General features: G+C 40.7%; 1 protein-coding gene and 1 non-coding gene across 2 annotated transcripts; one reads left to right on the forward strand and one right to left on the reverse strand.

Moving 5' to 3' along the window:
* Positions 1-8,758: 8,758 nt before the first annotated feature.
* Positions 8,759-50,919, reverse strand: Rad23b (RAD23 homolog B, nucleotide excision repair protein). Its single transcript, XM_027403063.1, has 10 exons — positions 50,524-50,919; positions 34,175-34,256; positions 32,481-32,560; positions 28,319-28,587; positions 22,703-22,758; positions 19,489-19,616; positions 17,816-17,951; positions 16,721-16,848; positions 15,425-15,622; positions 8,759-10,407 (listed from the first exon to the last, which is right to left on the reverse strand). Exons 1-10 carry the CDS (start codon positions 50,587-50,589, stop codon positions 10,294-10,296), a joined length of 1,257 nt encoding a protein of 418 aa, XP_027258864.1. The 5' UTR covers positions 50,590-50,919; the 3' UTR covers positions 8,759-10,293.
* Positions 25,591-25,693, forward strand: LOC113830881. The gene has a single exon (XR_003482975.1). It is a non-coding gene; the product is annotated as a U6 spliceosomal RNA (small nuclear RNA).
* Positions 50,920-72,089: the final 21,170 nt, after the last annotated feature.

Here is a 72,089-nt window from a genome sequence, read left to right on the forward strand (position 1 = left end):
GGCTCCCGAAGACAGGAGGGAACATTTCACTTTTATGAGTCAAGTCTGAAATGGAGAACCCATCATCTGCATGGCAACGCTCAACCTTATGGGTCCTAGAACCTCCTTCCCCTTTAAATTCACTGAGAAACATGAGGTTTTCATTTGTGTCCATTTTCACCTACCTACATTAAACATCAAGATGTGTTGTTTCTTTGTTTTGAAACAGCCAGGCTGACTTGGAAGTCCTGGTTTTTTAAATTTAATTTTTAAAATTTAAAAGTGTATTTTATTAAAAAATCTTTAATGTCTTTTCAGTATTTTTTTTTTTAAACAGGGGCTAGAGAGATGCCTCAGTGGTTAAGAGTGCATTTGCTCTTACAGAGGACCCAAGATGGGTTCCCAGTACTCATGTCTGGTGGCTCACAACTGCTGACTCCAGTTCCAAGATCCCACACTTCTTGCTTTCTCAGGCACCTACAATCCAGTCACACTTATGCATAATTAAAAAAACATAACAATCTTTTTACAAACAACTTTCAAATAATCAGAGAATAGCATTCATTATATTTGCTTTTTACAGGTCTCCCGGCTTCCTAGTTCCACCAAGGATGGCTTGAGTCTCACTTTTCTGGGTCTGGTATGGGAGCTGGGACATCACTTCACCTACCCTCTGGGAAATGTGTTAAACTCTGGGTGGATCTTGAAACAGCTCAGTCTTGGTGTTCTGATGCTGGCCCAATAGACACCACTTAGAGTCCCTCTCCGTTAGGAGCTGCTGTCCCACACTAGCTACAGAAGCAGCAGGGAGTGTAAATACATGCCTGGGTGCCGGAGGTTGAACTCAGAGCCAGCACTGGACAAGAACTATAGGAAGGCAGTGACTCAAGGGTGACTCACTTTTGTTTGTCCCCAGCTCTCCCATGTGGTAGCCATGCAGCTTTGCCCTGGCTCACCTCAATTTGTCTGTAAAATGTAAACATCATCACCTATAAGCAAAGCACAGAGCACAAGGTAACGGCCTAGACTTGGAAAAGTCAGGACCCTTTTGTTTGGCCAGAAGGGGACCTCATGATGACAGTGGCCAAAGTCTTGTTAGTTTGTGGTAGCCTGTATTTGCTTCTGGAACATGAGTTAGATATGAGTCATAAATGCATGGAAGTCTTGAAAACGGCCATTAACATACATTTAACTGGAATCTATGGCCTCTCTGCAAGGTGGCTGCTAAACAGCAAGGTCAAATTGAAGGTGCATTGATAGAGACAGGATGCTCAGAATAAGGGAGGTAAGAGCTTCTCCTGCACTCAGACCCTCCCTCGAGTATTCATTCACCAGAATGGAGAAAGGGTTCTGCAAACTCAGTTTAATGGACCAAGTTCTGGTTTCTCAACATGTGAATTTGACCAGAAGACAGCAAGTAGTCAGGGAGAGACACCATCACTCTTTCAAAACTCGTTTTCTCTTAACTCTGTGTGGAGAGGGATTGAATGCACGTGTCCGTGACCATGTGTCACATGTGGAAGTCAGAAGACAACTGGAAGGAGGGCCATTCTCTCCTCCCACCAGAGGTTCTCAAGACTGAACGCAAGCCCTCAGGCTCTGCAGCGAGCTATCCTGCCACCTGACATGGCTCTTGTCATGGTTCGCTGCACAGCAGTCTGCTCAGCAAGAGCTCTCTGTACTGTGTGGCTGGCCAGCTCCTCATGGAGCCAGCAAACCTCTGAGCCTTACTGCCAGTTCAGTGGGCTGATTCCTCAGACCCTCTTCCAACTTCTTGGCATCTTTTAGAGCTTAGGTAGGAAAGGCAAGGAGCCCAAGACCACTGCAAAGGCAAAGGCTGCCATACCAGACATTGTCATTCAAGATTGTCTGAAGTCTCCTTCTGTCTAGTCTTTGGCTGGCTTTGGTTAACAGTCAGATGAAAGGCATGCCAGGAACTCCACAACATTACCCAGGCCTCCGGCTTCCATTACTGCATATTAACGAGCTCAACAATAAAGCTTTGGAGTCAGGGTTTCACTTCTACGGCAGGCACTGACTGGCAGTGGGAGAGGTGAGGGCCTTGGTGGAAATTATAAGAGGGTCAGGGAAGAGCTCCCTAAAGGGGCCACTTAACATATTTAGATATAAGAAGGTAGAAATCATTTTGAACCAAAGTGATTGGTTATGGGCCAGAGGGACTCCATGTGCCAGGGCAGAGGTAAGGCAGAAAGACTCTGGGAACACAGGAGCAGTCTGTAGGGCTGCATTCTCTCCACTCTGCTGCTCCTGCCATCTTCCTCATTACCCAGAACACCCACTCGCTCCAGCACCATGCAGGTGACCTCTAGGTGGTACAACTCTGGAGCAGAGCAGGGTAGGCCTTCCCTGTCCCATGCAGAGGCCCATACTGGAATGCAAGATTATATGACCTAAATGCATCCAACTTCATCTTCTATTGAAACAGGAATGTGGCAGGTGTTTTGACTTACAACTGTAATAACAACATTCAGGAGGCAAAGATAGGATTGCTGCGAATTTGAGGTTGGCCTGGACTACAGAGTCAGATGGTCTTTAAAAAAAAAAACCCAAAAATGAGATATTAAATATGAATGTACTGGGCCGGGTGTTGGTGGCGCATGCCTTTAATCCCAGCATTCCGGAGGCAGAGGCAGAGGCTGAGGCAGGTGGATCTCTGTGAGTTCGAGACCAGCCTGGTCTACAAGAGCTAGTTCCAGGACAGCCTCCAAAGCCACAAAGAAACCCTGTCTCGAAAAACCTAAATAAACAAACAAACAAATAAATAAATAAATAAATGTACTGGCCAATCACAGTGGCAGAATGCAGCTAAATGCCTCAGAATGGCACATGGGGAGATGAAAATTCTATCCAGGACAGTGGTGGACCATTACCTCACTAAGGAATTCAAAACACACAAAGGATTAGAATGGCACCAAACTCTGCACTATCAATGTGATACATGTGTGTATAGACATAGACTTCATGCATGTGCAAACATGTATTGTGAGTGTGAACACAGGGATATCTGAGAAGCAGAGGGCTACAGCAACCACAAAAACAAAAAAAAAAAAAAAAGAAAGAAAGAAAGAACAGAAAAGAAAAAAGAATGTGTTTGCTTTCTAAGGAGACTCTCCACGTAAGAGAACTAGAGCTCATGGGGAAAGGGCTGAGTCCAGGGCTCTGATGCACAAAGTGCAAACCCCTGGGATTTAAAGCTGTGCCAGGATGTGAGGAGTTGGAGTGGCTGGCTAGGACATGGCATGACACAGAAGCTAGCTTTAGGCACACCATGCCTGAGCCAGACAAGTCCAACCCTGCTATAAGGAAAGCAATAAATTATGTACCATGAGTAAAACAGGAGGCCAAGACCTGAGAAATATAGATCAGCTGGGGGAGGGGAGCTGCAAGAATGCAAGACACACTACTAGCAAATGTACTAGGTTTGAAAATCACCAGTAGCAACCATTACAGTAATAACTGATCCAGAAGAATCAGTAGACACGAATGCTAGTGGATGTCAAAGTATCTATAAAAGGTTAACATAGCCCCCCACCCACCTTCTGTTAACTAGGATAGGTATTAGCTTTCCAGGGGAGAAGCCTGGCAGGACCAGGCAAAGAAGCACCAAGAGGGACAAACTGGTTACTTCACAGCAACACTCCTGATTTTTCTCCTACAGGTAAATTCCCTCTGACTATAGTGGACATGACTGGGACAGCAAAACTGAAAAGGGTTCTCTGAGGTGGTCTTGAGGTTATGAGAGTTATTTCTTCAGTGCAGTTTTTCTGCAAATTAAATGTCAATGTATTATATACCACCAAACTATTGTTCATGAATTATACACACACACATGTATATGGTACTGTATTAAAAATAGTGTAAAATTATAAAAGCCACTTTGAATTGCAATAGGTAAAAATGAGTAGGGAGTCATTGGGCATGGTGGCGCATACCTTTAGTCCAAGCACTGGGGAAACAGAACCAGGTGGATCTCTGTGAGTTTTGAGGCCAGTCTGATTTACATAAGTTCCAAGACAGCCAGAACTAAATAGTAAGATTTGTCTCAAAAAACATAGAAGTGAAAATTTTAATAAGTAAATTCTAATTCCCTTAGAACTGGAGCCAGTCTACCAACCAAAATGATCTAACAATTCTAACTGACCAAAAGGAAATCTAGAAAGACTCCCCCGCTGTACACATGAGCTCTTCTGGGGATGGAGCTCCGAAGCACTTGGTATGGTCCATCGTTTTACGTATCATCCTATGCTTTCCTGCAATACCACCTCTAACAAAACTAGGCTGTCTTGAATCCCTGGCAACAGGATTGTCTGTCTACCTTTATGCCAGAAAGGTTGGGAAAGCACCTAAATCCCCATGTGGTGTATGCCCAGGCAGACTTTGGAGGGTTCACACTGTGAGACCAAAAGTCCTTATGAGACTGTCCAAGTATGTCAACAGGGACTAGTGGTTCCACGTGTGCCAAGAGTGTCCATAGAGGGGTCTCACTGAGGAGTAGAAAACTTGTGAAAGTGATGAAGGCACAGAGTCAGAAAGTGAAATAAATATGCAGCTTTTTTAAGTTGCAAGAGTCAAGGCACTTATTCCTAGTGTAGGAATGGACTTTGGGAGCCCACTCCACATAGGAGGATACTCTCTCAGCCTAGACACACCGGGAAGAGTCTAGGCCCTGCTCCAAATGAGATGACAGACTTTGAAGATCCCCCATGGAAGGCCTCATCCTCCCTGGGGTGCAGAAAAAGGTTTGGAGGGAGGGGAGGGGAAGGGGAGGAGGGAGGGAGAGGGAACTGGGATTGACATGTAAAAGAAACTTGTTTCTAATCTATAGTTGGTCTATTTACAATTATAAAATAAAATAAAAAGTATCAACAAAGAAAAGAAAATCTGTTTCATAGGTCATGAAAAAAAAAAGTCAAGGCCTAGTATGTGAAAGAACAAAGGCCCTACAAATGAAAACACCAAAAGTTACCCCAATTCACAAAATAATCGAATACAGTACTCCAAATCTAAGGAAGTTTAAGGCATTATTTCACAGTAAAGATTCTTCCCGTTTTAAGGTGATAGGTCATGTGCTGCTATGCGTACACAGTCTCTGGAACTGTACAGCTCAACACCTTAAAAGAGTTCTCAGAGACTGGAGAGATGGCTTCCAAGGTCCTGAGTTCAATTCCCAGCATCCAGATGGGCGTTCACAACAATCTATAATGAGATCTGGTGCCCTCCTCTGGTGGAAGCATACACGAAGGCCGAATACTGAATACATTAATATATCCAAAAAAAAAAAAAAAAAAAAAAAAAGCAGTCCAGGCCTGGTCTACAGAGGTAGTTACAGGACTACACAAACTCCAAAAACCAAAACCAACAACAGTTTTCAAATAATTTTAGAGTTTGAAATTGGAATGGATCCAGCATCTGGCTCAGACTTTGCTTTAAAGTAGCAATTCAACTCTAAAGACCCATGTGACTGAGGGCTAGTGGCTAGTTACAATGTCAACATAGGTATGACACAGCTAGGGTTCACTCAAGAGTTAGCAAAGCTCCATCTGAATGTGTCTAAGGGTCTAAGCCACTGGCGCTCAATGCTGTGAATCTTTAAAATGGCTCCTCATGCCGTGATCACCCCAACCATAAAACTATTTTTGTTGATACTTCATAACTAATTCGGTTACTGTTATGAATCGTAAATATCTGATATGCAGGACATATGTTACCCCGTGAAAGGACTGATTGACCCCCAGAGGGATTGCAACCCACAGGTTGAGAGCCACTAGTCTAGGCAATCAGAATTTGAATCTGTAGATTTACGAGTAAAGCTGAGTGCTCTCACCAATGTGGGCAGCTATCTAATCTGTTTTTATTTTTCCATTAATTTCAAAAGGAGGTGCTTAGATAGCCTAGGCTGGTCTTGGATTTACTATACAGTCAAGGCTGGTCTTGAACCCTTGATCCTGTCAACACATCCTAAGTGCTAGGATTACAAGGTGTGCCATTACCTCTCCATGAGCCTGGTACCATTTGCTTTTTGGAGCTGGGACACGACACTTCCCAGGCTCTTGACTATCAGCACTGCCCACTGTTGTGCCCTGTGCACCAGGGAATTCCCACTCCAACAGCCTTTTCAGGTCTCTAGTCTTGGGCTGAATCACCACTAGCCTTCCCAGTTCTCCAGCCTGCACTTTCTCATACCCATCTCTCAATCTTACTGATTCCATGTTTCTGGAGAGCGCTGACCTACACAAATCCTCTTAAAAGCTAAGAAATAAAGGTGGAGTTTCCCAATCTTTACACCATGGCAAATATGACAGTTGCTCCTGCTGAGTCCACGAGTCCTCATCCACACACTCAACTAGGTGCAGATCAAAAATATCCTAAGCCAGGAGTAGCAGTGCACACCTGGAATCTCAGGACTTAAAAAGTGGCTGAGGCTGGGATAGATACAGCCACCCCGGACTTAACAGGCCAGCCAGAGCTATATAATGAGTGCAGACTCATCCCTCCCGCCCATCTGTGCTGACCATGTAATTCCGTCTCACCTAAAATTATAGTGTGACAACTAAAACCATTGTATTAGGTACCGCAAGCCATCTGCAGATAAAACATGGGAATTGAACAGCTTATACACAAAGACATTTTATGAGGGGCTTGGGCGTCTGGAGACTTCCTTGGAGTAGAGATCCTAGAAGCAACCTCCCATGGGTATCATGGAAAAGACTTACGCACCACACAAGGAAATGTTATCCATCAAATACCCAAGAAAAGAAGCTCTGAAAGCAAAGCCATTTAAAAGAGGTAAGAACAGAAAACAGCTTGACTGAGGCAGGCAGCACAAGCCTGAATGACAGGTTTAGTCTGTTCCTGGAGCGAGTTAGGATGGTAAGGACCACACTGCACACTGGTTTCTTTGGTCTCAGCAAGAACACAACCTGAGACTGCAGCTATGCAAACTATGCTATAGGGAAGGCTCTTTGCAATGATTCATAAGCCTTCGTGCGGGGGTCCACTAGTGACAGTGCTTTCTGCTGACAAGTCCAAGCCTCTGCCCACTGCCCCAACCATTTCCTCTGCAAACCTGTCCTGGAAAAAGACCCTGAAGCCCAATCAATAAGACTGCTCTCCTCTTTCCTCTCATCCTGTATTGTGATCTCAGACCTCCAGTTGTTTCCTGATGTACCTACTGACTTTGTCAGTGTGCTCTGGACTACCTCTCACTATCCTCCAAGCACAAGAACTATGTAGCAATGGGGAGAAGCTTCAAAAGTAGCCTGAGGCCAGAGGAAAGCACAAGAGACTCAAGCTGATCCCAGTGGTGAGACCAAGGATTTAGAAGGAATTTGTCATGTCCACTCGAGAACAAGTGAAGACCTGAACCATGCATCCCAGCTTGGCAAAGTAGAAACCGAATACAATGCAAATAAACGGAGCATGGCCAGAAAACAGGGAAGGCTCAACATTTTCTGTGCCAAGCCAGGAGCTCTTTTTAGGCTTTGTAAGCTTTCAGTCTGTTCCAACCCATAGCAAACCTCACCAGCACAGATGTAACTACTAAATGTGCACAGGTGAGCACAGGGACAGTGATATTGAACACTTTGACCCCATAGAACTAGAAATTTTAACTTGTTTAAAAGGTTACACTGAGAAACCCTATCCTGAAAAACAAAACAAAATCAACAACAAAATGTGAAGAACATCTGTGGCCTCTGATTCAGAACATACCAGGAAGGACATAGCCAGGAAGTAACTTACTCCTTCCTTCAGAAAGCAACCACTGCTTGCTCTCTGGACTCTGTTATATACACACACACACACACACACCCTCCCTTAGGCAAGGCACTGGGATCAGAGAGGAAATGGTAATTCTATGCCATTTGCTAGTTTAAGTGCCTTCATGAACCTTCGGTTACATCCACGTGTTGGCTGTGAACCAGGAGCCTGCAACTACCTTCCTCAATTACATCAACCAATGCCTGATGAGAACAAGCACCACTGATGGAAGCAATGTCACTTCCCATATACACTTGTATAAGAATCTTAAAAAATGAGAAATGACATATCGGATGTGTTGAAAATACTTTATAATCAGTCCCCTAGAATTCTAGACATTTAGTACAGGAATAAAATGTGAGAGTGGAACAGCTCAGTTCTTTTAATCAATAAAACAAAATATTTTGACTGAAAGATGGTTAAAATAATTTTACAAATATAAATTCATGCTTCCTCATATTTTCTACAGAGCAGGTAAACAGTAATAATACTAAAGATGCTACTAAGTCTATTTCATATGCAAGATTCAAAAATCCAATGGTTACATTAAGAGATTTGGCTAAAACTATCTGTAATTTAACAGTACCAGCAACAGGCTGGAAAGCTCACTTCACTAATATACAGTGTCTTGGCTGAGGAAGAAATGATCAGACTGGCCCAAGCTGTCCTCTGGAAATCATTACTTCTACTACTCTCATTTTGTGTCCAAGGAAGTTCCATGCCACCAACTTCTGCTGTCACTTTCCAGAGAACCAGCAGCTGCTATATTTTTATCAGTTCCTCGTGTCCAGTCTTATGCTAACATCCTGAGTATTATGGGAACAGGCAGAATGTCATGAAACAAATGGAGGCATTCCCACATCCCATTGGAAATGTGTTACCATTCTTCCCCACCCACACTCATTCTCCTGAGACATCACGCATAAACCACTGGAAAACACAGGCAGTACAACACCCAACAGTCTACCATGTTTATGGAAAAAAAAACATGAAAATTAAATATGGTAATCATGAAGGAAAATCATGGTTTCATTTATTTCCATAAAATGGGTTATGAGAGCATGATAAGCAGCTTTAAGATTCACCACTGAACACACTGCAGGAGACTGGGCAGGGGGTCTGCAAAGCCATCTTCTGACATGGAATCAGATGGTAGGAAACATTACTTCTTTAGGAGTACTGCTTATATTTAGGAAAAGATTGGACAAAGTCAACAAGACCACATGTGACCCTCTTTACAATCAAACAGCAATACTAATGAGGGAGTTTCCAAAGAAAAACTGAGATGAGCAAAATCCAAATAAAAGTCAACACTGTGATTGAGATTTTTCTTTTAATATGCCACGAGATATCTTGATTGTATATTTTCCAAAGTACTTCCAGCACATCTCCCAACCATACAAAAGTTCTCTCCCATCTTTAAATGCAGTAAAAGATGCTGGGTTATAGTCCCACCCACCTCCTCTCTTTGAAAGCAATGTAATACTAATGGATTTAATGGTAATACATTCTTATCTAATAAAGACATCCACAAGTATCATTATCAGACACCCAGTTTTGTAAGATTTGCATTAATTTTGAACTGATTCAGCATTTTGTGTGTTGTTTTTTAAAGGCAGCAGTTTGACTCATGACCTGTTGATCAAATGCATTTCTACTAAGGACAGGGGAGGGGAAGGAGACTGAATGCTGCATTTCTTCATTGGCCCCAAAAGTGCTAATTTCACAAAGGGATACATCAAAAGCAAACATGCAATGGTTGTTTTAAATTTTTTACTGCAATACAACAATGAAGTAAACAGTAATCAGACACCTACCAATTTCCCCCAAACAAACAAAGAATGTAAACAGGAAAATAACTCTGCCTATAATGTGTACAGCTTCTCAAATCATGTTAGAGGGTCTCACATTCAATAATCAGGAAATTTTAAAATAGCAGTAATTATTTTCATTTTAAGAAAAAGTCCCCTTTTCTACCCTCCCCACCCCAAGTACAGAACATGAAGAATGGGCTTCTTTTTGCATCAATTTCATATTTACGTGAAGCAGCAACAATGACCATCAATAGTTTGGCATTTCTGTTTACAGATGCTCCATTTTTTTTCCAATTTCAAAAAGCCATTATCCAGTGTTGCCATAAAACAGACTGTAGATTCTAGGTAGCAAAGATTCTTTCAGAAACCAATGTTAAGTCAAAGAAAGAGAAAGCAGGGCATCACACTAAATTTCTGGATCTAGTATACTAGAAGAATGAAACCCAGGAAATGTTATCTACTGCCTAGAAGAATAAAGACCTGCAAAGGCGGATGTTTGGTTGTATAGTATTTTACACTGTGGATCTGCAGCATCTGCTAATTGAAGCAGACATGCACAGTATGTATCCCTGCCCTATACCCTAGCTCCCTCCCTCCCACCCCCCACCACCTACTACCGTATACCAAATATTGTGGATATGAGCCCAAGTCACCCCAGACAATCCAGTGAACCAAGTTAGTGTAATGCACTGGTGTGAGTGTGAGATACAAAAGAGTCCCTTCAATCTTCATCAAAGTTCTGCTGTAGAAGAAAGTTGGCAGCCAAATTCTCATTCTTCTCACAAGCAAAATATGCTTGAATCACAAGTCCTTCAGGAAATCCTAATGCTTTTAACTGGAAGAAAAGGAAACAGTTAAACTCAACTCATCAATTATGGTTCATTTAGTTTGCTTTATAGGATTGCAGTATTGCCACTGGACATCGAAAACAAACAGCACAGAAAAGGCTCCTGAAATTTTCACACAATCAGCCCCATTTGAATCTGGATTCATCGGTCAACATTGAGAGGGTATAGAGAGCATTTGACAACACCTAGTAGATTATTTTGTTTTTAAATTTGGTTTCAAGTTAAGGAGATTAAGTTAACAGGTCCTGTTTATGAAATAAATTCTGGTACCAGCACTAAAAGGCAGTAGGTAACTGTCCTGCTTAAAAGTAAATGAGCATGTAGAAATCTAGGCATCAAAAGAATCTAGTAAGGCAATGACTGGGAAAGGGGGAAAGCACATGGAAAGACCTTAACTTGCACACCAACTTTTTATAAAAGTGAATGTGTAATTTCTTAACATAGCTTGTATCTTTAAACACTTTATACTAGAAAAGTGGGTGACCAATTACAGTACCACTGCATGATATATCTAGCAGTGAGAACCAGTGCTCTGTATTTGTATGTACTTAAATTTACAGCATATTTGAAACACTGATACTAGCTACTTTTAATAAAATTACATGATAATCAATACTAATTGCTTTTAAACTCTCAAGCCAAACAACAGTTTACTCTTATTAATTTCCTATATATAATTACTACTTCTCAAATTAATACCTTCCTTAACTGTCTCAAGAACTGACAAAAAAAAGCACATACAAAAAAAAATTTCATAAGAATTTATAAATCAAAGTAGAAAAAACTAAAACAAAAAAGAACTTATTACCTAAGTTGGATACAAACTAAAACTAGGGCAGTTGAAGTAATAAATCAAGATACACTTCAATGAGACATAAACCTAGACTCAAAGAAGCAAAGATGTTAAAAATGTAAGGCTAGAAAGAGACATCATACAAACAATAACCAAGAGACAACTAGAGTAGCTACTGTTAATAAACAAAACTGTTACCAGAAATGAGGGGCTTTTTATGAAAGCGGTAATAAACATGTAACAAGAGGCCAAAAATACACAAAACAAAACAAAACAAAATAACATTGGAGAGAAAAATCAGTACCTAGAGACTTCACTGTTACTACTACCAGTAATAGGATACAATCAGAGAGAGGACCAAGTCAGAGGAATTAACTAGCATTATATATCAACAAGCATGACAGTAGGAGAATGTTCAATAAGAGCATATTACAGTCTCAAATATGGACAGAATGTGCTTCAGTAAGAATAGCCCGAAAACAACACTTTGTAAGTTTAAAAAACTGAGGTTATATAAACTAATTTCTGTGGTTGTGATGGGTGGTGCTTACAGCGTAGCTTAGGACTAGAGCTGTATACAATTTGTATTAAGACAGACACCTTGCCAGGGATATGATTCAGTACCCTAGGATGAATGAGGCCCTGGGTTCAAGCCATAGCACCACCCACTAAGAGTGCGTGTGTTTGCTCCTGTATGTGTATGTGTGTCCTTTAATGATCTAAACCTTAACAAATTATGAGAGTAAAACTAACCCAAAGGGTATTTTTGAAGGAAGAGGGGTGGGAGAACTGTTACTTTTACTTCAATAATTTCAGTTAGAGAACTTGGGACTTTCATGGAACCCCACTAAGCTTCAGCCCTAGCAGGTGGCCTCGCTGGGGAACTGTTCCTCAGCTCTTTCTGCCTTCCTTTAACAGTTCCAGCCAACCATAATTTTCCCTGTAGGTAATGAGCATAATGATGGTTGGGGGGTGGTGGGGGGTGGGTCTGGGCCTGGTGGAACCTTCCTGAGCCTATAAAAATGTGAGCTGGAGAACAGGAATTTGGGGGGGGGGGAAGGAAGTGCCCCTGTCCTTATGAGCACCTTTGACCATGATTTAATGATTGTCTGATCTACTCAAAGGCTTCACAAGATAACCTGTGATATATTTTTAGCAGATATGTTATGGAAAAGAGAAATTGCTGGTTTTTAACTGACTGAAATTAATTTCTATATAGCCTGGATATATAGAAAAAATCTGATGTTCTGCTACTTCACTAGTAGAAAAATGTGAATAAAGAGATGTGCTTTATATAAAAACAAAAGAAAAAACCCCACTAACCACGGGTAACCAGGAGGGAAATAATAAAGACGAGAGAAATACAAGAGACTTAATATTCAAAACAACAACAAAACAGTAACTTAAAAAAAAAAAAAAAAACTGAATGAAGGGACCTGGGAGGAGTGGGGAGGGGGACTTTGGGCTAGATGTATTACAAGAGCAAAGAATCTATTTTCTTTTCTTTCTTTTTATTTTTTTATTTTTTATTTTTATTTTATTTTATTTTTTTGAGATAGGGTTTCTCTGTGGCTTTGGAGGCTGTCCTGAAACTCACTCAGTAGACCAGGCTGGCCTCAACATAGAGATCCGCCTGCCTCCTGAATGCTAGGATTAAAGGTGTGCACCACCACTGCCTGGTGAAGAATCTATTTTCAATGGAGGAAAAAAAAAAACAAAAACAAGAAAACCCCAAAAAACAACAACAACAAAAAACAAAAGATCAGTAACTGAAAAACTTTCAAAATGGTCAGGAAAAAAAGAAAAGGGAAGATTCAAATTGCTACTGTAAAGAATAAAATTCAGCAAACATAACTACTACCCTTTTTGACAAAAGAAAACTACATGAAATCAAATAGTAAGCATTGAAATTCCCCTAAGCAAAATAAAATGGTGACTGATAAATTATCGGCTCTTTAAATAGTCAAGAACAATTCTTAAACTCTTCCAAAAAACACCCTTTACTTATTCTGTGGGGTCACTATTTCCCAGTACTAGAACAAGACACCCATCACCAGGAAACAACAAAGTAGCTAGAAGATATTATGAATATAGGCACAAAAACCCTCAACTAAACCCCAGGGGATTCAATCAAACATCAACTAATGGTCAGTGGGATTTCAATATACACCATAAAGTACTAAGAATAAAAGATAACCATTTGATAAACAAATGTACCACTTGTTATTTCAAAACCTGACACTAAAGGGGTCTGACTTCCTTAACCCAAAACTCCATGGAAATGAACAAATAAATGAATTCAGCAAGATTGGGATTATAAAATCAACATACAAAACCAAACTATTCTTCTATGTAACTAGTAATGCAAAATTTGAAAATAAAAAGAGTAAGTCCCAACAGCATCAAAAAGAATAATAGTTCTTAGGAATAAACTCCAAAGTAGTATAACATTTTTATTCACTACAGCCATAGAACACCACCATTTTTAACTGTCTTAGGAATTAAGTTGTTTTTTGAGATGATTTTACTACAAAGTCTAGGCTAATCTCAAGACCTGGAATCCTCCAGCTGTACTTCCCAGGAGCTGGGATAACAATGCTGCCCTATCCTGCCTATCAGGCTCTAGATTGTTAACAAGGGTCTCAGTGGCTCCATGGTATATGCTACAATCCCAGCACTTGCAAAATGGGAGGCAGAAGAATCGTGACTTCAAGGTCATCTTCATCTACATAGCAAGTTGAAAGCCAGCAGGGCTATTATATAGCAAGACTACCTCAGTGACAAAACCCAAAAATCAAAAAGAAAAAAAAGATATGGGACATTCCTCAAATGCTCCTCCCAGGTGAGCATAAGGCTCTAAGCTCTACTATTTTTAAAAGAGACCAGAGACCAGACAAGCTGATCCTGAGATTTACACAGGTTGAAGTATCCAGAATAGTCACAACAATTTTAGAAACAAAATTGGAGCACTCAACACCTTCTGATCTTACACATCTTAGAAATCTACAATAAGGCAGTAAGGAGTGAGGTACCAGCATAGGGATAAACATGGATCAAAGGATTAAAACTGAGTCAAAAAGTAACCCCAAAACATCCATGGACCACTGACTTTTTATAGGAACCCATAACTTCAAAGTGTTTTCAACAAATGGTGTTGGGATACACATGCAAGGACAGATTCTCACTCATACAATGAGAGAACAAAGAATAGATCACAGACCTATACACAAGAGCAACGGGTAAGCCAAGACAGATTAGTAGAAATGAGTTAAGGCTCCCTACAGTTAATAATAATTATTAGTTAATAATAATAATAAAAAGTCTTGCCACACACCTTTAATCCCAGCACTTGGGAGGCAGAGGCAGGTAGATCTCTGTGAGTTCGAAACCAGCCTGGTCTACAAGAACTAGTTCCAGGACAGCCTCCAAAGCCAGAGAAACCCTGTCTCAAAAAACCACCAAAAACTATTGGTGCTGGAGACATGGCTCAGAGGTTAAGAGCACTGACTGCTCTTCCAGAGGTCCTGAGTTGAATTCCCAGCAACCACATGTGTGCAGATATACATGGAAGCAGAATTTTATATACATAATAAATAAAATATTTAAAAGTCTTAGCCAATAAGAAGCCTGAACCATTGGCCAAACTGTATGTATGTATGTATGTATGTATGTATGTATGTATGTATGTATGATAGAATTAGTGAATTGGTTTAAGCAGTAATGTACCAAATATGGTACTTTCCCATGTACAAATGTAAAAATGAGAGACTGAGAGTTACTGATCACAGCACCACAAAATCTAGATTATTGCATTGCCCAAACCTGCACTGGTCTACTTGTTGAGGACAGAAAGATAGCCAAGATAGCTAGTGCCTGATGTTTAGGGTCAGTAGTGAAGTAAAATTTAATAAAAAATTATTTTATTTAATTGGGTATCAGACTACTATTTTTGTGTTTTACACCAACGAAAACTTTAGTCTATTACTAATTTATGCAAGAAGACCCTTTGCTGGGGGATGGAACGGCACAAAGGACAGAAAGCAAGGGGAGGCGGAATGGCCTAAGAGTGTTTACTGCAGTCCCTGGGGTAAGGAAATAGGTACCAGTTTCTGGTAAAAATTAGAGCTGCAGTGGTGTCCCAGCAGGAGCCACTAGCCCAAGTGCTAGGATGACCAAGGGACTCAAATCTACTTTGACTTAATTAAACTCACCCGTTCTATAGCTTCTTTTTCCTGAGGTGTTACTTGAATGTAGTTCATGTGCCCACTTCCAGCTTCTGCAATTCCTCCACCACCACTTCCGCCACCGCCTCCTCCACCTCCACCTCCTCCTCCTCCACCTTGACCACCTGCTTCCTGAACTGGTTCATTTAGCATCTGAATAAAATGTTCCTGGTGTTGGCTAATTTGCTGTAGTGATTTACAAAAGAAAGAAAAAACACAGAGTTCATAAATGTTTCCAGGAAGAAAGAATCCTAAGTAAAAATAAGAAAAACCTAAGCAGCCATAGCATTCACACTTTAATTCCAACACTTGGGAGGCTGAGGCAGAAGGATCACTGTGAGTCTGAGGCTTGACAATTTTGAGTTTTGGGCCAGTCCTATCTAAAAGAAGCCAGAAAGGGGGGGAGGTGAGGAAAGGAAAGTGTTTTCTTAGATGATTATTAATGAAGCACAATCGTTCAGAGAGGTAAATGGAGAGAATGCAAACTTAAAAAATTACTCCACTCACAGGAGGCTCAGAGGTTAAGGCACTGGCTGCTCTTAGAGATGGTCCTGAAGTTCAATACCCAGCACCCACATGGTGGCTCACAACCATCTGTAATGAGATCTGGTACCCTTTTCTGGCCTGCAGGCATATATGCATTCAGAACATTATACACAATAAATAAATCTTAAAAGAAAAAAGAAAAAAAGAAAAAGAAAAACTCCAGCCAGGTGGTGGTGGCCCACAGCTTAAATCCCAGCACTTGGGAGGCAGAGGCAGAAGGATCTCTGTGAGTTCGAGACCAAGCCTGGTCTACAAGAGCCAGTTCCAGGACACCCTCCAAAGCCACAGAGAAACCCTGTCTTGACCCACACCCCAGGAAAAGAGAACTCCACTCAAAACAAAACAAAACAAAAATCCTACTGAGGGCCCCTGTTTATGTATAATTTATTTTCCACACTAGCAGACCATTCTGTATACAAAACTGAAATACTTCCTGGTCTGAGCATGAAATATGTCCATAGGTAGATTTTCTAAAAGGTAGTATATCTCACTAGTAGTAAGCCTATGAAAAGTGATTTACAAAAGCTAAACACCCTGCCAGCTTCTCTAATATGTTATTGTGTCTCAGGAACCTGAAAGAAGAAATAAAAACATTTCCCAAATTTAGTTGAGCAAATTAAACTTGATTCAACCTATATTCCAACTTGTTCTTCAGTGCCTATCTAAAACATAGGCTCTGGGTTTAACCATAGTACAACAACATTCCAACTCCTTTTCCAAGTTAACATGGATCATTACCTGCAGCAACTGAGGATTCTCCCGACCTATCTGCTGTAGCAAAGCTGGAAGCAGGGAAGGATTCTGCTGGATAATTTGTCGCATCTGTTGAAACTGAGGCTGATTCCGTAAAAATTCAAGGGGGTGGCCTGAAATAGATGCAAACATTTTAAAGCAAAAAATGGTAAATACATATAACAAAGAGGTAGTGAAGCCACACATTCAGACAGAAAACACTTCTGTTCTCTGGCACAGTCACAAACTCTATAAACCCCAATGTGCTACTTTACTCTGTAGAAGTTATACTGGTAGCAAAGGCAGAACACTGAGAGATAAACTTATCCACAATGCCCTGTGAACTATTACAGAAAACATAAGAAACTGGTGTTCTACTTCAAAACAAAAGGTTATGTTATTGTAGTTGCTCACAAGAAGCATACATACATGCATGTGTGTGTATGTATTTATGTATGTATGTGTTACATGAGTATTTATTTCTGCATTATGTGTAATATTAAAGTGAGACTTAGAGATTAAGCTACCTAGTAGGTGATGGTTGGAAATACTAAAATCTGAGCTAGAGCTGTGCCTCCTCTTTCCACTATAAAACACAGACCCCCCAACTGACTGCCAAAATGAGAGCAAGAAATTATCAAAACACAGCCTTTTCAAAATTAGCAGTCTATCTACTAAGGTTTTGGTGGCTTTAAAATTGTACTATCTCTTCCCTTTTCCTTTTGAGACAGGGAATCTCTATGTACCCCAGTTCTCCAGGAACTCTACTGTGTAGACTAAGTTCCCTCAAACTCAGAGATCTGCCTGCCTCCTGGTGCTAGGATTAAAGGCTTGCACCACACACACTGCCTAAAATTATGCATTCTTAGAAAAGTGAGCTGTCCATTCAAAATGAATACTGAGTTCAAACTATGAAACATTTTTTCTTAGTATCAGCTAGTGGAGTAAGCTGACAACACAGTAACACTGATGTGCACTACCATACTACTATGAGGGAAGACACAACGCAAGACTTATCCAAACGCTCTGGGAATGAATGTTACCACTCGAGTACTTCAAATTAAACGAATTTAGATTCACCATCAGAAATAGTAACTTTACCTCCAGCACTACTTGTTGTTGTTGCTGTTGTGGTGGCTGCAGCTGCTGCCACTGCTGGAGACTGAGGAGTTCCAGTACTCACTGCCTGGGGAGGAGGATCAACCACAGCCTGACTTTCTCTATCTCCAGGGATTCCCTGCAACACAATTTTCAAGCTTTAAGACAACTCAAAAACACACAGGCTAAATATTATACACAGCAAAAACAGTTGTGGCTTACAGAACATCACTGTCTATGTGTGAGATACATGTAGAACTCAATGCTGTATGTAGTGTAAGGCAGTACTGTTCAACAGGTCTTTCCACGGTGATAGATGTACTGTGCAATAACAACCACATCCATGTCTAATTAAACCCTACAAATTTAACTAAGATATTCACTCATCATGGGGTTCCAAATGGCTTTTGACTGCAGGGACTTTCATAAATCATCAGTCAGTGACACAAAGAGCTGTATTTATAACATTAGGAGCATTTGGGATAAGAGGACAACAGTTCTGAATGACTCTTTGTGGTAGGGTGTGGAGTTGAATGAGTGAATACTGCTGGCCAAGCAAGAAAGTCTCATCTACTGACTCATGTTTCTGAGCAAATATCATCTAGAAAGTGCCACACAGAAAATCTTTCAAAATTAACAAAATGGGCATGAAATATATTTCAATCATTTAAATTCCAAATGATGCTTTTTGTATGTTTCAATAATTTCTCTTGAAATTATTACAGTTTAGCCTGGCATTGGTGGCGCACTCCCAGCACTCGGGAGGCAGAAGCAGATGGATCTTGGTGAGTTCGAGGCCAGCCTGGTCTTGAGTGTCAGGATAGGCTCCAAAAGCTACACAGAGAAACCCTGTCTCGAGAAAAAAAAAAAAAAAAAAAAAGAAGAAATTATTACAGTTTAAAAGTGCCCTCAGAGTTTCTATTTTGATGTACAACATTTAGACAAATGGCAGTTATACCTATTTAGAAATCCACCAAATTCTCAGACTTTAAGAGATGGTGATAAGTCCATTTCCTACTAAACACGAGGCAGACTCGCTTTAGGAAAGACAGGCAGTGAGCAGTGACTAATGGTGCACATACACTGCAGGCCCTGAAAGCGTCTGCTTGTGATGCGGAGGTCCCTGAAGGCTAAGCCTTCCATCAAATTCTCAAACAAAATGCTAATGCTGCTTCCTCACAGAGGACAACTAAAATTTTGCTCTAAATAATTCCTAATAGATTATATGAGCAACTAAAATCCACTATAAAGTCAGACTATTCCATTAGAAAGACACCCTAGGGCTCCAGAGCTTCACTGTGTGTAAGCCACTATTCTAAAGAACCACTTTGTAACTCACCGTCATGGCATTTTCTTTTCTTTTCTTTCTTTTTTTTTTTTTTTTGGTTTTTCGAGACAGGGTTTCTCTGTGTAGCTTTGGTGCCTATCCTGGCACTCCTCTGGAGACCAGGCTGGTCTCGACCAACGCCCGGCCCATCATGGCATTTTCTAATTAAAATCATTTCAGAATCTTTTCCAAAAGGTTACAGTTTATCAACACAAAATGTTAACCCTGGGGGGCGCAAACTATCTAGCATATAGTAGTCAACACTGAACTGTTAACTCATCTTTTAAAACCAAAATTTCTTGAAAGAGTTTGAAATTAAGGAGAATGAAAAGTAAAATACACTTCTCACCATTAGAAGATATTCCACAGCTCTGTCAGGGTTGTTGAAACTGGCTCTCAGGGCTGCAATTACTTGCTCTCGTTCATAGCCCATTGACATGATCTCAGTTACCATATTCTCGTAAGATTGACCTGTCACTAAATAGGTGTGTTGGGGATAAGGAATAAGTACATGAACATTCAAGAAACATTCTCTCCATACTTCTTGACTATAAGATATCTATGTTTCATATACTACCGTGTCAACATTTATTCAAGTAGGCAGAATGCCCTCCCCCAAAAATACTCATGTTCTAATCCCCAGCGAGATCCTGTAATATATAGATTATGTGACAAAGGGAAGTGGGCCTGATGCCATCAAAAACAATCCTTAAAAACAGAGTGACAGAAAGAGGGTTACAAAAGGAGGAATGTAACTTTGTTGTTGTCTCTCTCTCTGCAGATGGAGAAAGGGTCTGCAAGCTTCTGGAATCTGGAAGTGATAAGGAACTAGGTTCTCCTAATCTCCAAAAAGTCTTATGGACTCCTTGGTATCAGTCAACAAGAACAGTGTCAAAAGCTCTGACCTACAAAAATAGCCAGGTAACAAATTGGTTTATATCACTAAGTTTGTGGTAACTTAAAAAAGCAACAAAAAATAAGGTGGTTTTATAAGCACAGTAGAAATATCAGGTACAAATACAAAAATTCACAAGTCACAGAAGGCAACCTGTTAATGAGAGACAAACAAATGGGTTGTTCTTGCAATCTCACTGTTTGGAAGGCTTCTCTGAGTTTAATGTCAGCCTTCCTACTGAAGTTCAATGGCATTATGGGATGATAAATTCTCTCTCACAAAAACCAAAAGGCAAGTCCTTTTTTTATGCATTTCAAACAATTCTGGTGTAATAGCACTGTGTTTTATTTTTTCTTTTGACACTTTATATTTTCAAACTGATGAGAAACAAAGGTAAGCAAGATAGAATTTCACACCCCAGGATGGAGTTACTTGTATTGTGAGTCACTGGTCACAGGCTATCATCAATCTTCCCAGATGGATGTTATCTTGCCTTAATGAAAGCTACACCCTCTCTAGACTCACCTCTATTAAAACTATCCTCTTTTCCACTTGTGTTCTGGATACCACTGCCTTCCTGACCACCTCATGAAGTGGATTTGGTTACAGTCTCCCTTCTCCACCCCCAGCTCTGCCCTGTAGTTTAACTGACTAGCAGTCATGTGTCACCTATAAACAACAGCAAGCACACTGGTGAAGCAAGTGAGGGAACAAAGGCATCTGTGGAGGCTGTAGATTTCCTATCTGAAAGTTTAAATAAACACATCTGCAAGATCAGAGGGAGATGAGAAGCACAATTACAGTGGGAATCCCAATAGCATAGACATGGTATTTAGCCATTCCCATAGTCTGAATGCTGAACTATGGTCTAAAGCAGAACCACAGAAAACACATAATTATAGAGTCAACATTAATAAGATTTTACCAAAGAGTTTGAGAAGAATGGTTCGAGATATAGAAAAGGAAGAGAGGCATCACAAAAGCCAAGTGGGAAGTTAAAGAAGCAGGGACTCAACAGAGTAAAGACTGCAGAGCAAGGAGACCCTGGGATTACAAATCAGAGCAAGAACGATCTAGGTGACGTAAAGACATAAATGTAAGGGTACTAGCATTTCTTGACCAAGCCATAAATTGTTCTGCTTCCTACAGACTGAAACATGAGCAAATTGTTTTATGCCTCTCCTTAAAAAATGTAAGTAAAATATCAACACCAACACCATTACCAGAAACGTAGATGTAGCAGCAGCAAACAGCGTTATTTACCTGGCTCCTGCTCAACAGCACCAAAGCACTCTATTATGTCAATACCAGTATTGACATATAGTTACCAGTAACAGTTTTTTTTTTTTTTTTTTTTTTTTTTTTTTTTTTTTTTTTTTTTACTGTTGGAGAGGTGACCAGGACTGGTCTTGAACTCACAGAGATCCTCCTGTCTCTGCCTCCGGGGTGCTGGGATTAAAGGCGTGCGCCACCAACGCTGGCTAACAGTCAGAACCTCTAATAATAACCTTAGAGACAAGTGCCAACTTGGGTTCTGGCTTTGAAGCTACTGAAGTGTTCACCTTCCTTTGTGTAATCCTCTTTTCTAGTTCTTCCAATACCTTTATAATAATCCTCTACAACTTATGACTTTCCATGTATGAAGGAAATGTCTTCAGATTCATGAATGGATGTATATTGATAGTATTTGGGGTAGTCTTGTCCCAGGACTGTCAGAAGATGAAATTCTGAAGGTGGTACACCCAGGAAATCTTGGGTTGACTACTTAAAACAACTATACTTTTTGGTCACTAAATATAATGAGGATACCAAGGAGTTAAAAGCCAACTAGCTCAGGACCAACCTTTAATCCTAAGGATTGTTAGTGCTGTCAGAATAATGCTGTGGCTGCTGCTGGGGAACCCAGAAGCCAATGACATAGGTGAATGCACCTATCCCAGCCCTCTACCTACTTACTATATCAATACAAGAACAGGAACACTAGGCAATAAAAATAAAAACATGAAGTATACCAGAGGTTTAATAATAAGAAAGCTGACAGATTAGAGATGAAGAGAAAGTGGAAGACTTTATTAACACGTCAAATCAAAGGTTGGGGCAGGAAGGTCTTTTTGCTATGTGCCCATATTAAGCAACAATATGCAGCTGGAAATCTAGAAATCCAGTCCATTGGATGAAAGCTGGAGGTGAATAAACAAATGTGAGGCAAATAAAAGTAAACAGCTGCTGGCGTTGGTGGCACACACCTTTAATCCCAGCACTTGGGAGGCAGAACCAGGCCGATCTCTGTGAGGTCGAGGCCAGCCTGGCCTCCATAGCGAGTGCCAGGATAGGCTCCAAAGCTACACACAGAAACCCTGTCTCGAAAAACAAACAAAAAAAGTAAACAGCAAACCCGTCCAAAGGCACTTATGTAATAAGCTTATACACAGACCAAACCTGTTAAGACCACATATAAACTTCTGAATGGGAAAATAATTACCTTCAAGGGAGTGTGTTCAATTGCAAGAGGAGATTTTAAGGACGTTCAGGTCTCTAGTACTACTACTAAATGACTAATATATGATCTAAATAAATCATTTGTAAGTGACCATGAAGCAGACATACAGTGTGATTCAGAAAGTGAAAACTGCAGTCTCACGACTTGTTTTGTAAGCTAGACACTCACCAAGGGCACTTGTTGCATCTTCAAAAAGATTTGACCGGGAAGAATCTCCTGGTGTACTGTAAAAGGTTTTTAGAAAAATTAAATTTCAAAAAGTATGCAAAATTCATTCAAATTGTTATAGCAACTAATTTCTAAAGAATTCCTTAAGTATTAAAGTGGTGGGTAAGTCAGCCTCTTGGAGTATACCCAAAGCTTTACCTGTAGGATTTATGGCTACAAAAAAATTTTCAATCTTAAGATTACTTCTGAGGATCTGTCATTCTAAACAATGTAAAAAAGACACAAAACAACGCCTTTAGAAAAAACTTGCTAAGTATGAGAACACCACCACAGTCAAAATAGCCCATACATCAAGACACAGCAGAATATCAAATGTAGTATATGATAAAAGTAGCAAATGTAGAACCAAATGAGGCTATCAAGTCTTTCACAGTGAGGTTTTCTATGTACACTTTCAACAGTGGTAAAGAGAGAAGGCACATAATTTAAGGAATATGACATACACAAAGAAGGAAATCACAGGTGGGGGTGCAGACCTTGTTCTAACCTAAAGCAAACCAATTTTAATGGCAGGCAGCTTTGGGTAATCCTGAGAAACACATGCAGGAACAAGCGCAGGCACAAGTGAACCTCTATGTTTCTGTTCTCTTGGGGAACTAGATTAAGTGGATATATAAAATCATATATACATATGGAAAAGTAGATGTGAAGCCATCTGGAAGAATGAAAAAGGCAAGTGGGAGGAACAATAAAAGGGAGGGTAGATTTATGGGGACTGTGCTCAGTGTATATATATATTTATGGATATTAAGTAACAGCAATTACAATTTTTACTTTATTTTAGTGTTTGTGTGCATTCCCGAGTATAAGTATACATGTGCAAATGTGTAGTGCCTTAGAGGTCACAAAAGGTATCCATGGACCTTGAGTTACAGACAGTTGTGAGCCACCATGTGGGTGCTGGAAACTGAACCCAGGCTCTCTACAAGAGCAACTAGTACTCTTAACACAGTCAGGTATAATGGATCACCAAGTTAGTGGCCATCCTGGGATACATAGTGTGATAAAATGTGCACATACCATAATTCAACTCTCAGGAGGACTCACATCTAAAGTTGAGACACTTTATATTTTGGTTTCATCAATTCCATAAGGTCAGTAATAGTATCTCTATTGTGGGTTCAGTTACTGCTAGTAACACTGGTGTAACACATTGCCATTAGCACAACTAAAACTATACCGTGATATAATTTTTAAAGTTTCTTAAAACAATATGCATGTGGAGAAGGTAAAACGTCAAAAGAATATACATAAAAATCCAGTAATTTTGTGCTTCTTTCATATTTCCTAGGCTGGACTTAAACTCATGATCTTCCTGCCTCAGCCTCCCAAGTGCTAGGATTATAACCACGTACCACCACACATACCACCAATAGTTGCTGTAGTTTAACTTAAAATGTAGTTTATGTCTACATCAATAATTTCCTACGAGTGCATAGTCCCTCTAGTAGGCCAAACCAAGCTCAATTAGGCTCTATACAGCATGGTTTCTAACGTTTGTTATTTTCCCCTCATCCTTCACTAGTTTCTAACTTCATCTTACATGGAATCTTTGTCCTTTCTATTATAATTGATTCTTGATAGCATACAATGAAGAATCTATATTTTCTCCCTCCAGATGATGAAGCATTTACAGAGTGTGGCATTATTAATGCATCTTTACATTAAGTTGTACTTAGGTATATGTCTACAGTGATGTCTATCCTACCAAGCAATCCAGCTAAGAGGAGCTACTCAAACTCTTAAGTCACCATTGTGTTTGATACAGTTTAGAATCTTGTAGGATTGATCTCCTCTAATAATTTGCATAATCTCTGAATGTTATCTTAAAAATCCCTTTAACCACTTAAAACTGTAATGTGCTTTAAACATCAGTACTCAATCTTGATTCAGTCTCACCACTTCTTCCTAAACCACAGAGACAATCACTCATCACTGAGTGTATCAGACTCACATTTTTCCTATACATTAAAAGACATGCCCAGATACTGGAGATGGCTCAGTGGGCAGTCACTTGCCTGCCAAGTTGGAGGACCTGAGTGTGCTCCCTGGGTACCACTTGGTATAAAGACAGAAGACTTCCACAAGCGGATCTCTGACCTCCACATGCATGCCATGGATGTGCACGCACACACACAGATACACACAAAATAAAAACCTAATAAAAAATGTATGATACTGCTTTACAGTGCTTAGCTTAAGCTTCTGGCTTATTTTGTTCCATAGCCCCTGTCACACAGCGGAATGTCCTGATTGGGTGAGGCAAAACACTGCTGTAATCAGCACTCAATGGGGACTGCTCCAAGTTCAACAACAGCATGGTAAGACAGAATTCGAGTTGACTTGAATGTGTACTTTACCAACAATACTGACCTCACAAAGCACAAGTTTAGTTTCTTTCCTTTTTATTTTTTCTTAAGAGATTTAATGTATTTTGTCTACATGTATGTCTATGTTCCACACATATGACTGGTGCCTGCATAGGCCAGAAGAGGGAGTCATATCCCTGAGACTGGACTAACAGATGGTTTTGAGTCACAGTGTAGGTATTAGGAAGAGAACCAGGTCCTCCCCTGAAACATCTCTCCAGCCCACAAGTGCAGTTTCTTTATGGCAGTTATCAACAGCACAATTTGTATTGCATAAAGAACGAAACTGACATTAAAAAAAAAAAAAAACATAGAAACAAAATGTCTGGCCAGCAGTGATGGAGAAGCCTCCAGTATACCTGCTGACAGCTATTCAGTTTTGTGCCGTAAAAGGACATATTTATCTTATTTTCTTGACCTTCTGTAATCTCCCTGAAGTTACATTATTTGGAGAAAGAAGACTAATTAGCTAAGCATGCACTTTAGCTGTATTGCAATACAGAGATTAGCATGGCTCCTGCACAATGACAACATGCAAATTTGTGAAGTGTTCCATATTTTAAACTAAGTCCAACTAAGAAGTCTATAGTCAGCCATAGTGATGCACACCTTTAGTCCTAGCACTCAGGAGGCAGAGGCAGGTGCATCTTTGAGTTCACGGCAAACCTGGTCTATATATGACGCTAGAGGTACATAGAGAGACCCTGTCTCAATTTAATATGTGTGTGTGACCATTTATTTCCACCCATCTGCTCCTATTCCCCACAATCTCCAACATGTATAATATGTATTTAATGTCTCTTGATCATATCCACCCAAATCTATTACCTGTCCCTCAACTGTCATCCTCCCATCTTCACATCTCATTCTTTTTACTAAATTCCTTCCAACATACAGACTTTGATGCAACAGTTTAACTCAATTCTGGTGATCTTCCAGTGTGCAAGAGAACAGAATGCATTCTAGATGGATATGGGAAGAGAGGGTTTAAGCTGAACAATGGTGTCACAGATACTGAATGAAAAGTGTTCTAGGTTAACACAAGAAATATATTCTCCGGGCTGGAGAGATGGCTCAATGGTTAAGAGCACTGGCTGTTCTTCCAGAGGTTTTGAGTTTGATTCCCACATGTTGACTCATAACCATCTATAATGAGATCTGGTGCTCTCTTCTGGCCTGCAGGCATACATGCAGGAAAAAAACACTATACATAATGAATAAATCTTAAATATATAATATATATTACATATATATTTTCCCCAAGCTTTATGCTATTTCTCAGCAACAGGCAAGAGATTCTATTCTTCCCAAACATGGTAGATCAGACATGGTGTTGCAACATATTTGATTAGATATGTTACTATGACTGGTATAATAATAATTAAAAAGAAAAAAGAAAGCTCAATGCCAATAGCTAGGCAGGCAATATAGACAGAACTTCCGGGAGAGAATAAAAAGGAGGAAAGAAACCAAGAGGAGCCAGGAGCGATGTAAAGGAAACAGGACGAGGTGCAAGATAGAAGAGAAGTAATGCTATGGGGCAGGACATGGATTGATAAAAATGGGTTAATTAAAGTTATAAGAACTAGTTAGAGTTCGAGAACAGCCTGGTCTAGTTCCAGACCAGAGCTAGTTCCAGGAAAGCCTCCAAAAGCCACAAAAAACAAAAACAAACAAAAACTAATTAGGAACAAGTGTAAGCCATAGGTCAAGCTTTCATAATTAAAAAATCTCTGTCATTATTTGGGAGCTGCATGGCAGGACAGAAAGACTCATTACCACATAGAAGACACATTTAGGGGCAAGATGCTAAAACAAAGGGGTTCCATTACCTATGTCAAACCATCTTATAAAAATACAAAAGCCTCCAGGAAGAAGCAATTCATAAACTGTTTCAAGCTGTGGGCCATTCTGAGCAGCATGATGAAATACTGTGCTTCTACCCAGGTCATGAACCTACCTTTTGTCCATTATTTTCCATGCTATATATTCACCTGCCTACAGGTCCCTTAAGCAGCCTCAATTACCAGAGCCACTGTTAAGATGTCACAGTATAGTGTCCATGAAACCTTTATTTTAATAATGTGCCCCAAATGCAAGAGCAGTGATGCCGAGGAATGAAATATGCTGAAGAAGCTTTCTTTAAAAGTGATTGAATGAAAGCTCTCACTATAACTGGTGGTGGAGGAGGCACAGATTAGCAAATCTACAGGATCATCAGAAATTTTAAGAGAACACATTTCAAAGACTTAATTTCGGAGACAGCGTCTCTCTATGTAGCCATGGCTGTCCTGGAACTCACTATGTAGAGCAGACTGTCATCAAATTCAGAGAGCCACCTGCCTTTGCCTCCCAAGCCCTGGGATTAAAGGTGTGCAAACTACTATGCCTGGCTCAAGGAACTATGCTAATTTTTAAAATTGGTATGTAGGCCCATTCTGCCTTTGAATTTGCAATTCTTCTGCTTCAGCCTCTGGAGTGCTCAGGTTAGTCATAACCACAACAGCTGGCTCCATTAGTCCTTAATCTCTTACAATACCTAATTTATGTTTGTTTAGGAGAGAGAGGGAAAAAAAAACAAAGAGCACATAAGATTCCCTTTGTGTCGACATCTGGAACATATCCCTTGCATAAGGGGCAAACCTGTATATGTTGCCATGAACACCATAAATGTTTCCCATTCTTTCAAAGCATTTCCTATCACTGATGTTTTCCAGTAACTGGCTCACATAACTCCTTCTACTGGTGTTCAAATTTCAGGTTGGCTGTAATAGAACTCATACTTTAGATGTATTTCCTCATACACAGGAAATCCCTTCTTTTTTGTTTGTGTTTTTCGAAGTCGTATCAAAGCAGGGTGCAGTGGCATGCCCCTGTAACTCCAACACTGGGAGCGTGGTAAGGGATGGATTTTAAAAGTTCACTGGACTGCCTAGCCAAACTGCAAAGCTCTGGATTCAGCCAAAGATCTTGTCACAAATAAGCAGGGTGGAGAGCAATAGAACATATATTACATCAACCTGTATCCTCCACGCACAAGTGTGTACATATATACATGCACATACAAACATGAAAAACACGATTCAGTGTTCACTTAGAAATCAAAACGAAACATAGTTTGATTTTTTTAAAATTTAAACTTTGACTACTTTGTGATATAATTTCTTAAAATGTAGTCCTTCATTACCTGTCAGCTGGTGCTGGGCTAGTAACCACTGGTGACTGTGCTGGCTTTTCTGCAGGTTTCTCAGGTTGAGCTGCACTGGCAGGTGCAGGTTCAGAAGATACTGTAGTTGAGGCTGGAGTAGTAGATGCAGGTGTGGAAGTGGGAGCTGAAGCAGGCGTGGGGGTTGGAGCTTGAGCCACAACTGTTGCTGTGGAGGAGCTAACTGCAGTAGTGGCGGGAGTATTTGATTGCTGAGTTGTTGCTGGCACTGGAGTAGTCACTGCTTTGGGCTGATGTGTTAAAAAAACAAAGTAAATATAAGGCATTATGTGACTCATTGGACTATAACAGCAAAAAAAGAGCCTAAAAACTAGTAACCTAAACATTAATTTTTAACCAGATAATAAATGAACATTAGCAAATAAAAGCAGTTCACCACTCCTTAGAGTTCCTAAGATAACTTACATTATCTTAACTATCATTCATCTCAGTCTTTACAATTCAGTATGAAAATAGAACACAAAGAAATCACTGGCTTAAATATAGAACTCACATGTCCAAAAGTACTATATAGTTTTCTATAGAGTTTTACTTATGCACCTTGCTTATAACTTTTAAGACTGCATTGCTACTTAAAAACATTATCCAAAACAATTTTGGCACTAAAATGTAAGTAGATTGTCTATAAACATGCCAAATAATCTGCTGTATTTTAGGAGGAAAAAATTCTGCCACTGTCTATAAAACAATAGGAGTTAAGTACAAAAATAACTAGAAAGAAACACGCACGCACGCACGCACGCTCGAAGTATATGTTTGGTATTTCCTAAACTGAAAGCACAGCCATAAAGCCTTCCATGAAACAAATACAACTACACAAGCATAAAAGTCATGCTAAATTGTACTCTACCCTAATGTTATTCAGTCTATTCAATTCATAACTTTTCTGTAGACTTAAGTTAACTATTTTAACAGAAGATGGGTTTAAAATCTCCCACAGAGCTGGGCGGTAGTGGTACATGCCTTTAATCCCAGCATCTGGAGACAGAGGCAGGCGGATCTCTGTGAGTCAAGACCAGCCTGGTCTATCTACAAGAGCTAGTTCCAGGACAGCCTCCAAAGCCACAGAGAAACCCTGTCTCAAAAATAGAAAGAAAAAGAAAAAGAAAAACCAAAAAATTCCCACAATTCCAAGTCAATTAATTGCAAGAGCAATAGTCGAACTGTGTCTTGCTTAACTTGAGCTAACAAACTGTTGGGCTTGGAGTACTTTAAAACACTGTTTCTAATTGCAGATAGCACCATGGCCTCCGCTTTTTGAAGGTTTTCTGTTTGCCTTGGATCTTGTAGGAATGACAGGTTTCAGGCATCTATTTCTCATTAAGTGTGTGTGTGTGTGTGTGTGTGTGTGTGTGTGTGTGTGTGTGTGTGTGTGTGTGTGTGTGTGTGTGTGTGTGTGTGTGTGTGTGTGTGTGTGTGTGTGTGTGCGTGTGTATCCATTCCAAGATCTTTTCTGTTTAACTCTTCACTATACTGATGAGAATACTGAAGGAAATACAGCAGAACTACCTTGATGTGTGCCGACCCTATTATTTTCCCTTGTGCACGATGAATAAAGCTAAGTGAAAAGGGAAGGAAACTGTGGCACATGCCAAAACACAGATGAACCTTGTGATGCTGTGCTAAGTGAAGCAAAAATAGTCAAATAAGAACACTGCAGAACTCCAGCTATTGAAAAGTTAGGCTTTTAAGAGTGCAGCTTCAATCTAGGAAAATGAAAGTTTTAGAGTGATAGCAATGGTATTTGTTTTTTTGTTTTTTTCTCTTTCTTCTTTACATTTCATACTTGCACTCAGGAGGCATAGGCAGGTAGATCTTAGTTTGAGGACAGCCTGGTCTACAGAGCAAATTTCAGGACTGCCAGAATACATACAGAGAAACCCTATTCAGGGGTGAGAGTGGGGGAGATAGTAAATTTGATGGGTTTTTTTTGTTTTGTTTTGTTTACAGTTTGGGGGATAAAGCGTTTTTCTTGCATCACTGTTCTTGACCAAGTCTGACATTTTGAGCAAGCAATTAAATATTGCAAAACCATTGAATTCTTTACTAGTTTAAAAATTTTCAAACTTATTGGGTTTTGAAACCCAAGAGGCAGGTGGATCTCCAGCACTTTCAGATATGTAGCAAGTTCTAGAACAGCCAGAGCTACTTAATAGAGACCTTTCTTAAAACAAAAAACCTACCATGTAAGTCTGCTTTGGTTGCCTTTTGTTTCAGAGTACAAAAATATGCAGTAGTTGGAATTTCAACTATTTTCTTTAAAAAAAAAATTTAAGTGTATTTATTCAGTAACAATGGTACATTTTAGAGTAGTAACTTAAAAAAAAAAATGTTTTCTCAGGTGTTTTCAAATTCCTGACATGTTACTCTTGAGTTTCAGGGATAAATCAGTATTCCCAGGAATTCTAAGAAATTTCAAATGTATGATGATCTTAAACATACTTTTAACACACTATTATTTCAATAGCAAAAACTCAGGTTTAAAGAATAAAGCACATCAAGTACAGCAGTGCTTGTAAAGAACTATAGCCTAAGGGATTTTCAAACAATAAAAGGAAAATTCCCATCTCCCAATAAAGCCCCTCACAGAATCACATATGGACACTGCTCATTTAAGGACCTATGTTGTACAGAAAATGTTATACTTTGAGAGCAAAGCACTTACGACATATACACTGTTCTTTCTACATGTTAACTATGTTTATATGTATGTTTACAGATACACATGTATACATAATAGACTATCAGCAATGAGGGAAAACATGCAGTTTTCCCCTTTTGAGACTAAGTGACCTCACTCAACTCACTTTAAGTCTATTTTCCTGAAATTTGTGATTTCATTTTTCTTTAGAGATGAACAACATTCTACCTTATATGTACTAGATTTTAATCAACCATTCCACTATTTCCTACTGCTATTATTATGTGACTTTGGGGAAAGCTCATTTATTCTACCACTAGTTTTTGATGAACAAACTCCAACCATCCACTTAAGGTTTGCTTCCTCCTGAACTCAGGCAATTTAAACCCTAAAGTCCTACTGTTTTGAGATGGTCTTACTATTTAGCTCTGGCTGACTTGGAACTCACTAAGTCAATCAGGCTGGCCTAGAACCCAAAAGTCTGCCTGCCTGTCTTCAAAGTGCTGGGATGAAATGTGTGTACCACCACACCTGGCAGAAACCCTAAAAGTCTTATGATAAACCAGTATGAAAAGCGTAGAAATTAAGTCTGACTGTAGATTTGAAGGTAGGGCTTTAGATTAGATCACAGCAGAGCCTCCGTGAATAGTTCTAGTGGTTTTATAAGAACAAAAGAAGACCACAGTTAGAAATATAAACATATTCCCACATGACAACACAGCTACAAGAGGTCCTTGTGTGGTCTTCAGCATGATGTTTGAACTGCCACCCTCCAAAACTCTGTCTGAGCTAATAAACCTTTTTCTATTTTACACTTCTGCCTTGAATATTATTACATCAATGAAAATGTAACTGATAATACACTGTTCTTTCTCAGGTCATGTATCTTTAAATAGCAAGCATACAAGGCAGTCTCTTTATGAATCCACATTCAAGCTCCGATCATAAATGTGTGCAGGCCAGAGAGCAAATGTGATCTCGTGAAGACCATCTACATCAAACAAACAAACAAACAAACAAACAAAGTGTCTCTCTGGCCTGAAGCTCACCAGGTAGGCTAGACTAGAAGGCCAGTAGCCCCAGTGCTATGCTTGTCTCTGCCTCCCAGTGTTGAGCTTGCAGTAATGCAAGTGATAACATCCTTTTAATGAAGGCTCTGGAGAGATAAAACTTAGGCTTGCAAATTAAGCAAGCACTTTATACTAGCTGAGCTTTTGCCCCAGCCCTCAAGCTCTACTTATCTAGTACCTAAAAGGCTACATACTAAAGGTTACAGGATGAAAGATATTATAGAGCTACAGATATCTAATTATTACCTTTATCGGGGACCATGATAAATGTGCCTACATTTTGGAAAGCAGTTAAGTGCATCATCTACATATGCCATGCTATCTATGGAAATGCATCAACTGTCCACTGTGGACTTGGCCACTGCTTTTGAGATTCACATGAGTAACAATACAGCAGGAGGATAAAACTTACTTTTGTCACCATAACCACCACAAAATTTTTCTCATCAATTTTGTATTCTTTGAGAGCAGTATCATCACTGAGGATTTTGCCTAATAATTTGGGAGAGAAAATATTATTTAAAAACACAGTAAGCTTTGTCTTACAAAGAAATTACTCTTAATTTATCAGCAACTTTAACTATATGAAGTCAAACTTCTAAGAAAAACTTTAGCCACCAGCTAATATAAATATAATGTACATCTACTACTTTAAAAGCATAAACATCTGATGAAAAGATATCTGACACTATTTCAGTATATAAAATGCCAAATGATTTGGTTTGTAAGTTATTAATTAACTGTGTCTATTTGAAGTCAGTCCTGAAAACATAAATTAAACATTTTCATTTGCCTGGTCATCTTCTAGAAAATAAGGTGTATTTTTTTTTCCTGATGGAAAGAAAGGATGAGCAACTCCCTATCTGACATAGCAAACAGTCAGAAATGTGTAAGTCAAGTGAGCAAAACCTTTCAGAAAAACAGCAGAATACACAAGGGGAGGAATCATGGAACTCAGCATAGTGCCAAATACCAAGGCCACCCTCAGCTCAGTGCTCCTGGATGGCTCCTTTCCCTTAAATTTAGTTCTCCATTCTAAAAAAGCCATTGCCTAAAATAGGACTGCACAAAAAATATCGGGAATAAGACAAGAGGCTTTGCACCAAATTTTACAGCTTATCCCTCTTTTTTCTGGCTTCTGAATTCTGACCTACAACAACGGGGTTAGATCAATGAGCTACCACTCACTTTCACCTGTCTCTCTCCTAAAAGGAAACAGTATGTTCAGCATAGTGGTGCACTCCTTTAACCCCAGCATTCATGAGGCAGAAGCAGGCAAACTCCTTTAGTTTTAGGCCAGTCTGGTCCATATAGTGAGTTCCAGGACAGCAAGGGCTACAGAGTGAGTAAGACCCTGTTTCAAAAATACAAAAACAGAAGGAAAAACAAAAACAAAAAAATACTACAAAAGTTGCACAAAAGGAAAAGAACAGGCTAAAATCATGTTCCACTGATACCTACAATGACAGTGTTTAGTAGTTTCTTCAAGGGAACAAATGAATTTTCTCTACTAAATTCTGCCATCCAGTCTATTTTTAACATTTTCCTGGATATCAGTAAGGCTAAATTTGCAACTTCCTAGTCATACTCTTGGGTGCTTTCTTATTAGGGCCTCTTTTTCTTATCAAATTCTAAGTATTCTATATAATTTGTACTTAATTCTTTGGGGGGGGGATCCTATCATCTGATCCTATCATGAAGGTCTTTTGATGCATGAAACAAAACAAGTCTTCATTCTTCAACTTTGTTAGTTAAAAAAAAAGACATAAATTCTTTGACAGAAACAATTTCATGCACATTAGTCAACTAGTACACAAGTTCTTAATAGAGTGAAAGCAACGCTGTTCAGAATGACACAGAAGTCAGCCACAGTGCTCACAGACTAAGTAACATCACTCCATGGACACAGATGGCAAATGTGCCAAGAGAAGACTGGACATCAAATCATAATTTTAAAAACTGCTTCCACTACTGTTATCTATGAAACCATGTTTCTGAAAAAGTCAATTTGCAAATACTGTCATTTCTAAGACAACATTTCTAAAACAAAAAAAACAATGTCAAATATACAAGACATGGCAATTAATTTCAGAATTGCATTCATACCTGCATAGATTAACTTCTGACCCGCTACTGGAAAGGCGTCTTTCCCCTTTTCAGATTCAATCTTCTCTTTCAGTGCCTTTACCTATAAAGAAAGGTTAAAAATAATAGAAAATTAAGCCTAAACAAAAAAATTACAATATACACTGAAAACAATGCAATATAAAAATTCTAATACATTTTAATTAGTGAAGGGGGCTGGAGTGATGGCTCAGCGATTAAAACACTGACTGCTGGATTGAAGGTTGAGAGGTTCAATTCCCAGCACCCACATGGCAGCTAACATTTTAACTAGTGCTTCAAACACTTCAAAGATCTTTCCTTCCCAGTATTTTATTCAAAGACCTGCCCTGACTTATTAGGTCTCTGGTATGAACTTTCTACCATGTTACAACACATAGATCATCTGCCGGGTGGTGGTGGCAGACGCCCTTAAGCCCAAATGGATTTCTGTAGCCTGGTCTACAGCTTGAGTTCCAGGACAACCTCCAAAGCTACAGAGAAACCCTGTCCTGAAAAAAGGAAAAAAAAACAAAAGAAAAAAACAAAAACAAAAAAAACACCAAAACCCTGGAATCAATCTCCAGCACTTCAGACAAACATTGAACAAAAGGTCATTTTTTTTCATTTAATCAACTTAAAATAAAAATTTCAAAATTCAGAAGTTCTGGTTCATAAAATGTATGAGCTTATCATTTAAGATTAAGAAAGGTCATCTAGGACAGGCAGGGTAGCACACACCTGCTACCTGTACTGGAACTGAATCAAGTACTGGAACTTGATTCCAGTACTCCCAAGACGAGGCAGGTGGATCCCTGTGAGTTCAAGGCCAACCTGACCTAAAAAGGAAATTCCCAGACAGCCCTGCGCTGTTACACAGAGAAACCTTTTTCAAAACAAAACAACAGAAATGCCTTTTTGCAGAGTATGGTGGCACAGCACTTTGGAGACAGGTGGATCTCTAGGAGCTTGACCTGGCTGGTTTCATGTCAACTTGACAGAATCATCTGAAAAGGAACTTCAATTGAGAAAATGTCTCCATAGGCAGTTTCATAGTGACTGACTGGGAGGGACCAGTGGTGGTGCCATCCCTGGGAGAGCAAACCAGCATGTAAGCAGTATCCCTCCATGGCCTCCATCAGCTCCTGCCTCCAAGTTCCTTCTTGCTTGAGTTCCTGTTCTGACTTCCTTAGATGACGGACTACAATGTCAAAGTGTAAGCCAAATTTATAAAATCTTTTCTCCCCAACCTGCTTGTGAAGGTCATATTCAACACAAAAACAGAAACACTAAGTCAGAGCTCAAGCCTTCTCTACATATAGTGAGTTCCAGGCCAACTAGTTCCAGGCCAACTAGAATAACATAACAAATCCCTTTCCTAAAAAAAAAAAAAAAAAAAAAAAAAAAAAAAGGAAAAGGAAAAGCCAGGCCGTGATGGTGCACGCCTTTAATCCCAACACTTGGGAGGCAGAGGCAGGCAGATCTCGGTGAGTTCGAAGCCAGCCTGGTCTACAAGAGCTAGTTCAAGGACAGCCTCCAAAGCTTCAGAGAAACCCTGTCTTCAGGGAGGGAGGAAGGTGAAGAGAAAAAGCCTCTGGCATCAGCAAAATGGCTCAGTAGGTAAAGGAACTTGTAGCTAAGCCTGAGTTTAATCCCCAGGACCCATGGTGTAAGGAGACTTGACTCCCATAAAATGTTCTCTCAAGTCCCCACGACAAACATGCAAACAAACAAAAAGTGCAATTAAAAGCCTTTTAACCTAAGAGTTCTAAGAAATAAAATGTTTCAGTTAAAATAAGAAACATTAAAGGTTAAGGCAAATGTATTACAATGGTTTATTATAATCAATGAGAAATGAAAACATAGTGCCATTTCCCAAGCACAGTGTTTTTAAGCCCATCACAAGGTGTTTCCAAGTTCAGCAAAAGCTGAGAGCCACTGGGCTACTCAAATGAGTCTCGACAAATGCCTCTTTCAGCATCAGTCTCACCCATAATGTAGGACTGGAATGGATGAGTTTCAATTCCTAAAATTATGTGACAACCCAGCTCATTATAAAGAATTAGAAAATGAGTCTAAACAACTCTTTGACCTGATCAGAAAAAGTAGAGAGGCTTATGAGTTAAAAAGACAGACATGGCTCTCCCTCATACCTTAGTGGAAATATATTACTTTAAAGGCACAAAAATCAAGGACAAGATCAATCAGGAGATACCATTTGCTTCAATTTTCTAGAATACTCTTGAAAACTGTCTAGGTTGATGATCTCCTGCTTTCTACGAAAACTCATCTGAGAAAAACAGAATTTCTTTGCAATTTATTTTTACATGTATGGGTGTTTCACCTGCATGTATGTCTGTAAACTGTGTGCATAAAGAACTCACAGAGGCCAGAGGAGGGCACCAGAGTCCTTGGGGACTGGAGTTAAAGACTTGTGAACCACCATGTGGATTCTGGTAATCAAATCCTATCTTCTGAAAACCAGCCAGTGCTCATTACTGCTGAGCCATCACTCCAGTCCTCCCCGTACAACCTAAGTGAGGATGTGGATGCAGCCAAGCACAGAGGTGCACAGATGTAATCTCACTCAGCACGCAGGGAAATCCTGTCTGCTACCAATCACACTGAGTTGCAGGCTAGCTGGGGCTACACAACAAGACTATTTTTCAAAATGAGTGAACAAATAGTGATATCTTTCCAAAATAAAAGATAGGAATGTTCATTTAACATTAATGAATGGAATGCAATACTTACAACACTAAGGTCAAAGGAATTATTGTCTACTCGATTTTACAGGTGAGGAAGTGAAAATGCAAAGGTTAAATCATCTGCCCTATGACACAAGGCTACTTAGTGTTAGACAACTCAAAATGGTTCCCCATGACTCCAATGCCATTTTGATGTAACCCAACATCACACAACTCTTGGTACACTATTTCTCACAACACACAGGTAAATTAAAACTGTTTAGAGAGAAAAAAAAAAAAACTCAGCAAATCATCGCTATCAATAAAACTCAGAATATAAATTACACATCATTATCCAATTTAATATACTTTCCCCTGTGATATAAAACTATGCAACTATTTGTCACATTTTTTAAAAGTCCACAACCTCTTTAACAACTCTGACCCACTCCTGCCCTAAGCCATTACTTCCCTTCTTATGGGAAAATTAGTTTTAATTTTCACTTTCCGCCATTGGCATATTCACTGCACATGGTGCTGGGTTACATAAAACATTTCCATACAGGCATACAATGATCTTTGGGCATATTCCCTCATCTCCTCCCCTATGGGACACCTCTTCCCTCCTGTAAATTTCCTTTTTTCCCTAGACAGTTTCACCTATACTTTCATGTCTTCATCCAATTTAGAAACCACAAGTGAGAGAAAATCTGTGCTATTGGTATTTCTAAAACTGACAAAATTAATTTAAATATGGTATCGAGTTGTGTCCATTTTCATGAAAACAGTTTAACTGTTCTTTATGGCTGCCAACAAAATTTACTGGGTATGTAAACCAAATTTTCTTTACCCATTTCTCTGTTGACAGCCACCCACTAGGCTCTCTGACTTGGGTATTTGAATTGTGCTACAGTAAACAGAGTCAAGTATCCCTGTGGAATACTGACTTTGAATGCTTCGGAAAATAGCCAGGCATAGTACAGTTAAGTCATATGGTAGATGTCAAAATGTTGAAAATTGGTATTTAACATGCTGAACTACTTGCCCAAAGTCAGCTAAATGAGAAGCAGAGCACAACTAGCATGCTGTTGGATGGGATGGCGCCCTGAATTAAACAGGGCCCACACAAGTTCACTTGTGTAGTTGGATACTTGGTCCCCCAGTGGTGGTGCTGCTTGAGGAGGTATGAAACAAACCTACAGGAAGTGTAACCTGGAGGAAGTATATCATGGAAGCGGGGTGAGCTTTGAAGCCGCTAGTTATTCTCCACCTCCTGCTTCCCCTCTCTGCTTCCTGTGTGGATGAAATGCAACCTGCTCCAACAAATGCCATTCCTTCCCAGTCCGGAACTCTCTGCCTCTAGAACCATAAGCTAAAATAAACCCCTTCTAAAGTTGCTTTTGGTAGTGGTGTTTATTAGAGCAACAGAAAGTAACTAATATAGATGCTAGGTTTCCTCCAAACTCACAGAGAAAGAGATTCTATTTACAAGTGTGATTATTTGGCGGAAGCCATGAATTAGAGACTCAACATGTCACTGAGAGGGACACAGATATTGTATGGCAGTGTGTAAAGAAAAGAAACAGTAAAGGGCAAAACAAAGTGGGATTCTTATTCCTGACAGGTTATACTGAGGAGAAAATTTAAGACAAAATTAATATACACAGTCACCTAATAATTTTATTTTTTTTAGTTTTTCGAAACATGGTTTCTCTGTGGCTTTGGACGCTGTCCTGGAACTAGCTCTTGTAGACCAGGCTGGTCTCAAACTCACAGAGATCCTCCTGCCTCTGCCTCCCAAGTGCTGGGACTTAAGGCGTGAGCCACCACCGCCCAGCAAAAAGTTTTAAATTTGTTTAATTTTATCTATGTTTATATGTGTGTTTGAAATTCACAAGTTGACATTGAACATCCTGTTCAACTGTGGTTACCTCACATGCTGCTGCTTAAAGATTTGGCTAGTCTAGACAGCAAGCTCCTGGGATTCTACCATCTTCACCTCCTGAGAACTGAGATTATGGTGAGTTGCCATACCTACCTGGTGTTTACATAGCTGGTGGGGGCAACAAAGAGGGTCCTCCTGTTTCTGCTATAAGCACTGTGCTAGTCTAATGTCAACTTGACACAAGTTAGAATCAAAAAAGAGGGAGCCTCAATTGAGAAAAATTCCTAAAATTGGGCTGTAGGCAAGCTTGCAGGACATTTTCCTAGTGAGTGATGGGGGAGGGACTAGTCCATTGTGGGTGATGCCACCCCTGGGCTCCGGTTTCTGTACCAAAGCAAGAGGAGCCAGTAGTATTCCTCCATGGCCTCAGTTCCTATCTCCAGGTTCCCACCCTGTTTGAGTTGTCCCAACTTCCTTAAATGATTAACAGTGGTGTGGAAGAGTAAGTCAAACAAACCCTTCCCTCCCCAAGTCACTTTTGATCACAGCATTTCATCACAGAAATGCTAAGACAAGCTGTTAACCCATTGAGCCATCCATTAGCCCAATAAACTATATTTTTATTTCCTGAATAAACATAATATTTAAAAGTACTTTAAAGGCATAAGCAACAAACCACTTTCTGATTTTGTACATCAAAAGAAAGAACAAAAATTCTAATGGATTATAACAAAAATACGTACAAAGGACCAAAAAGGGGGGCTAATTTACTGCTAAATAACAGCGATTAAAAAATATCAAGTCTAACAAGCAAGAGTTTTGTACAAAATACTATACCATTTGGCTATAGAAAGAATAGGATTAACACTAAAGACATTCAGTACCAAGCAAAGAAAAACTGATCATTTGAATGGAACTAACTCAACGGGGTTAAAAAAAAAAAAAATGCAAGTGAAAATAAGCAGTACAAAATGGTCTTGCACCTGTAGGCAAACAGTAAAATGACAGGGGCAGGCAATTTGGATAAGCTAGTGGTGAACCTGCCATGTGTCAGGAAGAGCTTCACAATGTGGCAGCCATTTGCATCTGCAGGTTCTACCTTCAAAGACTCAATAGTGACTGAAATAGTTGTTTCTGTTCTCAGAGAACACAGTATAACCACTATTTACACAGCATTTACATTACACTAGGTATTCAAGTAATCTAGAGAAGATTTACAGTGCAGGGAGAATGTTCATCAGTGAAGTTCATGTGAGGGACTTCTGGAGGATTTTTGTTTGGGGTTGAGGAGTGGTCTGGAACTGTCTGTCTGCATAAAGCTAAGATTACTTCAATTAGCTCTTCTCCCCTATCCTCATCTCCAAAAGAGCTGAATGAACACCAGCCACCACACAAGCAGCCAGGAGATATTTGTATGGGATATGGGAAGGAACTGAAGTTTGTAGTCAATAGCAAGCATCAAAGAGTTAGCCATTTGAGGGAGTCACTTTGGAAGGAATCTTCCTCCAATAGGCAAGTACTTATAAGCAAGTTATTTGTGAACATGCTAATACTTATGGCCACTGACAAAGCCATTTTAAAGGCAATGTAACTGCCATTGAGCCAGTAATTCAATGCAAAGGACATTTTCCCATTGTGTTTCCAAGGCAGACATATACAGCTTTAACACTAAAGCCTGAAAACAAATGTCAACACTCACCAAACTGGAATAATAATTATTGCAAAGCATTCATTTGAATGCTGTGAAATATTAGTGAATGAAAAATGTTTACAAAATTGTGAAAGGAAAAAGCCTTGTAAGCTGCACAATTTATTTTTGAAAACAAACCTGCTATAGCAGTGATTACCTGAATGAGATTCTGAAGACGTTACTCAACTCAACTAAGGACAAAAGCCTGCACTTTTTTACTATTAACAAGCCTAGATTACTTCACTAGAGAAAACTAGAGTTTGAAATAAAATGTTATATTGCTCCTCAATACTTATTAACAATACACAAAAATATTACATTTTCTAGATTAAAAAAGATGGAGTAGACAAAAGGGGCAACTACCACTAATAATCTAAATTAACATTAAATGGCTCAAATAACAAAAAAGACTTGCTAGCTACACAAGCATAATTTGAATTCAAACCTGACAACATGATATAGATTCCTGGAATTCATATAAGTTCTACTTGGTGGTACATGTCTGTTATCCCAGCACTCCCCCCCCTCTCTCTCTCTCACACACACACACACAGAGACAGAGAGAGAGAGAGAGAGAGAGAGAGAGAGAGAGAGCACTCACAAGCTAATCAGCTGTAAGTGTGCCACACCCCTGCAAACAGTAGGAGACCCTGCCTGGGCCAGAGAGGCAGCTAGCTGAGCAAGGAAAGGTGTAGTGGTCAACCCTGAGGTCCTAGGTTAGAGAGAATGTGGCCCTTTGATATCCACATATACACCATGCATGCTGGCACTGTTCAAGACACACACAGAAAACAAAAATCCAAAGCCAAATATATTTACAAAGGACTTCAAATATACTCCAATTTCTTTGGTGGGTGGTATAGCCTTTGTATCTGAAAAACCTGACATACCAATGAGTTTCCTAATTTCTCTCCTCCAAAGCAGATTCTGGATAATTATAGAAACAAAACTAATTATAAGGTCTACAAGATCTATCTTGCAGTAGTGGTGCAAACCTTTAATCCCATAACTTGGGAAGCAGAGGCAGGTGGATCTCTGTGAGTTCAAGGCCAGCCTGAGCTACACAGGGAATTACAGAACAGCCAGAAACACATAGAGAAACTGTGTCTGTGTGTGTTTAGCTGTACACGTGGGGGGGGGGGCTGAAAAAAAGAAAAAGGCATCTACCAACTGCAATGGAAACAGGAAAACTGCACCACTGAACTCAACTAGGAAACTCTCTACTAAAACAGTAACTGACATTAAAGCCTTATGTGAGAAGAGACAGCAAACAAAGGCTTTGATTTGCACAAGTAGGGCAAATCAAGTTTGATTCCCAGGACCCACATGGTGGAAGTAGGAGAGAACCAATTCCCAGTTTGTCCTCTGACCTCCAAGAGGGTTGCAGTGTTTGTGGATAAATAAATAAATAAATAAATTTAATTATTTTAAAAGGCAATCTTCATTGGAGTTATTACCCAGAGGCTATTATTTTAAATCCTGAATCTATTATTTTTCACACAGAAACTACGTAAAATGTTCCTAAGTCAACCTATACATAATTTTGTTGCTTCTAAAATACATTCCAGATGTTATTATTTTACCAAGATCAAAGCAGATAGAAATGGTCTAAGGTTAATTCCACACTCGCTACAGCTTATAAAGTTTCTAAAAGGGTAAAAATAGCCATTTTACTGTGTGGGTTAGGGGAACCTGCCTGCTTAATCAACCAAAAGGGTAGACAAGCAATAGTCTTGTCCACTGGTGGAGCATCTAGCAATTGATCACATGCATCAGTCATTAACAGCAGATCCACCTTCACTGCCTGAATGAGCTTTCGGGTTATTTATTAATGAGTTTACAGATTTCACTCACAAGTGAGACTGGCTTCACTGCTCAGGTGTTTATAAGATTATGAAACAGGTAGCATAACATCATTCTGCAGGATTCACTCTGCTATAGGAGGTTTAAGTTTAACACATTTCTTTAAAAAGCAAATTTTAGCCAGGCATTGGTGGCATACACCTTTAATCCCAGCACTCGGGAGGCAGAGACAGAGGCAGGCGGATCTCTGTGAGTTCGAGGCCAGCCTGCTCTGCAGAATGAGTTCCAGGACAGACTCCAAAGCAATACAGAGAAACAAAACAAAAAAAGAAAAAAAGCAAATCTCACACATTATCTATCAAAAAATTCTAATTTTCAAGTTGAAATGGCAGGACCTTGGCTCCAGCTTATACCTTTCAAAGCCACTGACAATGTAAAGCTGAAAGAGTATCTCCAAGCACCATGATGTACTATGATGAACCCTCTGAAACCAAGAAGGAATTACATCACCCTTCCCCTGGATATATTTGGTCATAGCCACACAAGCTGACTAATACAGGTGCCCTTTTTAGAAGACAGGATAGCATACAGTGAAAAAAAAATGCAGAAACTAGCCTTAAGTGGTACATCCATAATAGACAGGCATCTACAACTAAAAAACAACAGCAGAAACAAGTAGGTAGTTGTAGAGCCTTGTAGATGTTCTGTCAAAATTCTCAATAAGAAAAAAACTAGGATTTTCAGCTGAAAATAATTTAGAGAAAATGACCTACAACAGTAGAAGAGGGAATGGATTAGAATGATTGTCAGGTAAGCAATTGATGTTTACATTCAAGAGTCTGAGACAAGTTCATCCAGCTATTTGCCTGACTTCACAGTTCAAGTAGAAACAAAGTGAATTTTTACAGCTTCTGTAATTCCCAATTGAGAACAATGGTGTAGGAGTGGGACCATACTTTCAAGCACCATTAAAATCACATTCCATGTACATTTTATTTCAAATCCACAGAATCTTCAAAAGCATAGCTATCTATCATGCAACACTTCCCATAAAGCTGCCCTCATTTTACAGATGAGGACACACCTGGGTAACCTGCCCAAGGTCACAAATCAGCTATTTGAACAGTACTCCAACTCAGGCAGTCTGGCTTCAGTCATGCTTTGCTGAGTCTTCCAAGCATGTGAGTATAGTCACTGACCCTACTCTTGATAAGCAATCATACAAGTAATGAGATTAAAGGTCTGTGAGCCAGTGAAAAGGAAATTGTTATCAAATGCCTTAAAAATCTCATTAAGAGTTGGAATCTGGATATGAAAACAGAGTGGAAAGCTAAAAACATTACTGGGTGTGGCATTTTGAATGAGAAATGTCCCCATAGGCTCACATACTTGACACTCAGTCCCCAGTTGATGGCACTGTGGTGGAGGTAGTTTATCTCTGGGGGTTGCTTTTAAGAATTTACCACCTCATTCCACTTCCAGTTCACTCTCTATGCTTCCTTCAAGTGCATGAAATGTGGTCTTTCTTCCAGTTTCCTGCTCTGTCCTTCTGCTGACTCCCTGGCCACTACGTATTCTCCCTCTAGAACCATAAGTCAAAATATACTTTCTTCCATAAGCTGCTCTTGGTTAGCAGTGTCTTGTCATAGCAACAGAAAGCAACTAATAAGACACTGGGGTTGGGGGAAAAGGCAGTTACCAGTAATGTTGAGAATTAACTTCTAATAATGGGACTAAAGCTGAGACAGATAAAGATCACTGCGTACAGACAAAAGAATAAAAGGCCAAGGTACAAGCAAGACCATCTTTCTCAGATTAATCATCTTAATCATAGTTTTCAGCAATATGGTGTTCCTTTCAAAAGGTCTTCCTCCATGTTATAAAGCTGAGAAGTACTATGCTCAATTCCATATTTTTAAAACCACAAATTAGGAAAAAATGATAATGGCAAAGATAATGAATACTATCTGCCAATTGCTACTTTTCTACTTCCACACATGACATCCACTTCAGTACAGTTTCTGGATCCATTTCTATTAGGATACTGCTCATAGGGTCAATAATGACTTACAACCACCCAAACCAAAGATCAGGTCTGTTTTTATCCTTTTCATCTCTTAACTGAATATAACTGACCCCTTTTTATTCCTCAAACTCTCCTTAGATATCCTTGTCCCGACTTCTCTCTGACAGACCTTTGTTCCTCCACAAATTAGAGCATGCCAGTATCCAATCCTAAATTTCATGCTGTTACTTGTAGCCATCTATCTACCAAGGCTTCACAATCACCAAAGTACAGAAATTAAATGACTTACAAAGGCTAACTTAAGGATACTGCTCAAATTTCTCAAAGACCAGAGCCTGAAAAGACTGACAGAGCTCACATGAATCAAAGTTAAAGAGTACATTGGTTATTTCCATACCTCCATGTAATCTCCCATCTAAAATTCTCTGTAACCCACACCAAACAAATAACATTTCCTCCTCAGTGTTCCTATTCCAACCTCCAATTGTTCCTTTCAGTCTTCCATATTTCTGGGAAGAATACAAGTATTCACACAATTTACATTACCAAATTAACAATGTCAACCCATTAAAAGAAATCTTAAGGGGGCTGGAGAGATGGCTCAGCAGTTAAGAGCTCTGACTGTTCTTCCAGAGGTCCTGAGTTCAATTCCCAGCAACCACATGGTGGCTCACAACCACCCTGAGTGAGATGTGGTGCCCTCTGCTGGCATGCAGGCAGAAGACTGTATACGTAATAAATAAATAAACAGAATCTTAAAAAAAAAGTCTTAAAATTCTACCTTGCAAAAGTTATCTCTCAGTTCCATCTTCAATCCTGGTCAAAGATTCAATTGCTCAGAATTATTATTGCACAAGCTTCTAACTGACCCCCTTGCTTTCTTTCCTGTCCATCCTACTACCTATTCCCAACACAAGACCAGATAACTTTTTTTAAAAAACCATAAATGAGCTGGACAGGTGGCTTGACTATAACCCCAGCATTCAGGTAGAATAGGATTGCTATACATAGGTCTGAGGTCAGACTAGGCTACAAAGTAAGACGTGGTCTCAAAAAACAAGAGGAAAATCCCACAATTTTTCAAAAGGTTTTCTCATCTATCTTTGGAAAACCCTATCTCCCAACAGCCTACATGCTCTGAACTCTTGTCTAACTCTCAGCTCCTTATCTTTACCACATAAACACGTGCCTTTTAGATTTCCAAAACACATCCTTTTTTGGGGGTTGGGGGGAGGATTGAGACAGAGTTTCTCTGTGGCTTTGGAGGCTGTCCTGGAACTAGCTCTTATAGGCCAGGCTGATCTCAAACTCACAGAGATCGGCCTGCGCCACCACTGCCCAAAACACATACTTAAAGTCCTAAATTCTGTACTCTAAAGGTGCTCCATAGAAAAGACTCCCCAAGCCAGGAGGAGTTTTAATATTACTTATAATGTATTTACATTAAAGTTTTGATATTTGAAGAGCATCACAGATTTAAGTACTTCTGTCCACGTACCCTATCTCCCCTTACTTAAATATATAACTAGTATCAAGGAGAAGAAGATTGCAGGATTAACTTGTATACTACATACTGTGTCAACATTCTGTGGTACATCTGCACTAGGGGCTGGCAAGAGAGCTCAGCAGTGCTTGCTGAGAGATCTCATGATCCAAGTTAGATCCTCAAGACCCATGTTGTGGAGAAATACAGATTCCCAAAAGTTGTCTTCTGACCTATACATACACACCATGACACACACACACACACACACACACACACACACACACACACACACACACTAATATTTCACTGTCTCAAAATTTATTCTGTAATATGTCTGTTCTGTAATATGCCTGTTTTAATTAGCAGCAAGACTTCAATAGCTCAGGAACTCTGAATTAAAAACTGTTCTTTCCTGCTACATGTTCACTTGCACAAAACTGCAGAAACATTAAAGATTTTTAAACCAGTGCTTCTCAACCTTCCTAATACTGTAATCCTTCAAAACAGTTCCTCATGGTGTGGTGACCCCAATCATAAAATTATTTTCATTGTTACTTCACAACTGTAATTTTGTTTGTTACACATCATAACATAAAAATCTGAGATGCAGGAGCTGGAGAGCTGGCTCAGCAGTTAAGAACATTGGCTGTTCTTCCAGAGCACCTGGGTTCAACTTCCGGCACCCCCATGGCAGCTCACAACTGCCTGAAACTCCAGTTTCAGGGGATCTAACACCTTCACACAGACAGACATACATGTAGGCAAATGAATGCACATGAAATAAAAATTAATTAATAAAAAATGAAACACGGAGCAGAGGATCCATTTATTCAAAAAAAAAAGAATTAAAAAAGGAAAAAAATCTGAAATGAAGGATATCTGATGTGTCCTTTTGAAAGGGTCTATTGAGACCCAAGGGGTCATGACCCACAGGCTGAGAACAGCTGTTGTATAACATCCAACAAGGTGATATCACCTAGGAGTGGCTATATGGTAATAGCCATTCAAGTGAATAGCATAAAATAGTAAGTTCAAAAAACGTCTTGTGGGGGTTCATAGGTAGCTCAGGGGTCACCCACATGGTGACTAACAACAGTCCATTAACTCCAGAGGGAATCCGATGCCCTCTTTTGGCTTCCACAGGCACTGCACCCACATGGCACAAAGACTTATGTGTAGGCAAAACACCCATACACAAAAATAAAATCGATTTTTTTGTCTTGGCATTAAAAAAAAAAAAAAAAATCAAAGGGACTTTCAGCTTTCAAAAAACAAGAACAAAGAAAACAAACCCTGTGCCCTTTAGCCACTGATCCTCACCTAGGTGATAAAACTCCCAGAAAACCCAAACCATAGATTCAGTGTCCCTGTGTTTAGCACCACCAGCAGAGTTACCTTATCACCGGCCAGTCCAACAATGAATCAATCACTCCATGACTGCCCTTAGCTCTTAGTCCTTTCTCATTTTGCTCATGGTCATGTCAAGGTCCCAAAGAACTTTTCATTTTCTTTTTTGGTCTTTCAAAAAAAGGGCTTCTATGTGTAGCTCTGGCTGGTATTGTAGAATAATCTTTTTGTACACTATGAATGTGTCACTTGAACAGGTTTAATAAAAAGCCGAACAGCCAATAGCTAGGCAGGATTTTTGGAGCAGAGAGGATACTGGGAAGGGTGGAGAGGCAAACAGACAAAATGGGACAGAGGTAAAAGCCACATGGTAGAACACAGATCAATAAAATTACAGGTTAATTTAAGTTATAACAGCTAGTTAGGAACAAGCATAGTGATTTGGGAGCTGGCAGGAGGGACAGACAAATGCTCCTATAGGCTAACCTGGAACTCAGAGATCCACCTGCTTCTGCCTCCCAAGTGCTGAGGTCAAAGGCTTACACTCTGGGCATTCCCAAGAGTTTCTTAACATATCACCTTAAGTTACTTAATTTCCTCAGTCCCTTCTAAGTAAAAACTAAGCAAACCTGAAATCACAAAACATAAGTTTTCAAGGACAATATCTGTAAATTGCAGGCATTCCTAAAATCCTAATCATAAACATATTCATTCATTTATTCATGGAGTGGGGTGCCGAAGACAACCTCCAGTTCTCTCCTACCATAGACCCAGGGGACCGAATTTAGGTCATCAGGTTTGGTGGCATCAACTTTTACACGCCTATCCATTTATAAATCCCCAATCTACATCTAAAGCTCCCCGGTTACATCTTTGTAACAAATTAGAAACAAAGTATTTTGTGTCCTCCATTGTTAAAATAATCTTCACTTTTTATTTTTACTAGAATTCTAAAACACTGTATCAAAAAAAAATTGAGTTGGGATGTGGTGGTGCATACCTTTAATCCCAGCACTGAGGAAGCAGAGGATCTCTCTGAGTTTCAGGACAGCAAGGGCTACATAGAGGAACCTGTGGAATAACAGCAACAAAACCAACTAATCTAAACCCTGATGGGCAGTGGCCATATAGCTTGTATCCCAGCACAGGGGAGGCAGAGGCAGGTGGTTTTCTGTGGGTTCCAGGCCAGTCAGGACTACATAGTGAAACACTGTCTCAAATACATGAGTGAATAAACAAATAAAAGAGAAAATGTGTGTGTGCTAAAGTATGTACTCACTATAGATGTAAATAAAGAGGGTATGGGGCAAGTACTGGTACAGAGCTTGTCTAGTGTGCATAAAACCCAAACCAAAGTCCCTGTACTGGATCCCCAGCAACAAGGGGGAAACATGGAATCAAAACATGCCTTATAAAACATTTTTAACACTGGTTTTTATATTACATTAACAGTGACAAATATTTGCTCTAGTAACCAAAGTCAAAGAAGTCACTAACAACTTATCAAACATGTATTTCTAAAAGTAAAATATTACATCCCCTGGAAATAAACTTGTAAGCAATAAGCAAAGTTAGGAATTTAATACTGCACTGGCTTAAAGATAAGAGCAGACATGTAGAAGGCCTAAAGTGTGGCACACATTTTATACAGCATACATATTTCAGTAATATGAAGTTACTGCAACATCCCAACAAATACAGATATTAAAGAAATAAAGTAAGACCTATTTCTGTTTTGGTGATTCTGGGATAAATTAATATTATAAGCTCAAAAAGCTACCATGACTTATTTCATCATTTATCACCCCCAATGAGCCAAGGAAAGCAAGCATTTTACATACTGTGCTGGTGATGGACCTTAGGGACTCACACATGCTTGCATCCCCAGTCTCGAACAGTACTCAGTAGTAAAGGAAAATCCGTTAAGAATTTTATTCTACAGAGCCACAGTCCACTAGGTTATAACCAATGCTTCTGAGAAGATTTCAGAGTTCTCATATGTAATTGGTTATTTTCTGTACCTTCAAGAATTACTGCAGAAGTCTGCAAATGAAATAACTGCATATAAAATCATTTTGTGCCACAATTTCAAAAAGGTCGGAATTCTCGGCTTCTTAAGAATGTAGGAGATTGCAGGGCAGTGGTGACACACGCCTTTAATCCTAGCACTCCTTTAATTCCAGGGAGGCAGAGGCAGGAGGATCTCTGTGAATTCGAGACCAGCCTGGTCTACAAGAGCTAGTTCCAGAACAGCCTCCAAAACCAGAGAGAAATTCTGTCTCAAAAAAAAAAAAAAAAAATGTAGGAGACTTTACAATATTAGATGAGATAGGTAAAACATAATACAGTGTCTTCACAGAAACATATCTATACTGATTACGTAGTAGGGCTCATTTATGAACCAACTAAATAAATGCCACTTAATCCTCACATGTCTGTTGGTGCTATTCCTGCTTCAGAAAACGAAACAAGGTAATTTGTTCACGTTGTAGTAAATGAGTTACAGAGCCACAATAGAACTCGGGTCTATTTAATTAACACCTCGTTCGTGGATCTTCAACCAAAATAGAATCAGTCATTTAAAAAAAAACCCACAAATATGCAAAAATTTGCTGGCTTACTACAATTCCAAGCACGTGAGGAAATTTACACGCATGGCATTTTTAAGAGTCCTGACAGAAAGTTGTATTAACTTCAATACAGTACATCTTTTTATAGGCAGAACTTAAGACCACAGCACTGGAATTTATCACGTGAACTCGGTAAGTGTAATCGGCTCTGGACGCAAAGTTTTTGTAGTCTTTTTTTCCTCCCTTCCAATACTACTACTGTTCTGGGAGTCCGAGCGTGCAGGTTCCCAAGACGACGGAAAGACCTGGTTTAAATCGAGATCTGAAGGTTTCTAGTGCAAAAATTCACCACCGAGGCCCCAGAGTGTAATCTACCTGTGGGTGTGGGTTCGGTGGCTGGGGAGGGGGGGCGGGGGACGTAAAACTATCCAAGGTAAGATATATATAAAAGGGTTCCTTCGAAGAGGCAAAGAGTTCATTTAACCCACTGGCTGCAGACAAAATCAGGCACATTTAAGGCCCATCATCTTGAGTAACCGACCCCTGAACCTCCGCACCCAACCAGGTCGTGGGAGGGTGGTGGCGACGCCTGGGTCTCCCTCCCCCACCTGTGTGTGCACTTCAGGCCAAGCTCCAGCGCCCAGGCCTCCAGGCCTCCCCTCCCCCTCCGGCCCCACGGACCACGCGCTCCGGGCCGCGGCCTCCAGTGCCCGCGCGGGCCCGTGCTGCTCCACGCCATCAGCCTCCAGGCCTTCCCGGTTCCCGGCCCACAAAGCCCGCGGTGACCTCACGCCCCCCTGGGGCCCTCCCGCGCCACCCGGACCCGGGCCCGCGCTCCCCTCGCCCTGCGGAGCGTACCGTCTCCTCCGGGTCGATGTCGATCTTGAAGGTCTGCTGCTGAAGGGTCTTCAGAGTGACCTGCATGGTGCCTGCGCCAGGGCCTGGCCGCCCCGGGGTGGCCGCGATCCTCGCGCTCTCAGGAGGAAGGCGGTGGGGGTGGGGGCTTGTCACATTCGCCCCGCCGAGTCTCGCTCGCCCCGGGCCCCTCGTCCCCTGGCCGCGCCGCCGATCCCGCCGCCTTCGCCGCAAGCTCGGCCAGCGGTGCCTCCTCACGCGCCAGCCACCGGGCCCGCAGGAGGCGCGAAGGACTCCCCGACAGCCGCAGAGAATCCGCTACCTCACCACAGGATGGTGGCCGCCATCACCGTGACTCGCCGAGACGTGCCCCCTCCCCCACCAGAAAAACCCGGAGGATGGGGCCAGACCCGGGCGATCTGAGCAGGCGCGGGGTGCGGCGAGGCAGTGCGCAGGCGTGAACAGGAACTCCGCCCGGGAATTGGAGGCGGGGCGATGGGAGGAGCTGGAATGTCGGCGGCGCGCTGCGGGCGTGCGCAGGCGCACATCGCGGGCCGCGGCGCTCTGGGCGGCCTGGTCCGGTCCGCCCGCCTTCCGTCGCCCCGCCTACGTCCAGGCTCCGCCTAGCGGCCCGAGTTGCGCAATCCGTAGCCGGGGAACGGCTACGTGGAGACCGGGTTGAGTGGTTGAGGAGCAAGGAGCATGGAACCTAGAGGGCGGTGGAGCGGGCGGAGCCTTAATGGAAGGATTGTCTAGGGCCGGCCCTGATGGGGCGCACGTCGCGGGCTGTGCGTGTGTAATGCCGGTGTTGCTTCTCTGATCCCGCGACAGACTCCAGCGCTGTACTGCTTGCTTGCGCATCTTGCGTTCTCTCACTGGCCTTGGGATCTCCGACCTACAAAGAAAGGCGGTTATAAGAAGGAGGCCTAGTTGTTTCACGCCTTTCAAAGCTTCGTTTGCTAAACCTGTTGTGGGGTTATTGGTGGCTATTAAGCAGTTGCCCTCTGTCTCACCCCAAGCGCTTTCCTTTACACCTGGGCCCTTCTAATCTTTGCTCAGATGTCGCCTTCTAGGTGAAATCTATCCTGCCTACCCTACTTTAAGTAGCAACTTATCCAGATCCCATTATCCAGCTTTATTTTTCTCTAACATTTATGACCTTCTGATCACTATATATACAATATATGTATTTAGCATGCATGCCATCTCTTCCTTTACCCTAACCCCCAGCCTGAAGCTGCTCAAAGACATGGATTTTGTTCTGTCTACAGTACACCCCCAGATCCTACAAAATGCGTCTAGCATTGGACATTGGAGGAATGGGTGGACATGCTTCTGGTTCCTTAGCAGTAAAAGTGAGATGTCTCATTGGTGGTTGGAGAGAGTGGAATGGTGCAAGAAAGTCTTAGTGTCAGGAGCATAAAGTTAAGTGCTTAGCTTTAGCAGTATGTCCATTTACACAGATATAAGACTGGAGTGCAGAGGTGTCAAGTATTAAGCACCCAGTCACAGGACTAGTAAGTGACACCATAGGTGCTTGTCTGTATGCTGCTTCTTACTAGTTAGACTTAAAAAAGTGAGAATGGATGAAAAGCAGTTACAATCAGACCACAGTGAGGGCAATTACAAACGACCTCTCTGAGCCAGTATCCTCAAGGATACAATATCACTATTTGGATTTTGATGGATTCTAGAAGCTAGGATATAATTCCTCCATGGAATTTTCCCTGACCAAGCTCCCTCTCTACTGAAGAGGTATGTCCCTGCACTGTGATAAATATCTAATTCTCTGCCTCTGTCTTCCTGTGGAGCTAGTCTTAGTCACCAGGTGTTCTCAACTCTTGCTCTACAAAACTGGTAGCTGGAATCTCTCCCTTTAGCTGTAGGGTTAGCCAAAGGCAAAAGCCACATTGTTTTCAGTGTAACAGGACTCTGGAAAAAAACATGAGCAAAGGTAGCAATTGACTTCCTTGTGGACTTTCCCCTGAAAACCATTTTTCTCCTAGTGTCCCCTAGTTTGTGACATCTTCATTTCTCCAGGTACTCAGATCAAAACTTAGTTTGCATCCTTCAGTCCTTTTTTTCCTTGACTCCTGCTTCCTAGCCATCACATCCAAACCATTGTCAAATCTTATCAATTTTACTCTCTAATCTATACCTTCAAGTTCAGCCATTTTTCCTGATTGCTACTTCTACAACCATCCTCAGTCACCTGTATCCTAATGAATCTTCCATTCCAATTCCTACCTCCACAACATTCCAGTAGTCAAAGCACTCAAGAGCCAATATGTTAAACTTCTGATTCTGATTTTGTTTCTTCTTCCTCTTTTTTTTTTTTCCAAGATAGGGTTTTTCTGTGTGTATAGCCTTGGTTGTTCTGGAACTCTGTGTAGTCCAGAATGACCTGGAACTCGGAGATCTGCCTGCCTCTGCCTCCCAAGTATTGGTACTAAAGGAATTCACCACCACCACCCTGCAACTTGGCTTTGGTTCTTTTTGTTTTGTTTTACCCCAGACAGGGTTTCACTGTTTTCCTCTGGCTGTTTTGGAACACTGTAGACCAGGATGGCCCCACACTCACAGAAATCAGCCTGCCTCTGCCTCCCGAGTGCTGGAATTAAAGGCATGTGCCACTACCACCTGGCTGGCTTTAGTTCTTAAGACAGATTCTCAATTACATTGCCCAAGTTTAACTGAAACTTCTCCTGCCTCAGCCTCCTAAGAGCTCAAATTAAAGGGTGTACCACTATTCTATTATTTCTGGATCAAAGTTGTCTTTTGAAATCATAAATCAATTCATGTCACACTTATTCTTAATCTCTGTGTTCGGCAAAATGCCACAGTGATGAATTTTAGAGGAAAGGTATTTTTGTGCTCCTGATTTGAAAGGTGACAGTCCATGGATGCTTGCTAATGTTGTTTTGAGCCTGTGGCCACACAGTGTGTTGTATTGGGAGGGTATGGCAATGGAGCTGCTTTGTGGTATACAGAAGCTAAGAGAGGAAAGAAATGGGGTCTCCACTCCTTCAAGAGCACACCCCCAGGAGCCTAAATTCCTTCCACCTCACACAGCTCCACTGACTGGCAGATCCACCTTTACCACACAAGCCTTAGAGGACATTTAAGATCCAAACCATAACAATACCTAGTTGTACATTAAAATAAAATGCAAACTATTTCTAGCCTTTGAGAGCCCTCATAATCTGACTCTTGCCAAATTCTCTGAGCTTGTCTCTTCCTTGTCTCCTCCTATTCACTGCCATCCTCCAGACCACCTTGCCTTCATCTCTCAAACAGCTGTTTCTGCCCTCTGGGCCTCAGTAAATGAGATTTCTTCAGTTGGAAACTCTCTTTCCCAATAGTTAAATGGCTATTTTTCATTTGCAGATTCTTCTCTAGCTTGGGTCATGAGGTTCCCCCCTCCCCCCTTGTTTTGAGACAGCTTTGAAGGCTTTCCTGGAGCTTACTTTGTAGCCAGGCTGGCCTTGAACTTGCAGAGATTCACCTGCCTCTGCCTCCAGAATTCTGGGATTAAAGGCGTGCACCACCACACCTGGCTACTAGTTCTTTTCTTAAGATTTTTATTTTTAGGCCTGGTGGTAGTGGCACAGGCTTTTAACCCCAGCACTTGAAAGGCAAAGGCAGGCAAATCTCATGAGTTCTGATAAGTATTTCCAGGACCAGATAATAAGTATTTTGAACCCCCAGTAGTGGGCTTCTCTGCTAATGCAATAAGCCAAATCAGGCCAAATTAATAATACCAGGTTTAATCTGAGCAAATCACCCCTGGGTGATTCTTGGGGGGAAAAACAGGAGAGAAATCACTTCTCAGATCTAGGGGCCAGGTCTTAAATACCCCGTAGGTGTGGTCTTGATGATCTCCAGAAGAGGAGCTGTCCTTTAGCTCGTTTTCTGAGAAGAGAGGCAGGGTTTGGAGAGAGGTGGTGGGTGGTGAGGTAAGGTGGAGCTTTGACCTGAACAAGTTCTGAAAGGCCAACCTAATCTACAAAATGAATTCTAGAATAGCCAGGGAGCTACACAGAGAAACTTGTCTCAAAATAAAATAAGATTTAAAAAAAAATTGTGTTTGTGATTATATGCACATGTGTGTGGATGACTTCAGAGTCCAGAAGAGAGTGCGAGATCTCATGGAGCTTGAGTTACCGGCCATTGCAAACTGCCCAATATGGGTACTGGGAACAAAACTCAGTCCCTCTGGAAGACTAGAAAATGCTCTTAATTGCTGAGGCATCTCTGTAGCTCCTTGCTGTTATTATTATTTAGAGAGAAACTCTGTAACCAGGCTGATCTTGACTTTGCAGGGCTCCTGCCTCACATCTTGAGTGGTATAGTGTTGAGTAACTTTTTTGATTTCTAGAAAAACTGTATATTACTGTGGTCAAAAATTTGTGAAAAGAAGCCTCATCTGGCTGTGAAGGAAAGCTTCTGAAATGAATCTGATTGGCTGGTTAGAATTTCAGTCTGTGGAGAGATTAGAATGTTGTGCCTCCAAAAGCTAATTACCGTGTCTTGGGCCAACTTCTGGCCCTCTGGAACAGCCATTCCTTGCCCCTCTGTGTTGGAACTAACATCTTCTGACTGAAGGGACCAGACCCTCACTCAGATCCCTGCTTTAGCAGCCATGACAGGCTACAGAAAAGACATGTAGGCCTCTGACTCAGCACATGACACAAGGGAACTCCAGATCCCCTGGCCTCCCAGAGCCTAGGGTCAAAACTCAACACAAAGAAACTTCAGACTCGACCTGATCATCCCCTGCCCTCCCAGTCTCTTAGATACTTGGTTCCTAGGAACTGTTTGGCTACAAAAGAAACTCCAGAAGAGACCAAAAATTCCCCTGTAGTCTCCAGGATACAGTTCTGAAAACTATTGTTATCTATGAACAACAGGCCACCTGCAAGTAACAAGACAAAGCCATAGAAACCACAGAATGTTCCCTCTCAGCACTGACCAATGAGAATAGTTGGTACACAGGTATTTCATACCAAAATATGACTTTGAGAAATTCTCCAAATTGTTCCCAAATGTCAACCAATCAGAAACCAACCTGTACCTACTGATGCAATCCTGTGACTTTTGTCTTTAAAACCTAACAGTAGACAGGGAAACATCACTTCCTCTGGTGGCTGCTGGATCAGCTAGCCAGGTGAGGTCCCTGTCATGGTTGGATGAACAATAAACTTTGCTTTTGCAGTTTGGTGGGTCTGTCTCCCTGGTGGTCTCTGGGGATCTTTGCAACTTGGGCAAAACAGTGACAACAGATAAAAGCCTTTTAGAATCTCTTGACTTAGCAGGCAACTAGCTTCTACCTATCCAAAAGCTACGAATGCCATCATATAGCATCTTGCACCTATAGAAAAGCTTGCCCCACCTCACTGTACCTGCCTCTTTGATGTACCCACCAATGTATTTTAAATTCGCCTTGATTAACAACTTTCTCAGTTCTGCAAACTATAAAAACTTAATGAAACTATTTCCATATTGGAACATGGAATTTGAGGTAACTTAAATCTGTGTTCCCTGGCCACAGTCATTCACAATGGCTCCAGAATAAATTATCTCTTATTCCCTTTAAGATGAGAGCTGTGGTTTTTACATTGACATTACACATACCTACTCTTGACCCAATAGCACATGTTGAATTCACTGGGTCCTTAGAGGATGTAGTTGCCCAAGCCCAGAGTACAATAGTTCACATGCTAGATAATGAGATGTCATCTTGATGCCATAGCACAAAGTCCATAAGTATCTACTTTGTAGATACTCAGGTCTTCCTTCTGCAGTTATCAGGCTGAAAAAAAGAAAAGGGCATCAAGGTGAGGGGTTTCATTTGCATTCTTTTTTTTAAAATTAGAAACACAATTTTACATGTCAATCCCAGTTCTCTCTCCCTCACCTCCTCCCCTACCACCCGCCCCCAACTAAAACCCTACCTACCATTTGCATTCTTGAAGGCAGCTGTGGTACCACTATACCATCAATGCCTCAACACTAGCAGTTTTGGAAACTACCAATTGGTTTCAGAGAATAGAATTAGTAAGAAGATAGGCAGGCAGGTGTCTTATTCCATTTTGCCATTACTGTAATGAAATACTTGAGACTAAGTAATTAGCATTTTTAAAGGTTTGTTTTGTCTCCTATGTATAGAAATATAAGGTCTAGATGCCTCATCTGGTGGATGTTTTCCTGCTGGTAGTGTCAGGAGTAGCACAAGGCATCACTAGAAAAAATGAGTTGGAGGGTGGGTGTATGTGTCTGTTTTGTTTCTTCTTATATAAAGTCATTAGTATTCAATGTAAGCTCAACCCTAATGATTTGATGGGGTCTTGAGCACATGTGTGGTGGTGAAAGGGGTAAACTAAATTAAAAGGCTTCACTTCTAATAATTGAAAAATAAAGGGACCAGACCATCACTCAGCCCCCTTCTTTAGCAGCCATTACAGGCTACAGAAAAGACATGTAGGCCTCTGACACAAGGAAATTCCAGATCCACTGGCCTTCTGGAGCCTAGGGCCAAAACTAAACACAAAGAAACTCCAGACACCACCCCCACCCCCTGCAGCTTCCTAGATACTTGGTTCCTGGGAACTGTTTGGCCCCAACGAAACTCCAGGGGAGACCAAAACCTCTCCTATAGTCTCCAGGATACAGTTCTAAAAACTATTGGTATCTATGAACAACAGGCCACCTGCAAGTAACAAGACAAAGCCATAGAAACAACAGAATGTTCCCTCTCAGCACTGACCAATGAGAATAATTGGTACACAGGTATTTCATGCCAAAATTTTCCTGATTGTTGCCAAATATCAACCAGTCAGAAACCAACCCATACCTACTGATGTAATCCTAACTTTTGTCTTTAAAACCTTGCAATAGACAGGGAGCTTCACCCCCTCTGGAGGCTGCCGGAGGATAAACAATTTAATAAACCTTGTGCATTTGCATCAGTGGTCTGTCTCCCTGGTCTCTTTGGGGATCCTTGTGACTCGAGCATAACAGTGCCTGTCGTTCCAGCACAAGGGTCCTGAGTTCAATTCCTAGTAACTACATGGTGGCTTGATGGCTTACAAGCCACCTATGCAGGCATACATGCAGGCAGGACACTATATATATATATATATATATATATATATATATATATATATATAAAAAATTAAAAAAAAAAACCTTTGTCAGACACATTCACATTATATCTACATTATGGCACTGCCAGTGAGGTCCAAAGAGCTGTGAATAATTTCTATATGGAGCAAAGTGGGAGTTTGTTAAGAAAATATTTTAGCTGGGTGTGGTGGCACACATTTTTTTTTTCCTTGAGACAGGGTTTCTCTGTGGCTTTGGAGAATGTCCTGGAACTAGCTCTTGTAGACCAGGCTGGTCTCAAACTACAAAGATCGGCCTGCCTCTGCCTCCAGATGCTGGGATTAAAGGCATGAGCCACCACCTCCCTTTAATCATATCCCAGTATTATGGAGGCAGAGGCAAGCTATCTCTATTAGTTCAAGCACAGAGGACAGCCAGAGCTGCTTAGGAAGACTATCTCAAAAACAAACAAACAAACAAACAAAAAACCAAAAAAAAACAAGTCCGGGTGTTGACTTTGAGGTCAGTCTGGTGGTGGTGACATACCCCTTTAGTCCCAGCACTCAGGAGGCAGAGACAGGCAGATCTCTATGTCTCTATGCCAGGACATCCAGGGCTACACACAGAAACACTGTCTCGAAAAACCAAAAGAAAAAAAAAACGTTTATGATTCATAGAGTTGATGATTTTTTTGGGTTTTTTGTTTTGTTTTATGTTTTGTTTCTGGCTGCCCCGGAACTTCCTCTGTAGACTAGGCTGGCTTTGAACTCACAGAAATCCACCTGCCTCTGCCTCTGCCTCTGCCTCCAGAGTACTGGGGATTAAAGGTAAGAGCCACCATCACCTGTCCAGAAAGATACATAAAAAAAAAAAAAATCCTTTGCACTATGAAGGATTGACCCTAGGGCCTATGCTTGCTTGATAAGCTCGCTGTCACTGAACTATGTAACTGCACCCCAAGAATTACTTTCTAGGTGTTGTAACAATAGATATATGTAAGATCTGAAGAGCTTTGGAAGTGACATTGTTTGAAGGTTTTAAAAGACTAAATAAAATGTTTTGATCCACTTCTTTTTATCTATACTACTTAGTTAATTGTACAGGTTGACAGGCTGATAAGATGCAAACATAGGTCAAAAGACTTCAAAGAAACTCTCACTCCACATAAACCACAAGGAAGTGAAGACATGTGTATCGTGGACTTTTGTTTATTTGTTTTTATTTTTTTCAGAACGGGATTTCTCTGTGTAGCCCTGGCTGTCCTGATACTAGCTCTGTAGAACAGGCTGGCCTTGACTCAAAAAGATTTGATTGCTTCTGCCTCCCAAGTGCTGGAATTAAAGGTGTGAGTCATCAGTGCCCCTCATGGAATATTATTTTAAGATAACATTTGTTTATGCTGTGGAACATTTGTTTCTCTGTATTGTTTTTGGAAGCTGTCCTGGAACCTGCTGTGTAGACCAGGCTGACCTTGAACTCACAGAGATCTGCCTGCATCTGCCTCCGGAGTGCTGGGATTAAAGGTGTGTGTCACCAACACCCGAGCTGCATTCTTTTATGTTGCATTTGTTTAACTTTGTTGAAGTTGTGTTACTGTGCCTGTCTAAAACACCTGATTGGTCTAATAAAGAGCTAAATGGACAACAGCAAGGCAGGAAGGATAGTGGACTAGCATGCAGAGAGAATAAATAGGAGAATTCTGAAAGGGAAAGATCAAGGAGCAAAATAAGGAGTCATCCTGCCACCCAGCCAGTCATGGAGTAAAAACGAAAGTAAGATTACAGAAGTAAGAAAAGGAAAAACTCAGACAGGATAGACAGGATAATTAGTTAAGAAAAGCTGGGTAGAAATAAGCCAAGCTAAGGCCAGGCATTTATAATTAAGAATAGACCTTTATATGTGATTTATTTGGGAGGTACCGGTGAGCAAAGAAGCAAAAGAGTAAGAAAAACCAACAACCAACAAACAGGTGTTTTTGCTGTAAACAGTGGAGTTTTGATTCTTAGCCAGCAGGGTGAGGTCCTCCCAAGTCTCTCCCAAGTCTCTTTTGTTTTCAGTCTTTTAATAACAGGATGACAGTTTTAGACTTGAAAAAAAATTCACTTAATTCAGCAGTTTTTGAGTTTCTTTGTGCCAGGAACTGTTCTGGCTTTGAGGATGCAGAAGAGACTAAACAACCTTTTCAGAGTTTTATATTATAGTGGGATAAAAAGAAAAATCAGATAAACCAGAGACACTAAAAATCAAAAAGTATACAGTGTATCAGATGATAGTGAGTACATAAAAAGGATCAGTCTTGCTCAGGAAAGGGAATGTCACTATACAATGTTCCTTCCCAGCTCCCAGGATTATAGCCTTAAGAAGATAGGCCCATTTAGAGTACTTCACCTGGCTTCCTAGGGTACATCCTGGGACTTTTGTAGGATATTGAATTTAATTCACACAGTGATCAGTCTGGCAAAGGAATTTTTTTTAAAAAAGAGACTTACATTGTTTAATTGCTTTACATATTAGCAAGCTTCTATAAAACTTTTTCATAACCCTTTTTGTTTGTTTGTTTTCTCTCTTATCTGGTTCCTGTATTGCCCCCCCCCCACACACTCATGTTCCTTTATGATTAAGCCTTTCTTTTTTTTCTTTCCATTTTTTATTTAAATTAGAAACAAGATTGTTTTACCTGTCAATCCCAGTTCCCTCTACCTCCCCTGCCCCCCCCCAACTAACACCCTACCTATCTCATACCCTTTATGCTCCCCAGTGAGGGTGAGGCCTTCTATCCGGGGGTCTTCAGAGTCTGTCATATCCTTTAGGATAGGGCCTAGGCCCTCCCCCCATGTGTCTAGGTTCAGGGAGTATCCCTCTATGGAATGGGCTCCCAAAGTCCATTCCTATACTAGGGATAAGTACTGATCTACTACAAGAGGCCCCATAGATTTCTGATGCCTCCTCACTGTCACCCATGTTCATGGGGTCTTGATCAGTCCCATGCTGGTTTCCCAGCTATCAGTCTGGGGACCAAGAGCTCCCCCTTGTTCATGGCAGAGGAAATTTTAAGACAGCATAGCACTTAGGCTTTGTCATGGATACTGCTGGTTGTATTTAGTTGGCTTTACAGTAAGAATTAGGAGAAAAATGCAGAGTATTTATTTATTTATTTAATTTATTTATTTTAGTGGGCCTGGAGGGAGATAATGTGCAGTTAAGCCAGAAATGACTTCTTTGAGAAAGAGAGTTCACCTAGGGGCTCACAGGTAAGTGTTTAACAGTGTTCAGTCATCCAGCCACTCAGAGACCACTACAGTGTTGGTTCCAGGAGGCCTGGCTACTGCTCAAGCTGGCCACAATCTTGTCACTATCCAAGAGATGCTAGTTTGGCAGTCATGCAGAATGCAAGAGCCATAGCATCATTGGGCTGCCATCTGCCTTTCAAAGGAAGTCTGCCAGACTAAGCAACTTATTGCAGGATCCCAATCTCTGAAGGAAGCTCTGCCAGGCAGGCGTACAAATCTGTGAAGGTAACATCTAAGCCACAGTGGAGCCTCCAGGAACATGGAATGCCTGTCATTTCATGTCTGTCATGAAAACTGTAGACAATGAATAGAGTCAACCTATGACAGAGGCCATGTGGGCTGTAAATGTAAAGACTATAAGAGTAAGGCTGCCCCAGAGTGTTGGAGCTCACACCATTCTTTTATATGCCATGGATGTTGAATATAGAACTATAAAAGCTAATGATTACCTTGTGTATTGGTTGGTTTTGTGTGTCAACTTGACACAAGCTAGAATCATCAGAGAGGAAGGAGCCTCAGTTAAGGAAATGCTTCCATGAGATCCAGCTGTAAGGTATTTTCCCAATTAGTGATCAATGGGGGAGGGCCCAGCCTATGGTGGGTGGAGCCATCCCTGAGCTTGGGGTCCTGGGTTCTATAAGATAACAGACTGAGCAAGCCAGGGGAAGCAAGCCAATAAGTAGCCCTTCATAGTCTCTGCATCAGCTCCTGCCTTCAGGTTCCTGCCCTTTTTGATTCCTATTCTGACTTCCTTCACTGATGAACAGCAATGTGGAAGTGTAAGCCTAATAAACCCTTTCCTTTCCAATTTAGTTTTTGGTCATGGTGTTTCATAGCAGTAAAAGAAACCTAACTAAGACATATTGCTAGATTTGCACCTTGTTTTAATTCCATTTCTCCTGTCTATGTTCCCACTGGAAAGTAATTATTTACTTTGTGCTTTTGTTTCTTATTTTGTTTTGTCTTTGAGACAGAGTTGCATGTAGCCCAGGCTAGCCTTGAGCTTGCTATCTGCTGCATCAAGCTCCTAAATTCTGGTATTACAGACATGCACCACACAGTTTATACGGTGATTCTGTTAGAACCCAGGGCTTCATTGTTGGGCCTTTGCCCCATTGGGGTCCGCTGATCATCTTGTGGCTAGGAGTTTACTTGTTTCCCTCCTTCCAACAAGGCCTGAATGCAAGAATGCAAAATATCTGCCCATCCCTATTACCAGAGGGACTTGGGGACATGAACTTCTGACCTGGATAGTTTTCCACTGTGCCTGTTGACTGGTATATAAGCCTTCCCTCCTTTGAAATAAATGGCATTCTCCTTGCAAGAATGACCTGCTGTCTTGTCTTTATTTGAATCCTCAGATCCCTCGCCCGGATCCATGAGAAGTGTTGTAGCGCTGGTGCTACACTTCATGGGTTCATGCTAGGCAAATATCTAACAGTTGAGCTACATCCCTAGCCCTGTGTCGGCACTATGTAAACTTCTTTTTTCTTTCTTTCTTTCTTTCTTTCTTTCTTTCTTTCTTTCTTTCTTTCTTTCTTTCTTTCTTTCTTTCCCCCAGTGGTTCACAGCTGAGAGATAGCCATGAGACTCTACTGAAACTTAAACTCTTCAACAATTGACTTGAGACTTTGGATACTCTTATACATATACTGCATGCATTCACATTATGAGATGGGCATCAGCCTTTGGAGGTCTGTAGCAGACTGTTACAGCTTAAATATGAAATGCTCCCTGTGGACTCATATATGAAATGCTTGGACATGGCTGGTTGTTCTATGTTGAATGGTAATGGAAACTCCAGGAGCTAGGGTCTGACTAGAGGAGAAATATCACTAGGTGTCTGTAATGCAGGTTCCTTCCTGTACTCTGTTTCCTGTCTGTTAGGTGTCAAACCTGGGACAAATGGCTGAGGTGCCTATTTAACCTATCAAAGTGGGCCTGGCTGCCAGGTTGCCCTGCAGTCCCTCAGTCTCTACCTGTCACAGGGCCCAACAGTCTGGCATAACACACCCCCTGCCCTGAATTTTCCAACCCAGGATTTGGGCTGCCCATCCCTATATAATTCAACTATTTTGGTTACCTGGCCCTTTCATCTACTTCTGAGCATCCTGCCAGCTACACCTGGTTCCTCTCTATGCCTTCCCCTCTTCCCTTTTCTTCCCACATGGCTCATGTCACGCTAGACTCTCCCAGATGTCCCTGTCTCTGTTCTCCTACATAATCTACAATAAACTCACTGACCACAATGAAACCTAAGGATGAACACAAGAGTCCTACAAACAAGCAATCTCATGATTTTCTTCAAGAAATTCTCATGGGAATGCATGAGGGATAACATCTGGGGGCCTTCACAAAGGCATAGTCCTACAGGCTGCCAAATGCCTGCAGAGCTCAAATGCCCCCAAACTTCCTGTTGGTCTTCTGTTGATACTCCTAATCTCCCCAGATGTGTAAATAATAATTTCCTCCGTTTCTTACTTTTTTTTTTTTTATTTTTGGTTTTTCGAGGCAGGTTTCTCTGTGTAGCTTTGGAGCCTATCCTGGCACTCACTCTGAAGACCAGGTTGGCCTCAAACTCACAGAGATCCGCCTGCCTCTGCCTCCTGAGTGCTGGGATTAAAGTCGTGCGCCACCAACGCCTGGCTGTTTCTTGCATTTTCATTTTATTTCATTGAGTCTAACCTGACCAACACACCTGAACTTGAGCCTTCCTGCCATCAGGGTTCCTCAAGAGTGTGGCTATTTTGGCTTGTGGCCATTCTTAAGTGGGACCTCAATACTAAAAAAAGATATAAAAAAACAAAGTATCATAATAACAATGAGATGTCTAGCCATTGAGCAAAGGCTCCTTTCATCTTTCATATGATGATTTTTAAGGGATTTATTTAATATATATATATATATATATATATATATATATATATAGTTTCCCGTCTGCATATATGTCTGCAGGCTAGAAGAGGGCACCAGATCTCATTACAGATGGTTGTGTGCCAACCATGTGGTTGTTGGGAATTGAACTTAGGACCTTTGGAAGAAGGAAGAACAGCCAGTGCTCTTGAACACTGAGATATCTCTCCAGCTCCAAGATGATTCTTTTTTTTTTTTTTTTTTTTGAGACAGGGTTTCTCTGTAGCTTTGGAGGTTGTCTGTAGACTAGCAGGCTGGCCTCAAACTCACAGAGATCTACCTGCCTCTGCCTCTTGAGTGCTGGGACTAAAGGCATGCGCCACCACCGATTGGCTAGATGATTCTTTTTTTTTTTTCGAGACAGGGTTTCTTTGTTGCTTTGGAGGCTGTCCTGGAACTAGCTCTTGTAGACCAGGCTGGTCTCGAACTCACAGAGATCTGCCTGCCTCTGCCTCCCAAATGCTGGGATTAAAGGCATGCACCACCACTGCCTGGCAGCTAGATGATTCTTTATGACATAAATTGTATAGACCTAAAGCCTCTTCTCAAGTCCTAGACTGGGGAGTGCTGATATTTTTTTAAGAATAAATTCTTATTGTGATAGTAGTCTTGAACTCATTGCCAAAGCATTCAGAAATGTACCCACAACTCAAAAATGCATTTAAAAATAATTTCAATTGTGCCTTAATCCCAGCATTCAGGAGGCAGAGGCAGGCGGATATCTGTAAATTCAAGCCCAGCATGGTCTGCAGAGTGACTGCCAGGACTGTTACACAGAGAAACCCTGTATCTGAAAAAAAAAATCTCTTCGGGCTAGGTATAGTGACACATACTTGTCACTCCACAGAGAGATCAGTTGACCCCTCCAAGGAGATTGCCATGATGGAAATCTAGCCCTGGTTTCTGTATGTGGCAGGTTGGACATTCAGAGGCAATAGTAGCTCTGTCAGCTTGCTGAGGTCCATGCTGTAGAACCCCATGTAATCCCTATCATCATGGTCTTTCTATTCATGGACCCATCATACTTTACTTTTGTCTCCTAACAGTTCATTCCCAACACAATAGTTAGATTTTATATTGCAAATCAGAGGAACTCACTTTCACTAAAACCCTCTAATAGATACCCTAATGGTGTAAATCTGGAGTCCTTAAAATTGTCTAGAAGGCCCCATGATGTGTCTTTCTCAGCTCCTTTCTTTTCTGGTTTATGAACTACACATTTCTCCAGTTACACTTCACACTGCATATTTTATTGTCCCATTCCCACTCAAGATTTCATTCTTCCTTCCTGCATCCACCCTTTCTCTTACCTTGCCTAAATCTCACCTTTTCAATCAGCTCTACTCCAAGCTTAACTCTTTCTCTCTAATGCTCTTGTGCTCCTCTTTCCCCCTTTTATTTCAGTTTCTTTACAATTTAGGTAATCACTACCACTGATCTAAAGCCCCAGATCCCCTGTAATGGTTAGTGTTCATTATAAACTTGACTAGATCTAGAATCATCAGACAAGCCTCCAGTGAAGGTTAGATTTCTCTCTCTCTCTCTCTCTCTCTCTCTCTCTCTCTCTCTCTCTCTCTCTCTGTGTGTGTGTGTGTGTGTGTGTGTGTGTGTGTGTGTAGTTACCTTGATTACATTAGATGAAGGGGTAAGACCTGCCCATTGTGGGTGGCACCATTCCCTGGCTGGGATCCTGGACTGTGTACATGAGAGAAGGAGCTGGGCAGCATCATGCATTCATCAATATCTGCTTCTGGATTGTGGATGCAGTGAGACCAACTGTTTCAAGCTTTCTGCCTAGACAGTCCATCACCACTATGATGAACTATATGGTTGAACTATGAGTCAGGATTAGTCTTTTCTTCCTTAAATTGCTTTTATCAGCATGTTTCATTATAGTAGCTAAAGCAGAAGCTAAGATATCCCCCTTAAATTTTTGTTTGTTTGCTTGTTTTTTTTTTTTTAGACATGGTCTTGGTAAGTTACTCAGGCTGGACCTGAACTCACAGTACTGAACTGACAGTCTCAGACTCTCCAAAATAGCTGGGATTACAGATTTGCACTGTCAGTCTCTCCCCCTCTAAATGTATATAAATTGCACTTACTGGTTTTGTTGTTGTTGTTGTTGGATTTTTTTTTCGAGGAGGGTGGGATTTGAGATAGGGTTTCTCTGTGTAACGGTCTTGGCTGTCCTGGAATTCTCTTTTTTAGACCAGGCTGGCCTCAAGCTCAGAGATCCTCCTGCCTCTGCCTCCTGAGTACTGGGACTAAAGACATGCGCCACTAATGTCTAGCCACATCTTTTGTTTAATGTCATTTTTCTTGCAAGAACACAGGTATCTTGGTTGGTTTTGCCCATTCACATCCTTTAAACACCAAGAAGTGGGCCTGAATAGAGAAACAGCTTAATTAATAATGAAAAGAATATGTAGCCTCTGGTCAAAGAAAGCAAATCAAAACAAGCTAGTAGTGTATACATTAAAATTAAACAGTTCAGGCTTAATCACCACCAGTGATACCAAAGTGGATTGAAGTGTTTCATAGTTTGGTAGTAAATTTACGTTTGTTACAATATTGGAAGGCCATTTAGTTGTGTATGTGTATTGTAGGAACATTTCAACAACCACCACAGACAGCAGAGTTATGAGGGAAGCAAGAAGATAGTTCAGCTCAAAACAACTAAGTAGTCAGTGTTGGTTCAAACTTTGGGAGTCTGACCCTGAGTAGCTTATTTTATTCATATTTATGCATAGCATAATTTGGTGACAATTTTCCTGTTGATTATTACTCTATTCCATGTGCACAGTAAAGCATAAGTAAGCTAAATAAAGATCAGAAGTGACTGCATTGAAACTCTTTGCAAAGTACTTGACATCTTCCATAAAGAGGGTTTCTGTAGATGGACTGAGAAAAACACACTGGGGAAGGATTGGGCGTGACCTTGGACACACAGGTAACCCAAAGATTATCAGGCTATTAACCTAACCACATCTGCTCCCAGCCTTCTGGATGGATAATAGGTTATTCATTCCTTCCTTTGAAGGAGCAACCCTGGGTGTCCAGTACTCCTGCTTCCCCTACTGCTTATCTGTGAGCATATGGACATCTGTGCTGTTTACATTTAGTCATACAGATAATTTGGGTATTTATTTAGACAGGGACTCTTGTAACTCGGGATGGCCTTGAACTTGTTATGTAGTTGAGGATGACCTTAATGACCTCTGAAGATGAACTCTTTTGGGGGAGGGGATTTCGAGACAGGGTTTCTGTTCTGGAACTAGCTCTTGTAGACAGGGCTGGTCTCGAACTTACAGAGATCTGCCTGCCTCTGCCTCCTGAGTGCTGGGATCAAAGGCATGTGTCACCACCGCCTGGCAAAGATGAACTTAGTCTTCAGCCTTCCAGGGCTGGGATTACACAGGGATATACCACTATGCCTGGCTCATAATAGATGATTCTTAACTTCCAGAATCTCAATTCATAACAAAGCCTTTTCATGAATATCCTGGAAACAACCTTCTTTGGCTTAGCCACCTAAATATGATTTGGTAAACGGTTTGTTTCATAGTGTCATCAGCAGCTACTAGGGCAAAGACCTGGCATCTCCCCTACATCTTTTATGTTTAAACAGTACTGTTTGTGCAATTCAACATTCCTTTTTCTTATTTGAACTGATTTTCTCATCCGTTTTGCAAGAGAGTTAAAAAATTATTAGCAATAAATTGTGAAATAGACCTTCTGCTAAAGTTCAGTGTGTTTAAATAGTCTCCCCGTGCCCCAACCCCTCAACATGCTTTTCCCTCATTTCAAAAGGGTTCTCAGCTTTAGTTAAAACTGGCTCTTACAAACAATTTATTTCAAATATACCTGGCTTATCTCATTTGCTAAAAAGCATACTTGGCCTTTTGCTTAAATCATGTAAATTTGCTAATTAATTTGTTATCATTTAACTCTGTAGCATTTTGGGGGATATGTGTGCTTGTTAGGCCCCATATCAGAAAAGACTCTGGATTTCTACCTGAGGGTGCTTCGCAGAGAAATAAACAAGTAAAAGATTAGTGTTTTATGTCAAAACCAAGGAATGTTCCAAAATATCAGTAAGTCTTGATGGATTCTGGGAAAGGGAGGGGGGTGGTGTTCACGTCAGCTTTTGGCCTTTCAGAGCAGGTTATCTAATCTATGTGTTGGCAAAATTCTCTGAATGTTCTATTAGAATTAGAATATCATCTTCTCATAAAGTAAATTCTGAACAAATTTACATAATTCTGTAGCATCCTGGAAGAAATTTCAGACCACTAAAAAATTTTTTTTTAAAAATTTAAATGTAGGGTTGGAGAGATGGCTCAAACTGACTGTTTGTTCTTCCAGAGGTCCTGAGTTCAATTCCCAGCAACCACATGGTGGTTCACAACCATCCATTATGAGATCTGGTGCCCTCTTCTGGTGTGCAGATATTCATGGAAGCAGAATGTTGTATACATAATAAATAAATAAACTCTTTAAAAAAATAAATGGAAAGTACAGGTTCCTTTTTATTGACCTTACATGTCTATTTGCATTTTTTGCAATGTAAATTTGCTTGTGTTTTGCAGAGCTGTTGCACCTGTATGATGTATGAATTAAGAACAGCTTCAGGGCCATGTAGTAGGTAGTGTGTAAGAGTTACAGCTCTGAGGGGGAAAGCCTCCCCCAACTGAGGTGTTGCAGTTCTGAAGGGAAAGGCTTCCCTAGTGGCTCTGAGGGAGAAGGTTTCTCCTAAGGAAGTGTTATAGCTCTGTAGGGAAAGGTATCCTGGCAGTCTGGAGCCAAGGAATACCACAAAAGTCACACTAAACAACAAACCTCACATAAAAATATTTATTGGGAGAGACATAAGATGGTGGCTGATTCTGCTTGGGTGAGAAGCATCAGGGAACTGAGCAGGAGGAAGGCTTATTATATAGGGTTTCTTAAGGGAGGAGTTTCCCAGCACTGGGGAGGCAAAGGCATGTGGATCTCTGTGAGTTGGAGACCAGTCTGGTCTACAAGAGCTAGTTCCAGGACAGCCTCCAAATCCACAGAGAAACCCTGTCTCAAAAAAACCAAAAGAAAAAAAAAAGAAAAAGAAAAAGAAAAAAGAAGACCCAAAGCAAAATTACAATTAATCAGCAGAATGTCGATAGATAAACCCATAGTACTAATTATATATGTGCTGTTTTAAGTTTTAAGTCTTATAACAATAAGATGAGTTTTGCTGAAGTTCCTTATCTTGTGTGTTTCCTTGGTCCCTTCCTCCATGAGATATACAAATAAGGGAGAGATCTGTTTGTATTTATATTTTAGAGCCATCACCATATATTAGGTTCCACATCTACAGATTCATCCAACTGTGGATCAATATATATATATTGATATATATATTTATATATTTGCAAGGAGCTGGAGAGATGGCTCAGCAGTTAAGAGTACCACCTATACTTCTAGAAGACCCAGACTCAATTTCTAGCACTCATATAGCACCTCAAAACTATCCATTAACTTAAGTTGCAGGGATCCACCACCCTCTTCTGGCTTCTGCAGGCACTGTACACGCAGACATCATATAAGCAAAACACCCACACACATAAAATAAAAGATTTTTGTTAAAATAATTGTAGTGAATGTTATGATGTACTGTGAGTGGGACCTTGGAAGGGTCCTATGGTAGGTGAGGGACAAACATGCCATCAGGTGGTCCTTGTGTAGAAAGTTTATTGGGTGAAAGGGAGTGGGAAAGGGAAGGGAGAGGGGGGAGAGAGAAAGAGAGAGACAGAAAGAGACACAGAGAAAGAGACACAGAGACACACAGAGAGAAAGAGACAGAGAGAGAGAGAGAGAGAGAAAGAGAAAGAGAGAGAGAGAAGGAAAGGAAGAGAGAGACAAAAGCCTACCTGCTTCTTCAGAGTGATGGCCAAAGGAGAGAGGGATGGGAGGAGCTTGTCTCTTAAAGGGACCTTTGAGCCTGCATAGAGCCAGGGGACTGCTTGCCATGCACAGAGAGGTGACTCATTGTAGGTTCCCAAGAGGCAGGGCTAGGTTTGCCTTGATGATAACAGTGAATATGTGTAGAAACTTTTTCTTGTTATTATTTCCTAAACAATCAAGTATAGCAAGTGTTTACATAGAATTTACATAATACATACTAGGTGTCATGCAACCTAGAGATGATCTACAGTACATGAGGATGTGAACATAGGTAACAAACATCAGTAGATTTCAGTGTATGCAGAGGGTCCTGAGGACTGATGCCCTGCAATGTTGAGAGAAAACAGTAATTGATATAGTTATACGGAAAAAGAGAGTAAGAAGAAGGAGGAAGGAAGGAAGGAAGGAAGGAAGGAAGGAAAGAAGGAAGAAAGGAAGGAAGGAAGGAAGGAAGGAAGAAAGGAAGCATCAAAACCACAAATTTGGAGCCAGGTCCATTAAATGCCTGATGTACAAACACGAGGAGCTAAATTTGATCCCTAGGATTCATGTGAAAAAGCCAAGAATGGTGGTATGTACTTGTAATTACAATGCTGGGGAGTCAGAGAATAGAGGACTCTAGGGTTCTTGGGCCAGCTAGCTTAACCTAATTGGCTAATGAGAAATCCTGACTAAGAAAACAGGTTGAACATCTTGCTCAGCTTGCTTGTGATGTCTTTCCCAGTAGTTTTTTTTTTTTTTTAATTGAATTACCCAGAACCCCTCTCACTGTTGAAACTCTTTCCGAGACTTCTTTAATGTACATGGAAGGCCATCTCAGTTTGGTTTAGGTGGTTCCCTCCCCTCCTCCCCATCTGTTTTCCATTTACAATCCCTTGGCTAGATGAGCTGGTCTCTGACTAAACCACATTCTTTTCAGTCTTTGAAAATGATCTTTATTCTTAGCCAAATAGCCATCATTCTTCCTTTTGAAGCAATGACCTTGAAATGAAAGCCAGCACCCAGCGTGTACATAATCATTCCTTTCTTTTTTAATTGTATTTTTGTTCTCAACATTTATCCACTGTAGTTTTCTTATTTTATCTACTAAATTTCCCAGCCTCTCCAGGGGCTTTTGGGCTGTTTGGGTGTGTTTTTTATTTCCTTGACACTTAACAGTTGATGTTATTCAGCAACCATAGTAGGTTCTGCACAAACAGATCCATACCATTCTGAACCTTCCTTCCTTCCTTTTTTTTTTTTTTCTAATAGGTTTTCCTACATATCCCATGCTAACCTTGAATTTACTTTGTATCCTAGACTTGCCTTGAGCTCACTGTAATCCTCCTGTCTCAACCTCCAACGTGCTGTGAGAAGTATAGGTGTACACAACCATAGCTCGATGTAACTTTCCTTCTCTATAGCTGGATTGTAGTCAGTCATGGATGCTATCATATCCTTGACAGGGACTCTCCAAGCTCCAATGTGTGCTTTCATTTCATAGCCTCCCCATTTTGTGTCTTCTTTCTCTGTGAGAAGGGAGCATTGAGTGGGGAATTGTGGGATAGCAGATATAACGCTTATTTTAAAGCTTTTGGCTGGGTTGCTAACAAGGGTAAAGGACCAAGTGGACTCTATAGGTCTCATGACTTTTATCCATCTTGAGGATGTTACAGTGAGCTTGACAAGTTATTAGAGTGATTTCTTAAGATAGTATATGTAAACCATTCTGTACACTAACAGTAGCACACACGTACATTTTAAATTTTATTTTTATTTTTTAGTTTTCACAATCCTGCTGTATTAGTTACTTCTTTATTGCTATGGCAAAACACCATAACCAAGGCAACTTATAGAAGGAAGTGTTTAATTGAAGTTTACAGTTCCAGAGGAATAGGAATCCATCACCCTCATGACAGGGAACAAGGCATGCATGGCAGAGGAGCAGCACCTAAGAGTTCACAGTTTGATCCACAAACAGGAAGGAGCACACTGGGAATGGTGTGGGTCTTTTGAAACCTTAAGCCCAGTCCCAGTGATGCACTTCCTCCAACAAAACCATACTTCTTACTCCTTTCCAAATAATTCCACTAACTGTGGACCAAGTATTCAAAGGTGTGAGTCTGTGGAGATCATTTTCATTCAACCACAACTGCAGGGGCCTTTTTATGAGTGAGAGGTTACCAGTGTTGTCCCAGACCCATGTTAACATTAGTTATTGGGCATGTCCATTCCTAGAGAAACATAGTGAACATTGCAACCGTCTTCATACTGATTCATTCTTTGGATTGTAAGGTTTTTGTGCTCATATGTCTCTTGGTCTTCCAAAGATCATCACAACAA

Source organism: Cricetulus griseus, chromosome 2 (assembly GCF_003668045.3).
Source record: "Cricetulus griseus strain 17A/GY chromosome 2, alternate assembly CriGri-PICRH-1.0, whole genome shotgun sequence".
Classification (NCBI taxonomy): domain Eukaryota; kingdom Metazoa; phylum Chordata; class Mammalia; order Rodentia; family Cricetidae; genus Cricetulus; species Cricetulus griseus.

What these genes read in the sequence shown, in the direction of transcription:
- Rad23b (XM_027403063.1), bottom strand. Translation starts at nt 50,589, where the DNA reads ATGCAGGTCACTCTGAAGACCCTTCAGCAGCAGACCTTCAAGATCGAC. An exon ending in CTGTGGAATATCTTCTAATG is followed by an intron (nt 17,952 to 19,488) that starts GTGAGAAGTGTA and finishes ATTGTGTTGCAG; the next exon opens with GGAATCCCTGGAGATAGAGA. An exon ending in AAAAAGAAGCTATAGAACGG is followed by an intron (nt 10,408 to 15,424) that starts GTGAGTTTAATT and finishes CTTTTCTTCCAG; the next exon opens with TTAAAAGCATTAGGATTTCC.